Source organism: Typopeltis vanoorti, chromosome 25 (assembly GCF_054136105.1).
Source record: "Typopeltis vanoorti isolate ZY-2024b chromosome 25, IOZ_Tvanoo_1.0, whole genome shotgun sequence".
Lineage (NCBI taxonomy): Eukaryota > Metazoa > Arthropoda > Arachnida > Uropygi > Thelyphonidae > Typopeltis > Typopeltis vanoorti.
The window spans coordinates 72,419,373-72,491,461 of record NC_143573.1 but is presented as its reverse complement, the minus strand read 5'-3'; the positions used below and the strand labels follow the sequence as shown (position 1 = coordinate 72,491,461).

Here is a 72,089-nt window from a genome sequence, read left to right as displayed (position 1 = left end):
ATTGTAAAGATTTTCACTTAAAACTGAGCGACAATCAAGATTCCGACAATCGCAATATTGATGGTATGACTTTATTTCAGGAATTAAAAACTTTGCAATGTTTTATTAAAAAAAGAGTCGGCCCCTAAGGATGTTTTAAATTATATATACGAAAATAAATTAACCGACACGTTTCCCGAATACTGCGATGGTAATGTGTATTTATTTAACATTACCAATATCCATAGCATCTGGAAAGAAGTTTTTCAAAACTGAAACTAATAAAAAATTATTTGCGGTCAACAATGTCTGGAGAGCATCTAACGGATTTATCAATTATATCAATTGAAAATAATATGGATTCATTAGACATTAAAGATATTATTAAAAATTTTGTGGCGGCTAAAGCAAGACGAATAAATATGTAAAATAAATCTACATTTATCCTAATTGTTATATAGTTAAAAGCATATCTCCAAATTATATTTGTTATGTAATATTTCTCTTTATATTATAATAAAAGTTCTGTTGTATTTATATATTAAGGAATAAACATTTTTGAAAATTTTTATTATTAAAAATTCCTTATTTATGAATTTCAGTGATTACAATGTTCTACTACTGTTAAATAAAATTTATTTTTATGTATGCGTATAAATATAAATTGTTTTGTACTTTTAACAAAGTAAAATTTTTCGCAAAAAGTTTTCATGGAAACTTATTTTATGGGGGCGCTGATAAACGTTTTGCACAAGGGCGCCTCCTACCCACGGTGCGGCACTGCCTTAGTATTTCTTTAATACTACATTCCTATGACGTCAGAGATTGATGATTACTTCATTTCTATTTCGGTTTGCAGTCTCGGTGTTCATTATAGCATTCTCTTCGGTGACGTCATTACTTTCTTTCGTTTGAAGCCATCGCAACAAGGCGTGAAAATTTTGTGGCTCAAAAATTTATATTAATGCATTTTTATTAATATTAATAAAAATTTATTAACAACAGCATATTTTCCAGCAGGAATGAGCACGGGATCTTATTTTAAAAATCAGAAGTAGACACCACCGATTGATCATTGGGATTAATTCACCTGATAACAGATTATGATTTGGGATTAAATTCAATAAAAAAATCGAATGTTCTTTTCATTTTTATTAACTTTTCACAAATAAACCTTAAATTATACTTTCCGTGGAGCAGTGAATTAATATTGAACAATTTCTGCATAATAGTTTACGCAGAATTTTACTTGAATTTTTAATATATATATATATTAAAAGTATAAATGAATAATAGTAGTCATATGATTATTAATAAGTGGTTTCTAAATAAATTTTTTGAAAAAAAAAAAGAAAACATTTTAATGACACCCAAGAAAAGTTATCATACACTTACCTTTATAAACGAATCGAGGATTATAACATTTATCAGACCCCTTGTGGAGGCCGGAATAAGAACAGCGTCACTGTAACCCATGCATGTCATAAGAGGCGACTAAAATGGGATGACTTTCGCTCTCTTAGGTTTCTTCCGAAGTTTTGCTCCTGCTGAGGGGGGGGGGGGCTTATCTCTGGGGGTTTGTCTTAAGAGAGCATTCTGAGTCCCTGGGGAGGGGGTTCTCCGGCGCGGCCCATGAGGGGCCTTGTCGGTGGATGCTTTTCCCTGGAATATGAGCGGTTCCGCTCAGTGGTGGGGAAAGCCCGTCACTGAGTGGAGCCAACGCTGAATTGGACAGTCTTCCGGCCACTATGGAGTGGTCTAGAGATCGTCCTAATTTTTAGAGATGGCTTTACTTATTCAGTAGCACATGCATGTCGTAAGAGGCGAGTAAAATGGACGCAGAGTTTCTTTCTCTTAGGCTTCTTCCGGAATTTTGCTCCCGGTAAGGGGACTTAGATTTGGGGGGGTTGCCCTGAGAGAGCTCTTTGAGTCTTCGGGAAGGGTGTCCGACGTGGCCCGTTTGGTGACTTGTCGGTGGACGCCTTTCCCTGGAATATGAGCGGCTCTGCTCGGTGGTAGGGTGAGCCTGTCACTGAATGGGCAACGCTGAGGTGGACGATCTTTCGGCCACTCTGGAGTGGTCTAGGGATCATTCTAGACTGATCCCATTCTAGGAATCAGCCTTCATTGGCTACAGCATTGCTATACCCTCCCTGGGTATCCATTTTAGTCATACGACATGCATGGGCTACAGTGAGGCGATTTTTAAGTAAAGCCCATGCATGTCGTACGAGGCGACTAAAATGGGTACCCAGGGAGGGTAATGGATGGCAATGCTGTAGCCAATGAAGTTTTACCTGAGGCTCTGCTATTGCTGTTATCCTCCTGCCATGATCAGAGCCTATAGCTCTATATTACCCTATCCATACATTTTCTTTACAGATAAGGAAATATGAAAAGCATTCTTGCTTCAGCCATCTAGCCAAAAAAAAAAAAAAAAACATTTATCAGATTTATGGAGTTGGACATAGATGGTGAACCTATGGTTCGCGTGGCACGTCAAAGATTTACAGGTGATATTCTTTTAGACGCTTATAAATTATTCAACTTTTTTTAATTATTACAATACGTACAAGTTACATTTTGTTTTACACAACAGAGCAGCTATGAAGACGTGAATATGATTGGTGCGGTATTAACAAAAGATCGCGCGACCCAAAGACCAAGGAAACCGACAATTGTTGTGTTGAAATACTAATTCTCTTCAACCGAATTCCATAACATCTTAAACTGTCGTAACAACATTCACTATATATTTCTTAGTTTTAACACATTCACGAAGGGGTGTCGTTTATCGTTCCGACGGAACTTCTCATTACCGGCGGGCTCAACTCACGCAGAGTTTCAACCCTTGGTTGAATTTTATTTCTGCTTGTTTGGGTTGAGCTGGCGGGCGAACTCACACACGCCTTATATGTACAGTGACCATATTTTTTTTTGTAGAAAATAAAGGACAAATCAGAAATTGTTTCATAATAAAAAAAAAAAAAACAGGTTGTGTTTATTTGTTTCACTAAAACAAAAAAGCTTTATAACGTTTATTGTAAAATATAAGCATATACATAGCATTTTAAACAATCATATTATTACTTTAAAAAAATAATTTTGATACTTTACACAAGAATGAAATTTTTTTAATAAATGAGGTTTGTGTTTTAAAAATTCATAAAACTGTCTTCAATTCATGTCAAAGTTCCGTTTGGTATAAATGCATGCTTTCAATGTTTCGATTTTTAATTGGGTTTTTTTCACTGGTCCACTTATTTTTCACTAATGAAAATACTTGTTCAGTGGGGAATTAGATCCAGGGAGACATAAGCAAAATTGAATGATTTTTAAAATGTTTATCTGCGAAATGTTTAAAATAATCAACCCTAGTACGTCATTTTGTCGCCATTCTTCGATCTTTTCACTGGTGACATAACTTTTAATACACGAAACTTCATCAAATAGTTAGCCGTCGTTTATATTTAAGTTCCAGTGATTGGAAATGAGCAAAACACTTTCCTCGATCTTCGCCCGCAGATGGATTTCTTGTAGTAGGACCCCTTCAAATACTTCCATTTCTACGAAACTGCTGTCCCAGTTATTTAAATAATCAATGCAGGTTTGGTAAAATTTATGAATTGCATCTTTAAATATGTTGGCATTAATATTCTATTTACTATTTCAATTCACAAAATAAAGGACAAAATGGCCACTTAAAAAAAAAAATCTAAAGGACAGAAGCAGTCAAATAAAGGATTGTCCTCTTGAATAAAAGACGTATGGCACCATAATTATAGGCATGTTTCAATTCGTGGTAGAATTTAATTTGAAGTTAGCCTTTGTGATCTGTCATAATGACACCGAGAATTTGAAATGCAATAAAACAAACACTTATTTCATGTAATTGAAAAATTAGACAAGAGTTTTAGTTAGATACTGTGTTTCAGCGCAACATATGGTTGCACTGAAACACAGTTGTTGACTTCAGTCTGTACGGCATAGTTTCTGTGGGAGGGGACAATAATAGTGCAATTAGAGGCAACTGGAGAAAAAACGGCACTAACTAATGATTCACAGTATTTATTAAGAAATATATTACACAGACTGCAAAAGCCTCTGTACCTTATTCAGGGATACAATAAAACTACACTTGTTTATCTTGTGTCTGCAGTATAATGGCTTTGGGGAGGGCGTGTTTTTTTTAGCCGAAGGGGGGGGGGGTTACTATAGTCTTGACGTGAACATGTTTAAACATTTTTCGTGTGCCAGGTAATATGCAAAACTTTTTGATGTCTTTTTTCGTAAAGTAAAATTAGTGGTGCGAGTTATACACGAGGGCAAGTTATATTCGAATAAATACGGTAAGGATTTCGCCGACAGGTTGAGCTTCTCCTGCTCAGCTGACTTCTATGGTGAGTTACAATGCATAAATATTTTTCTCACTACCGTTTTTTTTTTTTCCCCAAACCAACATTAAAATCAATTTAATAATACAATAATCAATTTTACACTTAATAATATTATAAATTTATATATAAATAAATAAATATAAATAAAATATTTATAAAATTATAAATAATTATTTATAAAATATATATTATAAATTAATTAATAGATTTTCCATTAAAACCCGGCACATCAGCCGGGTTTTAATGTAAACTTTTTAATGTAAACGATTTGTAAACTTTTGGCACGCGCACATAAAAAGGTTCGCCACCATTGGAGTAGGATAATGGATGGCAATGTTGTAGCCAATGAAGTTTTAACTGAGGCTCGGCTATTGCCGTTACCCCGCTACGACCAGCGCTTATAGCTCAATAACACCCTATCCATGCATTGTCTTTTTACAGATAAGGGAATATGAAAAGCATTCTGGCTTCACCCATCTAGCCAAAAAAAAAAAAAAAAAAACGTTTATCAGTAAGCCGAATATTATATAGCTGAGAACAAAATTGTTGGGTTTTCCAACGATTTCTTTTTGCGATTTATAATTACAAGATTCGACTCCCTTTTGCAAGCGAAGAGTTTTCTAACTTCGTGTTTATCACTCCAAGAGGCGAATGAAATTTTATTGAACTTATTATATAATAAACAATAAAGGGATAACTCTCGAATAGTTTTAATTTTTGATATCAGAAACTTCAACTACTCAAATAACAGACTTACCTTTGGACTCCAAGGGAATATAATCACTCCATTGAATCTTAATCCATCAAGTAGCATATTTGAAAACCTTCCTCTCATGTTTCGTTTTATGAGAAGAAATTTCATACCATCCAACATAAGAACCGCATACAGAAGGACGTACTTAAGACTCGATTTAGAAATCACTCGCTTGTAGTCCTTTTTTTTTTTTTATTTCTTTCACTCTCCGCCAGTAGGAGCTACATATACTGAAAGATTCACCGAATCCCCTAAATGTAAACATGCTAATCGATTATTAATATTAAAAATAAGTCATTCTTGCAAATATATTTAAAATTAATATTTTAAATTTAATTTTTTAAAAATAAAATTAATTCATTCTTGCAAATAAATTTAATATTATTTTTTTTTAAAACAGGCCTAATTTAAATTAGGCCTGTTTTAAAAAAATTAAAACAGGCCTAATAGCATTCACAAATATTTAAAAATACTTGTTTATTTCTGAAATAAATTTCGAACTCCGTTTACATTCATTTTGAATGAAGAAATCGATGGTTTAATCTTCATTGCGTTTCCAGCACAGCTGAAATACAAGTGTGGGCTAATTCCTCGTAAAGTGTAAAATAGAAAAAGAATCTGTTGTAATCATCAGAATGATATTTCATTTATTCTTCGTGTTCTTCTGTTTATTCGACGTGTGTTTTTGTTATAAAATTTTTTACAGTGGAGTGTGTATTGTCGAATAAATAATACACATTAAACCTGAACATTACTGGGTACTATAAATAAACCCCAAATTTCCTAGCTCAAGGTTTCCGAAACTTTTTCCGTGACCCACTAAAATTTTATGGCCAATAGGTAAAATAAAACAGATCTGAATGTTCACAGAGTTACTTTACCGCGAACAAAGAGACTGTAAAATGGCGACGCGGACGCGGACGAAGGGGGCTTTTCGTGTCTATTAATTAAATGATTTATTCATTAGTCCCGATTAAACGTTATTTACTTGTATTTTAGAGTTTCGTGAAAAAAAAGAAAACCCAAAAACGAAACACCTAGTTTTCCAGATTTATTTTAGGCCACCCGGCATTTAGCTTTCGTGACCGGGTGCAGGGTCGTGCCCCACCATTTGGGAAACGCTGTCCTAGCTTATTAACTAGCTTCTAACTCATAACTCGATGTCCTATCTTCGAACAGGAGATAATAAAGTTTATGCATTAAGGACTTGAAGCAGAATCTTGGATATTCATCTTCAAGTCCTAATGGCTTATCTCAAACCCTCCGATATATATAATGAAAGGTTTGCGTAGGGAGATCCCTCAAAATGATTCCTCTTTTTTGCTGCAATACGTAGATGATTATCGCTCTTCTTCAAATGGGTATTTTCTAATTGAAACTTTTGTAGGATTAGGCTTAGCATCATATTTCATTGCAAGGCTTATTATCCATGAGATTTTTATATTTTATTTGGTTAAGTTATTTAAATAAAAAAAACTACAATGCTGCTTCTGGAAAGACTCTGAAGATCAGCAACTTGATAAAATTTGCCTGATAAAATTAAAATGGAAGAAAGACAAAAGACAGTTACCCTATTATACGAGACTTGGTAAATTAATAGTTAAGATTACGAAAACCGGCTTCTTATCTAGCGGACATCTTCTGTAATTGCCGTGTTTGATTCTTTCTTCCTTCCTTGGAAGAGGGTGGATGAATGCCGCAGTTAACCTTGCATAATAAAAGGGGGGGGGGGTTAGGACTTAACAGTGGGGAGAAACACTTAACTTTCTGCTATCGCCAAGGCCAACTGTTTACGTGGCGAAACGATACTGTTTTTCACGGAACGCTACGCCCAGCGTTTGAATATCAGTCAAGTTCTGGAGTGTGCTTAAACAGAGTAGAGCAAACCCCTAATCGGAATTTTGAGAATATTGGAAATACTCAAAATAGGTTTGAGATTAATTACACAGGACGCAGCTGATCAAACTTTTCGAAACACTGTTATTTCAAAAATATATTCGAAGTACAACTCTGAAATAAAAAGGGCAAAATCCGATTTTTTAAAACCTTAAAACTGGTAGACGGTAGATGGCGTTGGTGTAGTTGCGGTCAGTTGGTGGATTGTGAGTGGTGGAAACCGAGTTGTGGAGTGGGTGCCCTCCCTCGATGAGTCTTTGGACTTCCAGGAGGTGACAAATAATAATAATAATAATAATAATAGAAGGAAATTTTGCCATTAATTTTTGTGCAGCTCAATTAGTTCTAGTTTGTTCCACGCGATTTTTTTTATGCGAACAATGGCACGCTTTTCTAACAATGGTAAATGATGCAGAAGTAGTAAGAAAAATTGACCAATGGTAGCTGTGAACACACGTTTGAATATTAATTAATGCTATGCTTCATTAATTCCTGTTTTTCATCGCTTTTTTTAGTGTAAGGACTGCCTTTTAGTGGTGGCGATACTACATCGAGTCCATTTGACTAACTATAAAGCAACATGCACTTTAATGAAAAAATGTTCATGTTGTTGTTTTATTACATAACCAACAACATTATATTTTTCATAAACTTCACGAGTTACAGCATCTCTGTCACATTACGACTTTTTTTTAATCTGCAATTTAGCGGTCATGTCTTTTCTCAGTCTTCATTTTGCCACTTAAAAAGTTTCGGACTATTTTGTGACTGAGGGAATCAACTGAGAGCCCTCTAAACAAGCTTTAGTGTAGCCATAAAATTATGCATAAAACGGAAGTAGAAAAAAAGTACTTGCATGCAGTTTACAGAAAGAGAGTAATACATTAAAGTTCGAAACAATGTAAGTAGTTCATTAAATATTAATGGATGAGTTCACGTGAGGTATTAATGCACCCCATGAAGCGTAGGGACGCCACACACATACGTATTTTCGGTGCGTGCGTGTGTGTGTGTGTGAGAGAGAGAGATGGTAATCATTCACCTCAGGTCTATTTATCCAATTAAGATATCTTATTAATAGAATGTCGAGGGCACACTGCACTGGCGTTTTATTTGGCGCTTTCTTCTGTTTAAAATATACATTGCTGCGCTAATATACATTCTTCCTGCCGAAACCTATACATGGACTTATTCCATAATTTTTATGTGATTCGCACTCATGATTGTAACCCTATTATACATTAGTGTTGTGGGTAAACTAAAGTTTTGTTTAAATAATTTTGATTTAAACTATTTTTTTAAACATTTTCCAGAGTATTTTGAAATGTCGTTTTACAGAATGATCAGACAAAAGCAGAATAACCAAACAAAAAAAAAAAGCATGGAAAAAGATAGAAACTAATGAATGATTTCAAAGAAGGTAATTGAAATGATAATACGCACTTCTTTCCATTTATATTCCAGCAATGTCACTTGTCCTTCGTTCATATTCACAACATTTCAGATCACAAGCCGTTTCAGAATCAATAAACATTCGATGTTTTCCTCCTCTATGGGAAGTTGTAGCCCTTCCCATACCGCACAGCATTTTACACTTCCGAAAATGGGGGGGGGGGGTATATTTTGCATTATGGGATACTATCGCAATATGCTGCCCCCCCCGCGATCTTTCCTCAGAAAGACATCATCAGAAGGATCTTTAACACTTTGGATACTAATACTGTCCTGATCCAAATGGTATTCCACTAGGTGTACAAAATTTCCCTCCAGAATTAATATACTTTATAGAATGTCTATAAAAATAGCTTCCTCCCTACCCCGGAGATCTACCAATGAATTAGTGATCACAATAGGAATTCTGCCATTATCGCTAAACAGCAGAATTCAGCTAAAGTTATCTGATTTTAAACACAAGCAAGAGAATTAAGATGAAGTCAGCTACACTTCATCCCGCTAGATTATCAAAACACAATCTTGTCTTATTTCTCATAAGAAAGATCTTACTCCACTGTCCATTACATAAAACTTAAATTCCCAATGAAGATCAGATTTTCATTTCGTGTTTTACACGTCTAATCTTATTGACACAAAACATGACATCCGTAGCCCATTCTAGCCTTCAAAAACGTGATGCTCTCTTCTAATCAATACACCACTCATCTGTACAACTCAACGCTATATAAATCATCCGCCCTTATCTTGCTGTTTAGGTTGGTGCGTCGAATTGTCCATCATCATTTCCTCTAATCATGTAAAAACACAAATAGCTGTCACGTCGTTATCCACAATATCTCTTTCTCCTCCATATAACTTAGAGAGAGCTCTCCTCATGCCGTTTTCCTGGAAGCTCATAGTCTCCAGTTCTTCAAGAAGTACGAACACAGGTTCCTTATTTCTTTCTAATCCCTGCACAGCACTGTTGTGTTACAGCTTTTGCAACAGTGCTGTGCAGGGATAGGAGACAAGAGAGAAATACCATCAATCATCTCGGCTTTGCAAGGTTGCTTATTTTTCGTGTGATTCCTAAAGTAAAATTCATTGCCTACCAAAATACCCAAATCAGCAACTCTTCCCCATTCAATTTGCATTCAACCCAATCTACTTTCTTACTAAATCTGTTGTGCTTATGTTTTTGTATACTAAATTTGAATCTCCACATTTCAAACTTAAAAGATCATGCTGAAGAGGTCACCTGGATAGTTTATCCAGTTCTATGTCATCAGCAAAGAGAGAAATGTTGCTCTAAATATTGAACCCTAAATTATTAATGAATGAATTAAACGAAAGGTACCTTCAATTGAATCATGAGTCATTATGTGCCTAAATGTGTGGTTCTAATGAGTCCCCACGTAAACATTCCTTGATGCAGTCTCTTCCTCTTCTTCGATGCCGCATTCGGAAGATGGGTTAGAGTACCAATTTTACTTTAGTAGCAAACAGTGATTATAGAACAAGGTGGGCAAGGAAGGACCCTGTTTCCTTACTTGCCCAATAATAAGTTTTTTGTCTGTAAATACGTGTATTCGTGGGACGATTTGCCTATTTTGAAGGACGAAAACCCCGAGTTTCCTGGAGGTATGAGGCCAACGAACTCACCTTTCATAGAAAAGTTCGGATAAAGGTTCTTGGCGTTATAGACTGGATTCGAACCCACTTCTTTTGAACTACAGGGCTATTTGGTGTGCTCTGCTCCTAAATTGTTTTTTTTTTTTATCCATCTCAATAAATACTGATGAGTATCCCTTTAGCGCATTTAATTAACAATTTCATATGCAGAATAATGTTTATGTGTTGTTAATATCTAAATAAATCGCACTGCAGAATATTTTAAGCTAATATAATTTAAGATATGATGCAAGAAGAAACATTTATAAACATAATAATAATAATGAAAAGAAAGTACAATTGCGATCACCAAAAGGAAAATTATTTCAGAGACAAAAATAAATTCTATAAAACTATTTTTCAGGGATAAATTCGTCTCTGAAAAGCAATGCTTCAGAAAAGAATTGCCTCATAATTAGAGTAGATAGTAGCACTGCCTTTCGTTCACAGCTGTAGACGTCTGACATATGAAGAAACACACAGAAGGTACCGATATATGAAAAAAATAAAATAAAATAAAACCCCAGTGATTCATAATATCGGCCGTTAATGGAAAATTACCACTTCTCGGCATTCATAAACGGGTAGTTTTATAACATCTAAACCTGATCTGCACATCAGATGCAGCCGTGAACAATCACAGATGCAAAGTAGGAAACTCTGAGAAGGATTCTGTAGCCAGTTTGATTTTTTCATATTGAGTAAAAAAATTCATTAAGTTTAAAAAAATGACAAACTAGTAACCTAAAATGACTGATATCAACAAACAGATTGAGAATAGAACGATCAGAATAAGCCGCTTCATGTTTGTGTTCTTGTTTTTTACCCTTCAGCAACCGGTCTAACCAGAGGAAGACAGAATACAAGCCAGCGAAGATTGTGACGAACACGGATAGCGATAGGCCTTATTTACTTTTGTGATTGGGCGCAGATAACCGAAAAGCAAATCGTCCGTACGTTGAAGGGAGGAGAAAAAGGATCAGCAGTATGTGTTTTAGAGTACACCTATCGGAGAAAACAACCAAAGAAAAAAGGAAACCCACTAATTTAATAAGATCGTCCGCGTGTCTGTCTGCAGAACTTCCGGTACTTCAGACTTTTTATACGATAGACGTGACATACCTTCTGATGCTATCCATACGATGGTGTACTTTTTCCTGATAGCGATTACGTGCTCAGAAATGCATATTTGAAACCTCCTCTTGCTCCACTTGTTTACTCTTAAGAAGCTATATATGCTCGCATTGTACTTCTATGGGATGCGCCATAGATCTGCCACAATCCACTCAAGACGTGACATTAAAATCCTTACGAACACCGTTTCTCTGCTATTCCAAGAGCTATTCGTCATCAGGTGTCATTCTGCTAAACTGTTAATGCTTTCAGAAGTTGGTATTAGATATGCCAATCAAAGTTCATTTTTTTTTAAATCATAGGACTTTATATTTCTTCAAAGTTTATCTGTGTAATTATTACGTCACAATGTGCACGAGTCCATTGCAGAGATTCTGTTTAACATTGATTCAAACAATGCAAAGTTGCTCATTATATATTATTAGCAACTTTTGAAATATCTTTTGAACGATTTATTTAATGTAAAAATATTTTATGTGTTTTTTAAATTTTTTAATAATATAAAATATTTTGTGAACTAGACGTTTGTTTATTCAATTGATACATAAATATTGTCTACAAAGAAATATTGCGTTTGCGACACAACTTTTGGGAATACTTTAAGAAAATTGTTTTTAGGCTACTGACATCCCTGCTTTAACAGCTACAGGACTTCGTAGGAAGAAGAATTGATCAAGTAAACTACACAGTAAACAAGCAAGTAAGGAATGCAGCTCAAGGCCTCGTCATACTGACCTAAATCGGTGTATGTCAACATTAGGCTAATTTGATTTATAAGTGCAGCGTCGGTGATGGAAAGAGTGAAAAAAAAGACAAAGAAAAACGTAAAAAATAACTGGACAAGAAAGTATTGAATACTGTTAAGTTTGTAGATGGAAATGCTTCTTGCAATTGAAAAAAAAAACATTTTCAAGGAAGAACGACTTTTGGCATGTAATATTTTTACACTTCATACGATTATAAATATAAATATTCAATTAGAAGTTAAACCAATCAAGAGAAGATCTTTTTTTCCGTCCAAACAAGTTTATGAACTCGTTTCGCTGTTTGTTCATATCGCTGTTCCACCGTACTGATGAGGCCAGTGAACAGCGAAATGCACACTCCCATTTACAAAATATTGTTGCAACATAACCGACAATATTGTCAGTTTTTTTATAAAACTAATTTCCGTAATGGCATGACTATTAATGAGAAGCATGTTTTAGTTCAACTATCTTGACACTGTCGGTTGTTCTTTTACTCTTTCTGTAACTGCCATTTGTGTTAGTTATTTATTACAATAAAAGTAGGTCACTTCGTGATTCGATCGTATTTAGCGGTCCGTACCAAACATCCTCTGGGCAATTTCGTGCCACCGATTTGAAGTAAATATTCTCGTTTACCCTCACAACATTTCCGAAATGGAACTTTAAAAGGATTCAAATTATCTTTAATAAGCACATAAATGAAATCAGCTGAGCTGAGAAAAACTGGTTTTTGCTCAGCTGATGAAAATCTTAACAATCTAATTTATGTTTGAAATTATACTTTAAAATATCTGTTGAAAATCTCAAAGCAAATTTTTTATAAAGATTCTAATATTTAAAATGATTTTTCATAAAGATTATGATATTTTAAAAAGACTGCATAAAGACGCAATTTTTATATACATAAAATAAAAAAATACTTTTACGCATTTCTATAATTTCCATATGGAAATTTTATGATTTTCACAAATAATTTTAAAGGTTCTCCTATAAGTTATCCTAAATTCGAGTCAGGGTACATCCGGAGTAAATATTGTGAAGGACAATTTGCATCTCAGATTGTGTAGAATTACTGTGTATGTGCATTTGACCAATCGAACTGTTTTGAGAGATTTAAATGCGTTTCCAAGAAGATATATACGAAACCTGGTCATGTGACTCATGCCATATGAGCTCCAATATTTACGAAATAAGTTATATAGTTAGGACTTGAATGTATTTTCGAACGTGCCACTCTATATCATGTACGTGCAGCACACACACACACACACACGTTTTCATTGTTGAGACTTCCAGTTTATGTTCTACTCATATAATTTGAAATTCCTACTGAACTGTTAATAATAAAAAATATTACGTAAGTATAATCCAACGTGAGTTTTATTCCTCTAGGCTTGCGTTCCCATTCTTCATGTCATTACTTGTACCACAAGCTTCGAACACTTCATAGTCGCTAAATAAATAAGCTCGTGACTTCCTGACCGACTGCCGTAATGTCTACTTCACTGACCGTCAATACAATACCGTGTTTGATTTCAGTTTAAGAACATTTGTTTCCATATGCTGTATTAGCATTTGCACTTCTATCGCACTAATTCAAAACATGAAAATCACAGGATTGTCTATATTTTGATGTAAAACACCTTCGGACCATTTTTTATAATGTTGGTGAACGCCTTTAATCAATAAATGATTTTATGGAGTTATTCTCAATTTTGGGTTAAATATTTATAATACAATATGTGGTACAATCGCACAAATCATCATCTGGATACGTTTGCTTTTCTATTCCTCCCCTGTCGGTATTACGCGTATAACACATAGCTTGCGCGTGCTTAATAGGCTTCTTCTTGGTCTATGATCTCTTGTGCCTTTAAGCGTCGAGATTTTGCCAAAATGATTTCCATGCTGTCCTGTCCAAGGCTTGTTCTTTTGCTTCTTTTCCAATTTTTCTTCAATTTCCTTTTGCCAACCTTTCCTGGGTCTGCCTATGTTTCTTTTTCCTAATTTCTGGCGTTCGTATACAGTTTTTGCTATTCTTCCATTCGATTAAGATGTCCAAACCACCTCATTTGGGCTTGTGTTATGAATTGGTTCAGAGGTGCAACTTAGAGGGTGTCTCTTATAGTTTGATTTCTTATGGCTTTTGTATGGCTGCTATTAAGTTATCTTGTATCTTGTTTTTCTTTAATGTTTGCCATATTAAGTGTCTGGGAACTCGGTCAAAGGCCTTTTCAAAATCTATAAAACATGCATGTAGTTCTTTTCCATATGCCAATGTTTTCTCTGATATTTGTCTAACACTGAAGATAAGATCCTGCGTGCTTATATTTTTTCGAAAGCCATATTGCATTTCGTCCAGTGTGTCCTCTATTTGGTTCCTAAGCCTCTTTTCTAAAATACGGGCAATTTTCCTGGAACGCTTAAAAGCGAAATTCCTCTATGGTTTTCACATTTGCGGTTGTCTCCTTTCTTAAATATGGGGATTATTATTGCTACTTCCCAATCTTTGGGAATAATTTTCTTTTTCCATACGACATTGAATAGGTGTAAAGGAAATTTTATGGCTTTCGTTCCTAAATTCTTTACCATTTCTGGTGTTATTTGGTCATGGCCTGCTGATTTGCCCAATTTTATTTTATTTATTGCTGCTAACAGTTCATTTGCATGAATTTCTTCACTCTGATCTTCTATTTTGCTTGTATATCTTGCTCTTATGGTTCTATTTTTTCCGTGCCCTGCATCTTCCAATAATTCTTGAAAGTACTGTTTCCATCTTTCCATGATGTCTTCGGAATTTGCAACTTTCCATCCTTATTTTTGATAAACTTTATGAGGAATTCTTTCTCTGACCTCATTCCTCTTAAAACATTATAGAAGAGTTTTTGGTTTCCTTTAATACTTCGTTCTAAAGTGGTATGTCCGAAGTCTTCCCAGCATTTTCTTTTCTCTTCTTTCACTAAGGTTTTAACTTTATTTCTTTGGTTGTGTATTTTTCTTTTTGCTTTATTGCTTATAATTGCTTTTTCTTTTTAATTTCTTCTTTTAGTTCTTCAGTCCACCAGGGTGTTTTATGTTTCTTCTGTTTATTTTACGTCTTGGTCTTCATATATCTCTTTTTCTACTTCTTTCATCTTCTCTTCTATTTTACTTTTACACTCAATGGCTGTTTCTTCTTTCTTTAGTTTGTAGTTCTTTATCTTAACATTTATTCAATTGCTACTTTTTCTACATTTTTCAACTTTTATTTTATGGATCGTTTCCAATACTAATAAGTAGTGGTCACTGCCTATTTCAGGACCTCTATAGACTCTTGCGTTTTTTGAATACTTCCAGTATGATCTGCTTATGATGGCGTAGTCAATTATAGATTTTTCTTTTCCACTGGACTCTTCCCTGGTAAACTATGGATTTCTTTATCCTTGAATATAGTATTCGCTATTAGTAAATTATTTATAAGGCAAACATTTATTATTCTTTCTCCATTATTATTCCAGGTTATTTCTCCTTGTGATCCCAACATTTGTTTCGTTTCCTCGTCTACCCCTACCCGGTCATTAAGGTCTCCTAGTAGTATAGTATGTCCTTGAACTTCAATTGTTTTTTGTAAGAGTTCGAAGAATGCATCTTTAATTTCTTTATTAGCAATCAGAGAATCCATAGAACAGAAACAGGGGTAACTTGTTAATAATCAGGCCTAAAAGTTCATTTGTGTGCTGTAATTATTTCCTATTGTCTCTATAGTTTTAATAATTTGTGAATTATTTACACCATTTACTTTATAACGTGTTCAGCCAGTGAACAAAGATTTCCCATGATGCCTAGCGGTGGAGATGTAAACTGTTAGTAAGTGTATTTTCTCGATGGTGTGCGGGATTCGTGTGTACAAGCAACGGTAGTCTGCAAGATGGTTTGTATTGATTTATGTAGAAAGCTAAAATGCTTCCGATATGCTTCATATCTACACACCGGAGACGAAATATTCATTGGACCGAAAGTTACAATAAGTGATTCAACGAAGATCCCAGAGTGAATTTGTCATAAGGTGGCATGTGCGATGCTGGTACGCTAATTCACAGGTAAAGTCTTATTAATTTCTTCTTATTAAGTTCTACAGTAGGGGGGGGGGATATGAAAGGTTGATTATGTGCACTTTTAATGTTTAAGTTCAGAAATTTATGCCTGACATTAATTTAGCCTTCTTATTGTTTAACTGACTCTATCGAGGTGTGAGGATTGCGAAGTAAATGGTTAGAACCGTTCTCATACCCCCCCCCCCTCCATAATTGACAATGCTGCATGACTTTGCTTAAAAGTACGTGAAGGAATAATGATAATCTGTCACACTTAAAACGAATAAACCTTCCCTAAAGATGAAACTCTCTACTAAAAAAAAAATTGTGATTTATCGAAATTATTATGTTCTATCGAACATGAGAGAACCACGACAGGCACTCCATTATTCACCCGCCATTTCGAATCTCTAGGTATTTGAATAACGAGCCAAATCATTTTATCTTTAATCAATGAGTGTCACTTTGACCAGATAAATCTGGAAGATCATCTACGCGTATCGCAATATTTTATTTATAAGTGTGCACTGATGCATACTTAGCAAAAATGGCAGATGTTGTTGCGCTCCTAATAGTTTAGATCTCGTGTGCATTAAAACCCATCTGCATCTTTGAAAGCGGATGTAGGTCATCAGCAAAACGTGGGAATTGGTTATACGATAAGGTATCAAGGAGTTGCTACGCTATCTCGGTGCATCCACAGACAATTTTATTGCTTAGCTAGCAACTGAGTGCATTTTTTTTTTCGTATGTAAATAGTGTATGTTCGAAGCATACACGACTCGATCAAATCACGTGACAGAAAATTTCACGAGAGCAATGGCGCGAGGAGATATATTTTACAGCGCAGCTAATACTTGATTTTCGCATTTATTAACTTTTTTTTTTTTTTTTTTACAAAATTTTGAAAACGGAAATGGATTATGTACAAGATTCTATTGATACATCCACATATATCACTTTTATTCTTTGTCTAAATTCGCTGGACTGATTAAGGGAATAATACACCAACTGAAAGAGTTCATTGCGTACGTGTTGAAATGAAGTAAGCCAGCCATTGCGTTATCGTAAATAAAGCAGCACTTGCACCCTTTTTAAGTCTGGAGAGAAAATAAACTGATTTGGGAACAAACTAAACGCGTTTTTTACAGTTGTATAGTGAAAGAGGAGATAATTCTGGAATAGGCACAGATTTAATACAAGAGGAATCATTTATTCCTCTTGTTCAAAAATACTTGATTCTCATTCACCTCGTAACATGTTACAATCGTTCGTTACTAATAATAATCACTTTTTTTTATTTTTTATTTTATAACCAGGAGAGTGAATCATGTCGCAACCAGGGGCAGCTCGTACATAGGCACTGCGTAACTGCAGCACCCCCAATTTTTTCTCCATACATAAATATATTTAATTTATGCGAGATATTAGCGTAATGGGGCACTGTCCGTCATGCAGTTCCACTGTTGTTTATATTCAGTTTGCGCCAGTAGGAGTGTTCGTAGTGCTTATCGTGTTTACTCCGTCTCTTTAAATATTTGGACATTACAATTGAAGGATTTAATTGTAATGTCCAAAAATTGTAAATCCATTCCTTTAATTACAATTAAAGGAATGGATTTTATTTTTAAGTAATTTTGAATTATACCAAACTGTAATTTTATCGATAATAAACAATATTGTTTTATGTTTAATTTTTTACCATAATTTGGATATTTTATCCAAACACGTATATATTGTACTTATCGTGTGTATGTATATTTCGAAAATTGCAGCATTCCCACGATTTCAAGCTACGAGCCGTCACTGGTTGCAACCATTTTGTTTTTCTTGCAGTCCATCGCATTGGTTTTTGTATATACGCTGAGTGACCAGTTCAGTAGTTACAACCCTCCCCCATAATCAGACATGTCAGACGTCTGCTTTATATTATAATAAGCAGGTTTAGAGACTTTGACAGATTGAGTTTCACAGCATTTCGACATAATGGTGGATTGGTGAATATGAATTTAAAGTTGAAAAGTTACGTAGTAAAAGAATAATTGTGATGTTGAAGCAAACCTTGACATGTAAGGATAAAGAAGTCATTTTGCCTATTTATATACAAGTCTTTGATAAGACCACACCTGGATTACTGTGCACAGATTTGGTCTCCCGGGTTCCAAGGGGATAAAGAAGCTGTGGAAAGGGTGCAAAGAAGAGTTACAAAGATTATATCCGGATTATGGGATTTAGATTATGAGGACAGATTGCGAGTATGTGGATCGCAGACTCTGGTTAACAAGAGAAAGAGGGGTGATATGATGGAGGTCGATAAACTTTTGAATGGGTGTTATAGCATTTCAAATGATGAAAATTTTCGTTATATGGAAGGTGGGGAGAGAAAACCGGGGCATTCATGGAAGTAAATTTGTTCACAGTTAAGAAAGGGATTTCTTAAGAAGCTTTAGAAGCTAGGTTTTTCTTCCAGAGAGCAGTGAGTGAGTAGAATAATTTTCCCTTAGGGATAGTGAGTGCATCTAGTGTGAATGAATTTAAGGGAAGGTATGATAGCTGGTTTGGGTTATTTTTAGCCTCCCTCGATGAGTTCTTGGCTCCCTGGAGGTCTCTGATGATGATAATAATAATTATTATTATTATTACTTGACAAAAAATAAAAATAGTAATAGATAACAAGATCTTAGAACAGGTGAATTCATTTAACTACCTAGGATGTACGATCACAAATGAAAAAGATATAAACGTAAAAATTGCAAAATATTTAAAAATAACAGGAGTAATTAACTCTATATTTAAACCAAACCTAGTTCAAAAACAAACCAGACTAAAAGTATACAATACATTAGCCCTACCAATCTTAATGTATGGAAGCGAAATCTGGACAATAAAACAATAAAACAAAAAGATTAATGACAGCAGAAATGAAGTTTATGAGAAAAGCTGCAAAGTATGCCCTATTTGATCACAAAGGAAACGAAGATATTATGAAAGAATTAAACCAAGAACCAGTAATTGAAAAAATTAAAAAATATAAACATAAATGGATGGAACACGTTCAAAGAATGAAAACAGAAAGATTACCAAAACAAGCCTTAAAGTACAAGCCATTAGGAAAAAGAAAACCAGGACGTCCTCTTAAACGATTCAACGATGACTTCTAAGGCCGGAACAGGCCCGCTAGGACTAAATTCTTGATAGGCATGATGATGATTATTATTACTTGACAGCTCGTCGGAGTCCAAAGACTCATCGAGGGAGGGCATTTGCTCTACAACTGTCTCCACCACTCAATCCACCAACCACAACGAACCGCAGCTACATCAACGCCATCTACCGTCCACTACTAATATTTTCACAGACAATCACAAACATCAATGTCCACTGCGGGATTCGAACCAGCAGCCTTTTTTGGCTGGAGAGCGGATACGCAGGCCATTCGACCAACCAGGCCGGCTAATAATAAAAAGTTTGTACAGAATGCAGTGCATAATAGACGTCCAGAAGTAAAAGTATAACGCATGAACAATGTTAGCAAAAAAAAAAAGTCGAACAACCAGAGGTCTATTTTTGTTTTGATTTGAGATCGCACCCTTTGTAAAATAGCGTATCGAAATACACAGTGCTCTTCGACCTCGCTCGGTTTTATTATTGTGTGCTAAGATATAAAGCTACAGGTACGATGGCGGATAGAAAACTCATTGGACCTTCCAGGAGCAGAAAAAATGTCGCCAAGTCTGTTGAATATTGTTTACAGTTTGCTGCTGATGAGAAGGTCGAGCTATGGTAGCGACAATATGAATCAATGGATTTAGCAGGCTTACTGGCAACACTGCTAGCGGTATGATGATGAGTGTTTTCCTGACACACACGTCATGATCTTTGATACCAATAAAGTGACGGATGGATGGACGGGTACAGCTTTGCCGATCAGGTAACTCCTCATTTTTATTAACATTAACCGTTAATGGCTACTTCTACAAGGATAATGTACGAGGCAAGGAAGTTTGAGAATGATGTCAGAATCACAAGGATGGTTTTGCCATATTTCGCTGGTCTGTTCAATCATCTCGTGTGCAGGATGAAGTAGAACGATTAGCTAGTCGTATCTGAGGCCACCTTCCCTGAGATGCTTTCATCCCATGATTTTCTTAGGAAAAGTTATGTCAGTAGCTAAGATTGCAACTTTTTTTTTATTTGGTTCCCACCCACGAAATGCGATTAGTAAACCAATAGTACATTTGCTCCGTGAATGGGACAGACAAGGATTTCTTTTCATTTTGTTAACGTTATATATATTTTTTTGCAATTTTTTAAACTATTTATTACTTAGTCCAGAAACCCTACTCTATAGATCAAAAATGAAACTTTTTCAAGCGAGGATCCAGTGGCTTGTTTTGGATCCTCTTGCATTTAAATGTGCGTCTGGAGACATATTTTAGTTGGATCTGTTTTTATATATTTCGTTCAGCCCACCTCAACTATGAGCTCTCTCCGAAGCACGAGAACTTGCTGTGCGAGTATGATAGTCTGCGTATAAATAGATGTATTTCACTAAGACAATAGTACGTAAACATCCTACATCTAGCCAACCATTGTCCTGTATTTATCAAAACTTTGGAAATGCGTGTACTAAACTTTGATACAAAATAGTGAAGTATTATTTCAGATATACAAATTCTCTTTAATCCCTTCACAGATCATCGATATTCTTGGCTATCGTGTTGATTAACGGTGCATAAATATTAGAAATATCAGAGGAATATTGGTTACAATATGGAAAATAATTTGAATTGACATTTCCAACAAATGTGAGGTTGGACAAAGCCCGCTTTATTTTTTCAAAATGAGCTTTTCTCTCATTGGTGACAAATCTGTCTCTCCAGCCACATAAGTTTTTATGCAGATTAGGCATGCCCTATTAAATTTAAGCTACCCCTACCGTATCGCGAGAGAAATTACGAGGTCTTTCTCATTTCACAGATTCCCAAAAATTAGTTCCAATTTCAATTGGAAGGGATTACTTGACAAAAATTCGAAGTTAAAATTTTATACAATCCTCGATTTTTACATCCTAAATACAATAAGAGGAATCTAATAAGACAAATTACACAGTGGGGTGTTGTTACTGACCTGGTGGATCGGTTGTTGGTGATGAAGAAATGCATCACCAAATAGAGAAGGTGAATGCGAAAAGAGTAACCATAATGGGAGACTTTAATTATCCAAATATTGATTGGGTAGCAGTAGAATCTCACGAGAAGAATGAAAATGCATTTATTGAGTTGCTGAGGGACAACTTCCTCACGCAGCATGTGACAGACGGAACTCGAGGTCAAAGAATGTTAGATTTGATTATAGTGTCAGAGGACGTTTCAGTTAAAGACGTAACTAATCTACCTCCAGTTGGTGACAGTGATCATGCGTTACTCAGTTGGGAAGTGACTGAGTTTATGAATGTTCCATTCAGAAAAGGTTGCATGCTGAACTACAAAGCAGGAAGTTATGACCAACTGAGGAATATACTGAGTTCAGTGGAATGGGATCGGTTGCTGGATGGAAAGGATATCGACAGTGCATGGGAAGCATTTAAACAATACTTAAATGATGCGATATCAGAATGTGTCCCGAGAGTTCGAAGAATAAATAGGGTAAGAGTCAAATGGATGTATAATCTTATTAAGCAAGAAAAGGACGATGTGGAAGGAATACCGTTTGCACATAAGGATGACGTCCGTTATGAACGTTATAAGCAGCAGGCTAGAATAGTCACAACTGTTGTATGGAAAACAGTCTGAGCATGAAAAGAAGCTGCATGCTAAAGACAACCCACGAGAATTCTATCGATATGCTGCAAGCAAAAGAAAGAATGAATATGAAAGAATAACTCTTCTAAATGCAAATGCGGTTACAGATGCAGAAGACGTTGTTCAACTAATGAGTGTCCATTTTGTTAAACGCTATCGACCTGGTGTCCGCGTCATTGAGCTCACACTACCTCTTCACTAGATGAAGAAACGCTGGTGTGTGAGGCCGAGGTATTAGAGCTGTTGCACAAACTGAATAAGAATTCAGCAATAGGGACTGATGGAATATCAGCACGTGTGCTAAAAGAGTGTTCAGCTGAATTGACCATTCCTTTGACCAGGATGTTTAATATGAGTCTCAGAACAGGGAAGATTCCGCAGGAATGTATGGTAATTCCATTGCACAAGGGTGGTGCAAAGACCGATGTATCAAACTATCGACCAATTAGTATCTCAGGAGTGGTGGTAAAGATTTTAGAAAAATTAGTTAGGTCCCGCATTCAGAAATGGGTTGACAGTGAATCTCTACTTTGCAATGAACAACATGAGTTTACTAAGGGAAGGTCATGTTTTAGCAACCTACTCACATTCTATAACAATGTTACCATTGAACTAGACAAGGGGAATAGATACACCATGATACTGTTGGATTTTGCTAAAGCTTTTGACAGAATATAGCATGGCAGACTGCTGCATAAATTGGAAAAAATGGGTTTGAGTTATACAACATTAGCATGGATAAGAGGATGGCTACTGACAGATATCAAAAAGTGGTATACAGGGGATCTGAGTGCAAGGTTTAAGGTAACAAGTGATGTACCACAATGATCAGTGCTTGGTCCACTGTTATTCAATCTGTACATTAATGATATTGGAAAGGATTTGACAAGCTACATACAGTTATTTGCTGATGATGCAAAGATGGGCAGGGTAATCATGAATGCTGCTGATATGCAGTCTTTGCACAATGATTTGAATAGGCTGGAATTGTGGGCAAGGGAAAATGGGTATCAGTTCAATGTCAGTAAATGTAAAGTCATTCACTTCGGCATGGTTAGATATCCAATGTCGTATTATATTGGTGGAATTAGGCTAGAAGAAACTGATGAGGTTAGGGATCTTGGAGTATTAATAGATAGGAAGTTGAAGTTCAGGGGCCATGTGGCAAAGATTGCATTGTTATTCAATAACATAATACAACTTAAATAACTAAAATACAACTCAAAACATAATTGCAATGCTCAAACGAACGTTCACATGTAAAGATAAGGATGCTATTTTGCCTGTTTACAAAGCCTTGATATGACCTCACTTGAAATATTGTGCGCAGGTCTGGTCTCCTGGTTTCCGATGTGATTCTGATATATGGAGAGAGTACAAAGGCAAGTGTTAAAAATGATATCAGGATTGTGGAATACTGATTATGAAGACAGGTTGAGAATTTGTAGATTGCAGACGCTAGCAAATAGGAGAAAGAGGGGAGATATGATTGAGATTTACAAACTGCTGAAAGGGTCATACAGGATTTCAATTGATGGGATTTTTCAATTTATGGAGGGTGGAGAAAGGACGAGAGGGCATCCTTGGAAGCTGAGAATGAAGGCCTCTAGAAGGATTGTATTTTTCTCTCATAGGGTGGTGCATGATTGGAATGGATTGCCATTGGATGTTGTGAGTGCAAGCAGTGTGAATGAATTCAAGAATAAGTATGATAGCTGATGGATGTAGCCTCCCTCGATGAGTATCTGACTCCCTGGAGGTCTCTCTTAATAATACTAATAATAGTATTATTAAGAGAGAAAACAAAATTAAAAACTTGGAGTTTTTTTTTTTTAGATTTTCCGATTTTTTCTCGAGATGATGAACGAGTTTGATCCGATCTCATTGAGGACTTATCCAAACATAATTAATCTGTGATTTCTTTTTAAAATTGTGACAGATGCATGCTTTGGTAACATTTTACAGTTCCTTTAGATAAATTTATTAGTGAAACGGATGCAGTGTCACTTGATTTCCACTAAGGCTTATTCCTTTCTTGTTGAAAATATAACCAGGATTTATTTACATTATTTTTTATTTCCTCAAACTAATCCTTCATTTTTTTTAATCGCTGATTTAACAAACAATATTTTTAATTTCATTACGTTGTAATGATGCACCCTCTGTCCAAAAAGAAACGGAACTTTTCGAAAATTGACGAAACTAGTGGCGCCACCTGTTGTATCTTTTTGTTGTCGAAAGCGGCAACCTTCATTCGTGTTGTATCAACTGTGTATGACATTTGTTTCATTAGAAGCCGAGTTATAGTGCCAAGAATGACAGTCTGTTTTGCCGAACGGTCGGTCATCACGATATTCATGCCATACGCGACGAATTCTCGCTATCAGTCTCTTCAAAACTTCGAGATAAAATTCACCATTGACCATTTTGCCATGCGGAAGGAATTGTTTGTGGATAATGCCCTTGGAATAGTAGAAAGAAATCAGCATTGTCTTTACTTTTGACTTCTCCAATCGACTTTTTTTTCGGATACCCCCTTCTGGTGGTCTCCACTCAGCACTCTGGCGCTTTGTTTCTGGCTCATACTCAAAACACCACGTTTCGTCACCAGTAACGATCATTTCAAGGAAGTTTGAGTCCTTACGAGGTTTTAATGAGATCCTTGCAGTGTTCAATTCGATAAATTTTTTGGTCGTCGGTCAACTTGTGGAGAACAAAACGCGAATTCAATTTACGAAGGCCCAAACTCTCGGTCAAAATGTTGTTCACAGTTGATTTTGGAATCCCCAATTCATCTTCAATCAATCTCACGGACGATTCCGGGTTTTCTTTGATGAAATCACGCACTTTTTGAATGTTAACTTCGCTCAGTCCAGTTTTTGAACGGTCTGGCTTTTCGTCGTCCTCAAGCGTCTCACGACCACTTTGAAATCGCTTAAACCACTCGTAAACTTGAGTACGGGATAAGCATTCCTCACCGTATGCTTTTTGAAGCATTTGATGCGTTTCGGTAAAACTTTTACCAAGTTTAACACAAAAGTCAATCGCAGCTCTGTTTGAAACTCATTTTCAGACCGTTCGTCAAAACACACTGTCACTCTTGGCACTGTAACTTGACTTCTAATGAAACAAATGTCATAAACAGTTGACACAACACTAATGAAGGTTGCCGTTTTCGACAACGAAAAGACAGGTGGCGCCACTAGTTTCTGTCTATTTTCGAAAAGTTCGGTTTCTTTTTGACAGAGGGTGCATTACTCGGTCTGCACATATTTCTGTATGAAAGTACATAACTGTATTTAATCCTAAGACTATGCACGAGCGAGTTGTGCTAACATAGGAATTGGGATAGTGTTAGTAATTTATTGACATGAGTGAAGAAAGGAATGTTGTAACTGACATTTGCGATTTGATATGTTAGTGGCTAATAAATTATCAATGCTTCGGTACTGTGCATCCTGTCCTCGAGATGGTCCTTAGTATGGGTGTGCTGTGGAGTCTCTGTAATTTCCATATATGCCGAGCGCCACAACATGGATAGCTCAACAAAACTAGATTCATCAGTGCAAGATTTGGTCAAATTCTTGACAGCAGATAATCAATCTTCAAGAACGAGATATCGAAAAGAAAAAGCAATGCGATGTCATGGCCACACTCTTTCTCGAGGACATTGTATTATAATCAGTGTATAAACACACGCATTTTAAAGCTTCTATTCCTTTTGCTATCAACAAAAACATATGATTTTTCTTGTGACTTCTCTTCACGTAATTTATGCAAATCATGACTTTGAAACGTGTTTAGAAATACTTTTACTCCGCATCGGAACAGAAGAAAAATTTATCAGAAGTTCATCGGCATTGCTACTGACAAAACGGCTTCGACAATCTCTGCTGTCATCGCATCACCGACTGCAATATGATGGCATACGACAGCATGGCAATGTGATCAGACAGTTTACGTTTTAGGTGACAACAGATCACAAATGATTTTTATTATTTCATCTTTATCAGACTTAGCATCGACTGTCATTCTGTAGAACTGCTTATCATTATCAAGGTTCGTTCAGTGAGTGGGGCCTTCAAGATCCGTGGAAGGTACCAGTAATTACAAAGTTCATATCTTTTCTGTTGCTAGTTCATCATTATGACGAATGTAAATAAACATCGAGACAAATGCAAAGGGATAAAATTCGATGGGGTTAGGCATAAATTCCACTTTCCTCCATCCATCGTTAACTGTTTCCAATAAGCTGTCATCACTTAAGTAAATATAACCTTAGTAAACGAACTGTTGTACCGTTACATTTGTAAGCCTGCGGGCCGCTCAGTGTCAGTGATGCAACTATGATACATCCACAGATCGCACGAGAGTAATGGACCAAAGTTTCATATCGCATTTTAATAGTCAAGTTAACAGAGTTGCAAGTATGGATGCATCATTCTCCTGTAAAGATACAATTAAAATCCTTATACCTTCTGATACAACGACAGGAAATATTTCTGTTGTTCCTGTCAATAAACCTGATCTTTTCCATTAATTATTCTTGCTATTTTAAGGTTTCTTTACGTCCTTTCCAATCAAAGATTATCTTACACGCTATTGTCACATTCTGGTAAAGTCTGATGCTATGCTATCTCCATAAAGAATGATGGGTTAGGGAATTTAGGCTTTCACATTTTTTTCCCCTTTTATCTGCTTCCGCACATATAAATGACCTTTTCCCCCCAGCTATATACGGCGAAGCTCTTCGAATAAATGAAAAATTACATTTTTTCATTTACAGTTAACGAACAGTAATATTTACTGTTTTTCCAACAGTAATATTTATTCATTAAATATCATTTTATGTAATCGTGGAGGTTGTTCAGTTTATCCACTTTTTACATTATTTTACCAATCAGAGATAGCTGGAGATTGAACTGCCCACTCAGTCTCCAAAAGTTAGATAGGACTACAAAACGATCTCTCTCTCGCCTACTCCGTTTATGGGAATAAAAAGCGTTAGCTGATTATATATTTTTTACATTATTTTACTAGAATAATTTTACCCGTGCAACAAAGTGTTTTATAAAACTCTTGGACTCTCGGCTTTTTATTATTTTGAAAAATAAATGATTTGATTACAAACTAAAATTTCGCAGACTATTAAACCCGTGTTATCGTACAGGAATTAATGTATGCTATAAAACAAATTTTATTTTGCAAATATTTTAATAAAAAAACTTTTTTAAATAAAAGAATTATGACAATCTTTATGCATTAATTGATAATATACCAGATGTGCATATTTTGCTAGAATATGTAATTTTTCCCTTCTTACTTTCGATCTAACAACGTAGTTGCACATGTCCAAAGAAACCCATATTCAGTCTTGTTTTTAGTTATTTCAAGGGGAAAAAAAATCCCGTATTCACACACAAGAATAGTGGATTTCGCCGTTGGTAAACAATAGTGAATATTATGTTCCAAGTATTTTACTGTGTAAAATACTTGGAACCTGCGCCACACCTTCCTAATCAATGGCTATAATCCCCATAAGATAGATAAAATACTAAATGCTACCCAGAATCCCCCCCCCCACTATCTACCACAGAAGACTACAAGAAAACTATCACCATCCCATACATTAAAGGCACATCTGAAAAGATATTTAGGATGCTTAACAAAAACCAACTGCGCACTGTATTTAAACCGTATGTGAAATGGGCAACTCTCATCCGTTCACCTAAGGACAGATCCACTCCTTTATCACATCCAGGAGTCTATGAAGTGCCCTGTTCTTGTCATCGAGCCTACTACGAAGAGACAGGAAGAACTGTGGACATCCGCCTCAGTGAACACAAAAAATATATCCAGCACTTTCGTTATGGCAAGTCGGGTCTGGCAGACCATACTTTGGATACCCCAGCACACAGGATCAATTGAAAAAAAAAACAAAAGTATTGCAAAGAAGCTTCTACAAGTCAGAGAGATTGTTCCTGGAATCAACAGACGCCTTAAATCATACTCCAAACCTTAAGAAGTATGGCTGTATAAATCTACCAAAGATTTGGGAGAGTCATCCTAAGACCAAATTAATATTTATTTTTATTTTATTTTTTCAAACTTTGGACTATTATTTTTCAAAACTTTCAAAGACTACTATTTGGACTACTGTTTTTTTTTTTTTTTTTTTTTTTTTTTTTTTTTTTTTTTTTTACTTAGATGGCGCCGTATTAGGACTTTAGTCTTGTGTTGCACGCTGCAATTAATTATACTAGCCCCACTGTTACACCGAATTGTGGTTGTCTCGCATTTGTAACAAACTTTATGTGCTCTGAAGATGCTGGATATAATACCAGCGAAATATTAACTTTTAAATTAATAAATAGTTATTTTCTTATCAATCTGTGTTCGCATCAATACCGTTTAAATCCAATTCAACATGTGTGACGAACACATAAGCCTATCCACGCATTTAAATTTTACACAGTAGTTTGATACAAAAGCATGCTTGAGTTTGTAACCAAATCTATGTCAATGCTTAATCAATTTTTTTGCTCTGCTTCTAACCATAATTATTTGGACACACAATAAAATTCTTTAATATCCATCGTATTAATGACTAATATACAATTTAAACATTATATCAGAAAATGTGCAGATTTTAATTGCATGGCATATTACTAGATGGCAGCACTATTACAAAATTCTGCACGAACATACACAACTATGATATATTTTTAAAGTTTTTTTTTTTTCCTTTTGAGATCAACAGCCAAGACATTTAAGTTTTTTTTTTTTTTTTTCTTTTCTTCCTTGGATTTTAGTAGCAGCTGTAAGCATCTTCGCATCGATTGCTATAAACACATTCACTGTCCATCTTTTAATCTTGGACCGACATGTCCTTCACGTTAAACTTTCGTTTATCATTCTTGGAACACGGACTTCCGTTGTCCTTGACCAAGCTGTCCATTCCGATCACTAGGGTCACTTAACATAGTCTTTTTTTTGTTTGTTTTACCTTTCGGGCAACATCTTTAGAATGCATGTCAGGAAGCAGCGAGTTCAGTATGCGAACTGAGTCTTGACACCTGGTAGGTACAACTGGGAAAGCTTGTGCGTTGACTGCTAGGGAAGGAAAAAGTAAGTTAGTTTTCAAGGTTAGCATCACAGCTAGAAATAGAAAAAAGGAATATAAAATGAAAAGTTATGAGGACTTTCAGATTTGACCATGAATAACTTTGTACGAATTGCATTTGTATATTAGCGTTAAATTCAAACGACTAAACTTAATTTTTGCAAAAAAAAAAAAAAAAAAAAAAAAAAAAAAAAAATCACTTCTATTTACGCTTAAAAGATTATCGAAATACTTCCAGTACCTTTTTTTTATGAATAAAATATGCTTATCAGACAGTACAGTAACGAGGATATGAAGCGCCTGTGGCAAGTGTCTAACTTCCGCCATCCTAACTCAAAAATGACAAAAAATTTTGAAAAATTTAAATGTAACAAGTTAAATTTTATTAAATGCAATATGTTAAATACTTCCTATTAACCCCATCAAAATGAGTTGCAGAATTTGTGTGTACAGCGGGGTATTGCCGAAATTTAAAAATACAATATAAAATAGCGGACTTTTATATCTATTTATTTATTTTTATTTTTTTTACATTTTTTACGTTTTGCGCCCCAAACCTAGTTGCGCCCGTGGCGGCCGACTCTTTCGTTACGGCACTGTTATCTTTATTCATTTTAGATGGGCTAAAAGAAAATGTTAAGTCGAATAGCTATAACGGACAAACACTTTTCCAAGAAACGTGTCCATCAAGACGGGCTTTATTATCATCCATAAATAACTTGCTCATATTGGTGAAAATAACTCATAGTAACGAACTGTCTCAAATACTAAAGCTTTGAGCACTTCATATTTTTCGGCTCTCTCATCATTAAAATTTCAGCAAATCCATAGAAAACACCAGTCTGCAGTTTTTCATGACAAAGCAAAGGAAATTAAAAAAAAAAAAATGCTAATATCTTCTCTTATACAAAGGTGGCTACAATCATTCTTGGCACTGATCATGAAACTTTTTTAATAAGCAATATATTGATCTGTTCAATGACACACTTGAAAGATCGAATAAACAGAGAAAGCAAAGTTACTTTTGGTGTCGGAGAGTCCCTTTTTTTAAGAATTATCCACTTAGGTTACAAAGATGCTAAATAAATGGAATTATATTAAACATTAACACTGAATAAAACTAAGAATAGCACATGACAAAAATTCACCATTCCGTATCTCAGACATTTCGTATCCTCATTTGTTTTAAAAGTTTATAAACGGAAAATTATTTAACAAACAGGATCTCGTCTTTAAGTGCGTTTTAAACCTAAAGAAGCAGATCATGTTAGACTTCTCAGCATCTAGAAGCGATAAAATGAAGAATGAATTCAGATCCACAACTAAATAAATATTTTGAAAAAAAAATTATAAATCGCTTATCTTAATTGTCGCTTTATCCATTTGAATCTACAAAATCAGTGAAGCAATGATGCGATTATATGACTCAGAATATGGAATCCCCCTTAGTACAGTCCGCGAGATGCATTTCTGAATCTCTTCTCCGCTCCCTGCAATACGCATTGATGCATTCGCGAAGAACTAGTGCAGTATTTTGAAGCGAATTGAATGATAAAATATCATCTTTCAAGTATATATAAAACAAATATGGATGATTCGTGAATCTTTGAATTGCTGACTCAAGTTACATACGCTTATTGAATGCGATATGCATGGGTTATCCTGAAGTGACCTATGACTGCAATTTGTGTCATCACCTGATGAGGGTTGTCATAACGTATTTGACAGTAATACTACAACTATCGTAGAAAGGATAAAAGGCTGCATATCAAGTTCATATGCTCTGGAATAATCTCACAAGAGCAGTTCTGTCATTTGTGTGCTTGATATGCCGATAATAGAGATTCGTGATGATTGTTACTAAATATTGAACGATACTCGTTTAGAAATAGTAACTGCTAACTCTCATCTTCTACCTACTTGCTCAACTAGTATGTATTTTCATGTTTCCCACCAAAAACTGTTTCTAAATAGTTTGCCATAAGCCTGATTTTTCTCAATTTTTCTTTGAATGCTATCTTTCTATGACGTACCAACTCCCCTCTCCCCTCAAATAATGTGGAATTTCGGTCTTTAGCTCCATGACCAAAGGTTGATCGGATCCTCTGGGGAAGGGGGAGGTCCCTTCCCCAGAGAATCGCGATCACTTGTACCAGAAATTTCAATGTTTATGGGAGAAGTCAGTCCCCATAAACATTGAAATTGAATAAATAATATCCTGCATCTATTTAAGTTTTTAAGCCAACTCTAAGCAGAAAATGTTACTAAGCTCTGCATCACTTTCTGATGGAAATTGAAACAAATGAGCCCACTTAGCACGATAACAAAAATAATGAAGCATTTTAGAAACAAACGTTTTTGCAGACAGCTGTAAACTTCACACAGAAGGGGAGATTTATGACGTATAAGGGCATCAGTCGATGTAGGTGAGATTCATTTCTCTTACTTTCATACTCATGTTCGTTCCTACTTTCATCTTTAGATTTAGAAGCTTTTCTTCGTCAAATATTTTTACTTTAATAACCAGCATTAAAGACTGTATAAATTGTTATTTTAAAACCATACTACAATACAACTTACGTGTATGCATTTTGAACTTGGATATCCATGCTATAACATCACTGCTTCTCTGGTTTCGACAACTTGGTATGCGTACCGGGGCCTAGCCTGAAAGGTTGAAAAAAAAAATTTAACTTGGTCATTGAATTTGCAAGAAAATATCAATATAAAACTACTTCATTAATTAGAATTATTTTCGCTATCAAATGAAATTATTAATAGAAATACGGATTCATTTACGATAATTTCGGTTTGGATTCCATTTAGAAATTCCAGGTGGTGTTCAACAATGAGTCCAGATTGCGGTGTTCTCTATATGAACGAGCGATCTTCTGCTCTTATCGCACGTTAATGAGTTTTGATTTTGCCAGCTTCAGGAACCTTTCATATCCATTGGGTAACTAGCAGCGTATTCTTTAACCACATGACTTGCGTATTCGTTCTTTTCGGTGAAAAGAACAATCAAAAAGGGTTCCATCTAACAGATGGATGAACCCATGACGTCTTTTATATGTAATAATATGCAAATAAGGATTGAATATAAGAAATGAAACGCTGATATATAGAACGACTTGGGTCAATGGTTGTATCGGTGAACTACGAAACAATGTGTAGGGGGTGGGTACGTGCGCGCGCAATATTTTCTTCGAATTTCCATTCTTTTTTTTTTTTTTTTTATGCTCACTGCACCGAAACAGTGGAAAATTAATTTTTAAATTCTTTACAGCCCAATTACTTAATTAAAGATAAGTGAGAAAATCCCGCCAAAACAGCCGAGGTGAAATGTTTCGCTCGAGCACCTCTCTCTCTCCTCCGTCACGGACTGTTTCAGGGCCAGAGAAAGAGAAAGCTCGACTGCAGCACTCAGATCAAATGCTATGGCGCTGACGGTCAATGTCAGCCATTCACGGCCAGCGCGTGCATCAAAGCACGACCAATGAATGACTCCTCTTCGTCATAACTGCGCATGTTCAGGTTACCGGAAATTCATCGTCCAAGCCCGAAGACAAAGAGAGGATTTCGCTGCTCTGAACGTACAGCTGCATAGGCCAGGGAGTTAGTTGATCGCACGATTGATTCATGTTGTAAAAATGAACAGAAATAAACGGTACAGTGGCAGGGGGTTATTAGATGCGGACCGATGAAACTTCATTAGAATGCCTTTTATAAACAACGCGGAACAACTCCCACCCATAGGAGCACACTATTTACATGCTTAAGAATGAGTGAAAGAGAGAGAAAAAAAAAATAGTATTTGGAAGGTCAAAATGCTCTTATACAACAATTTTTTTACAGAAAGAGTGGCGACGTACAACACTAGCTATAAGAAAATAACTAACAATTTTTAGATATTTTGTAACGACAATATAATGATTCAAATACATATATCTAAATTAAAAAGGATATTTAAAAATTGCATATTAATTACACGTACACCACAGACCGAAATTTCATAAGTTACATTTAGTGTTCATTACAATAGCTTACGCCTATACGTGCAAACACAGCTAGTTGCAAGACGATCACGACCCCAATCACCAAAATCCATGAAACCTACCTGTTCTTTTCAGGTTGTCGAGTTGCAAATGAGGAACGAAATCACTCTTTCGAACACACAACTAATAAGTTCTCATCATTGTGCTGTCCTAACATTTCGAAACCTATGGGCAACCTTCCATCTCTGTAGAACGAACTTTGATTTGTGTTACTTGTTATTCATTTATCGATCGTGTGAAACATGGACTGGACTGGACTCAATTCTTCATCTCCGTACACTACTGCTGTAATTGTTTAGCACCAAATTGTTGCTGTTCCAAATGCACTGTTTGGGTTGATATCAACACGCATTCAGTACTATAAGGAAGTTTAAGAAAGGGATCCATGAAAGTGGAGAATTTTCCTGGAGCTTCGAGAATTCTCGACGATGTTCTTACTAGTTCCACAGACTCGGCTGGAAATGGTGCTCAGAAGTCATGGATGTAATCTTCTGTTAGCTCTAGATTTTTTTTTTTTTTTTTGTATATCTGCAGGCTCTCTCTCTGTACACACACGATATATATTATAATAAATACCTAATATTTCACAATTATTTGTGGGAAAAATCGAATCCAGTCATCGAACCTCTACGTTTCCTAAAAATATGGGCATTCGAAGAAGTGAAAAACTTCCAAATTGTTTTCACTTCGACACACGCGCGCTTATACACAGTAGTTGAAAGCGCCAGGTGGATGTTATGGCGCCTTCAGGGCGCGTCCTTCTTTGCTGTAATGGCTAAACAACTACGGACTTATCGAATCCGCAAATACGACTAGGCAGAGTAATAACAACACAAGGTGGGATGACGAAAGGTGGGGGAAATCGACAGTGGAGGCAGGTGATGGCCGTTAAAAGTGATATAAGATCACATGCGATGTCACGAACTCTGCCCTTAGTCAAAACTAGTCTTGAAACTCACCTGACATGAATAGGGTACTAAAAGTAACAAGGAAAATCGCACCGTTTCGCGACCTTGTCCAAGTTTTGAAAGGTCCTTTCCGTTCCCCTTTGTGCAAGGTAAATTTTGATAGCGTACATTCATAAGTACATGAAATATATTCTAGGATTCCTCCTTAAATTCAAAGAAGTTTCTAGATTTGTGTACATGATTTTTTTTTCTGAATTAGTCTTGATATAGCATTTGAACCTGGTCGTGTGTTCGGAGCAGCGACATACAGCACGTAAGACTTACACGCTATTCGCAAGATCTACTCGATGTTCAGGATGACAAGATGGTTATGAATTAATTTAACTTTGTGTTTTTTTCCACCTGTAAACGTTTTGAACTCAGTCAGCAACGCAGAAAAACTGAATATTCAAAAATATTTTAACGTCAACTAAGTTGGAAGAAACATTTACTGATGTCTGCCAATTCAGATCGTTTTCTTTCATCTTTCTCTCGAATCCCACTAAAGTGTAGAAGGGAATGAATGTAGTGACACGCTTCGATTGTACTTCAAGCATTTTACATAAAACTTGCGTTTCATACAGCGGAAAATCTCATTTGTCATAGCTTGACTAAAAATAAGAAGGCATAGCTTGCTTAATTTAAATATTACACCGTCAAGCGTGAAGCTTTTAGAGTCTCTCTTCGTTTTCCAAGTAGGGTGAAGCAATGGAAAGATTCTTTACATATTTCTTGGCAAAAACTAATAAGAGCTAAAACTTATTGGAGTGGGTACTCTTAGAGAGAAAACTCTGTACACAAGATACAGATCAAGCCATAGCGCATCACTGCTGTGTGTGTAGATGCATGCAATGTTTTACATTCATATTTTGAAGCTGTGTTATCTACTGAGCTAATAAGAGATTTATGTACTGGAACAAAACACTATTATTTTCATTATGACACATTCAACTGAATTGTACTTCTAGTGTCAGTTCCAGTAATAAAGGAAAGGGGCGCGTGAACTGTGAATTGCTGCGAGTGCTTTCTGAGAAAAAGCTAATGGAGGAAGATGATTCCGAAGAATCAAAATGGAGATGAATGACCGAGAAGGGAAACGTTTGCCTTTTGAGTTAAAAGATCGATTATCAAAGAATGGCGACTAGTTGCTGTTTCACATGTTAATAGATGTGTGTGTGTGGGGGGCGTCGTTACCTTAAAAGAGACGCAGCAGAATTTGAGCTGCGTCTCTGCGATAGATTATTAATAAAGTTCATTACTCTGAGAAGAATTGAGACCTGGCGAATCCATAGCCGATGAACGGAACACAGCTTTAAAAAGGAACAGGAAACGGCAAGATTTTTGAACTTTCGAAACTGTCATTCAGATTTATTCTTTTGAAATCTTGGCATTATCAAGTGTAATGAACAGCAGATGAAAGTGCTACTTGTGGCACTGATCATTTCGTTTGTTTGTGCACTTCATATTCTTTTTTTTATAAGCAAAACTATGAATGGTATTCGCAGGCATTGCAAGATCATCGAAAGAAAAGTAGACAGCAAATAGAAATGCTGAATATAAACTTCGCAAACCATGCAATCAAATAGAAAGTTGAAAAAGACATCTCGTAGATAGCAACGTGCATATAGGACCTTTCTACCAAACGCAATCATACACCTTAAAAATATAAAAAGCGATGATTTGTTCTCTCCACTGTTTAAGTACCCTTAAAATGAATCTTCCTTATTCAAACAGAAAAAAATATTTTGTGGTGTTTGCCCAGAGGTTAGCGTATCTGTTCGAATCCGGGCATAGCGCATGTTTGCAAATGTCTTAAGGTAGGAAATGAATTTCATCCTACCATCAAAGTCCCCCATTGAATATACTAAATACTAATGCAACGTATTTCTACTTGGGGGTAACATTTGGTTAGTAACCTTCAATAACAATAAGTGGTAAGTGATTTTTCCTGTTGTGCGCCGTGATGAGTTATTTCGGCAGCGCGTGCAAGTTTAAAGTACATGTGGCCAGTTCTTCCCCAACGGAAGTGTATTATGCGAAGAATAGCACCGAACGTACAATTTCCTTTCGTGACTCCGAAGTCCGATGATGAGAGAGGCAAAAACAGTGCCACGGAACTGCTTCGATACGCACGCATCGAATATACAGATATTGATTTATTATTCCTTAACAATGCGTCCTTTTACATTAATCCACGTCTACCAAAAGGTTAAGCAAAGGATAACTTTCGTTGAATAGCATACGGTTGAGTCAAATCAGCATTTGTATGCAGAAAGAAAAAAGTTTATTTATCTGTGAATGGACCGCGGTTTCGGACCACCGAGTCCTTTCATGTATTATTATGACAGGAGTCACTGCACTTCCCTATTGTACTACTTTCCATGGGTTCACTTAACCTCTTTGGTTTGTATCTTTATTTCCCTAAGACTTAACATCTTTTAATGGTATTCTTAAGATACAAAAGAATTTTATATCTTAATTTTTCAAAATTCGAAATTGCTCTGAAATAATCCAAAAAAAATGTATTTTAGTACCTCCACGGGACTATACTATACGATATTACCTTGGGAAGACTTTTACAAACATTCATGCTGTAGTGGCGTAGACCCCACAGTCTCTTTCGTCGAGAGCGCTATCCTCTTAGTCAACTGTACATAGAACTCAGTGCCGTGTTTTATTCTTTAACATTATTAATTCCTATTTTAACATTCTGTGAATTACGAAACATATGATGAGAGGCAAATTAAAGTTTCTTTGCTGATATCTACTTGCACATTTTCTAACGGCACGCAGTTACCGTCATATTTTCCCTTTTAATCCATTTATTCAATATTAACCTGTTGCGATACCTTCAACTGCAGGAGCATCTTCTACAGAGGAAACAAGAATAAACCAAGGAAGCAGAATAGAAAAAGAAATGCGATAGATGGCATTAGGCTGTTAGAATTGATCCTCATTATAGGACAGTATTTCTAGAATCCAAATGAAAGTGGATCCATAAAATATACAGCAATTTTGGTATAATTAAGATCAATCAGTTTTTAAACGTTAAGAAAATGTGAAACAAATTCAGAGAAGTGAAAAAAGTCGTTTTTTTTACTATATGTTATAAAACAAAATTAGATGAAACAAATCCAAAACATAAAAATACTGTCTCTCTGCTGATTAAAAAAAAATACACCCCATGATACAGAAATTTAACATAAAAATAAAATCCAATCCAAACAAAAACTTGATTAAAAATTCATAAATTCCGAAGATATGTTGGAAACTTCATATCAGAGCAGGGCTCTTACAAGATGTACTGCATTCCCACATGTTTCTCTTCAAATATTCACACAGAAAGTATAATCAGCAGTTGAGATTAAGTCTTAGAAGTCAAAGGTCCAATTCTACAATTCAGTTGACATCTGTTACATGTGCAATAGAACGAACGGCTTACTCTTAATGCAGTTCATGTGGATTGCTGCTAACATGCAGGTTTTCGACTTCTAAGTTAGCTGGTCTTATAATGGCAAATTCTTCCGCCCTTTGAAAACGGACCACTCAGCCGTTGAATACACGCAATTGACAAACGTAAATACCTCCATGGTCTTAACTGCTTGTGCGTAATCCTAAATAATAACTCTGAAGTAGTCATAGAGGTGACCCATGCTTTGCCAGAACTAAAGAATTAGTATTTTTGATAGTGAGAAACCGGTCAAGGAACGACTGACAAGCTACTGAATTTCGCGGATTATTGTAATTCAGAGATGACCAAATTATTATATTCGGAGACTTCATTTGAATGACTGAAAAACGGCCTGTCATTTAAACCAAAATTTAGAAGTGGAAAAGCAAAATATTATGATTTTATAGGAGGTGATAAGTTTAAATACATTTTTTCTTTCGTACTGAAAACTCTTTAAGCACACAATTTTCCTGCTTAGAAACTAACAAATGATAATTTCCGAATAAAAATATAAGTAAAATAGAAAAAAATAAGTTGTGTGAAATACACAACTTATTTTTGTCCTCCCGCGATGAGTCTTCGGACTCCTTGGAACTATTTTGAAACAGAGGTAATCTGTGTTCGCATTTGTGAGGTCTTTAACTGCCTTCTTTCTGTAGATGCGAACATACTTCTGTAATGACTAGCATTTATGTCGATGGCAAGCTGTGTATAATACTAAGCACTACTATAAGATATGTTTTAACCTTCTGTTATATTACATTAACCCAGTCAAAAAAAAAAAAAAAAAATCAACATCCTCCATACGAAGTACGTAATATTTCGGCATACTCCGTTTTGCAAAAAATGCGTATGATTTAGAAATAGTTGGACCTATTTAAATTTTATCTTGGACACTCTTTTGCGTGATATAAAACGCAGATGAAAAATAATAAAGAAAATCCTGTTATTTATTGGCCATCTCTCTGTTCCCTAATTTAAACAGAAATATGCAGAATTTAAAATAAGCGATACGGTGAAAGAAAATTAAATGCAAAAACGATTACATCAGATCCAATAAAGGAATTATAAATAAGTTTAATTTTGCATTATGTCCCCGAAAAAACAAAATCCAGAAAAAATCTTATAGGCTAATAGCGGATAAAAAAAAATTGGGAAGAACAAATGCTAATGAAGACAGAGGAGACAAGTGCCATCATAAATTTGTTCCTCATTAATTTCTGATAGTTATGCATAATGAAAATAATTAACATTTAATTCATAAATGTGCTAATTATTTCTTATGCGGGAGATAAATAACGAAGCAAATAGATCTCTCGAATATGCACATCATTAGATAGCCACGATAAAAATATTAGAAGAAATCATTTATGAACAAAATGCTAATACATAAATTTATACATTAAATTACTATATTAACTAAAATTAATGACATTACCATTCCTGAATATTATATGAATAAATAACATACTTAAAGAAATTCTTTCCTTCCATATCTTAACTCTTATTAAGGGGTTATGAATGTCGTATCTTCAAGTTATTTCTGTAATGAGAACAGTCGCCCAAATATCCTAGTAATGCTAAGTGCACATTTACGAGCGCGTATATCACTCTACATTAGGGAAGAGCTGCTTAGGATTAGTCTCGATAGACATATAAGATCTCGTCAGTCATCTAAATCTAAAGATATGACGTCTGGGATCGAGTTAGCTCAATTTCTTATATTCAAGTAAGAAAACAGTAATTACTATGTTTAATTTTCTAGAGTTAGGATAGTTTAGTCATTTATTCTACTAATATAGTACATTTGTTAACAAGAAAGTGTATTCTTAAATAGATTCTTGTTTTTCATTCATATTTTACAAGAAATGTGAAAGTAGTTACACGCAAAAACTTTTATAAGTTTTAAAAATGTTTTTTAAAAAATCTAACATAAGGAAAAACAGACCGTACCTTTCTATGGCGTCTACTGCAACCTCTATTAATTACTGTGGCCATTAAGAAAATAACTATGGCACATGCGAATACGCCTCCCACTACAATGAGCGCTACAAGTTCGACATCATAAAGCAGTGGATGAGATGTGTGGTTAAAGGAGTCCTGAATACGATGTGACTTAACTGGCATATCTGATGCCATGTAAGCAGGATCATGCGATATGCCTGAAAGAGAAATAAAACGTTTAAGCATAAAAATTGTAAGTGCATTTTTGTTTCATTTCTAGTGAATTAAATTATTTTCCATTACATATAACCAGAAGTTCAAACTTAATATTACCTAATTATGAGGATGCAATCAGAAAATTTCACTAAAGAAATATAATGCAATTCGAATCTTTTCATAAACAAAGTTTCGCCATAAGAAGTTTGTATCAAATGTTAATCATCACCACCTACGCTCGATTCACTTATCTATGTATGAAAAGGAAATATAGATATGGTCATTGATCGGTAAACTTCATAATGAGCTTTGCTAGTAAATATGAAAATGTCTCGTTCAGAAAAGACTGATAGGTGGAAAAGAAGAGCAAATGGAGCTGAGCGAAAAAATGTCTCTCTGCATCACAAGATGAAGTTTTTAGTGCGATGAATGAGAGGAACAGATAAGCTTGTTTGAAAACCAGATGTTTAAAAGACTAGTTGTTTTTCAACATATCCTGGCATGGCAGGATCATACAAGGAAATGATCATCCATCAGCTAAAGACTTTTACAAACGTTTGACCGAATGGTAGTCGAATATATCAGTGACTATGCGTGCATTAACTGCTAAGCCACCAAATCAGCATTGCAGTAATAACTGAGATTACTATAACTTTCAGCTACTAAAATTCCTTTTAAATAGTTATTGGCAGTTAGGAAATCAATGAGAGGAAACCTATTCCTTAACAGTAGGGAGAGATCAACGAAATATACGTGTCCTTTGGTTGGAAGTGGGGTTTAATTCAGACAGTGTTTTCTCGGCCTTTTTATTAATGTAAAATCGACCAGCACAGACAATGGTAGCAGAGTTTTCTCCGAGAAACTTTCGAATATTAGTTGTATACAGTTGTTTGCTTGAAGATATTCCATTCTCAGTTCATGGCCTTAACCAGTTAACTCCAAACAGCTGAATCTAATGCAAGAAGCAAGGATGAAGAGAAGAAATAGTTACCATGTTGAATTCAAGGTGAACTTCTAATGGATGGTGACCTAGTTTTTCTGAGTAGCTAATTTATTAAAGACGCGAACTCCGATGGATTTATTATTAGAAAAGGACAATCAGGTGAATTTGTCTTTGGGTGATGTTACGATGATGCCATTAAAGGTGAAAGTAGTAAAGCACCGCCAAATGGTCTTATCGAGTGGGGTAGAAGGCACAGTTTAAGTGAAAAGTGGGTTTTCTGTATTTTATCGATTCCCAGCCAGTTTGAAATTTGAAACAAAATCAGATCTTAGTGTTGCTGAGGCTACCAACACACCATAATGAAGCTTAAGAATTTATTTCTGATAACTACTAATTGATCTCAAACTGCTATCCAAGAATCGCTTTCATCATCTGTCATTAAATTTATTTTTTCAGACTATTGAAACATGTACGATTATTTAAACTTACAGTAAACGTAACTAAAGCTTTATTTCAATTCATACTTTCTTATTGCTCCAGCAAACGCATTTTTCCTAACTAGTTTTTTCTATAGCGAAACTGGTAGATCGTGGATGGATGTAAAACATAAAGATACCAGAGAAGATTCTGTTGACTGAAATATGTCAAGGTTGTTTATAAAACTTTCTAACTCTAGAATAAGACATACCACAGTAAAAGAAGCCGTATAGTAGCGATGCAGCTTCTATTAATATTATTTCTTAGTGGATATATCATCTTTTCACACAACGAGTACTACATTAATAACATTAAATCGCTAATAACAATCTGTGATAAAAAAAAATTGTATCAGTTTTTCTTTTCATGTTAGTAACTTTTTCGCACTTCATACATCACGACACAATAATCTGTAGAATTTTTATCTTTGAACTTAGTCATCATTAAATTTACTACGGAATAAACGAGTGAAACATTTATCCATATCACTATTAGCCGAAAAGCCTTCTTTATAAGGACATGCTATATCTTAATCACCTCGAGGCACACTTAAATGAAAACAAGTTCCTACCAATATAATTAAAAAAAAAATAAGCACCTATTAATGATTCAAGGTCAAAAACTACCGTACTTCTGCTACCGGAATTGATAAACATAGTTGTATCTCGGACAACAGGTTTGCCAAGAACGGAACAGTAATTAATTTAGTCTAATCCTGTTTAATCTGGTGACTAGTGGTAGAGTTTGGATTCTGCACCGAGTTCTTGATTAATCGTCTTTTGGAGCCATTATTTTTTGCACGCTACTCACTCAAACTATGTCATTTTTGTCGAGAAATTATTTTTCACCGCGACCTTCGATGAACAGAGTTCTAACTTCACGCATGAGTGATTTTGTCATTTACACAAGTTTAAAGATAAAAGTATATAAAAAAATCCACCGATTCAGACTTATTTTTTTAAAAGTAAACCTAGTTCCATAATAGACACGATAGACTTCAATTAATATTATGCATAATTTACATTCTAGGAAATCAATGAATGAATTACATTCTGAAACATTCACGAGTCAGAATAGCAAAGCAAACGAATCATAGATCTTTAATTATAGAATAAATGGTAGCAGTATTTTATCTTTAACATGAGCACTCAGTGTATAATAAGAATAAATACTAACATAAATAAATATGATGTTGAAGATCATTCTGAAATGAGTGACCAAATGAAATATATTGGCTAACTGCTCAACTCTTGAGTATGAGCGCGTTAGGATAGCCAACACCAAACGGGAGGGAACAAGTAAAACCCTAACGTTGTCGCCCAGCTTGGGTGTCCATGAACGACAGTGTCCGGCATGTTCCTACTATGGTCCAACAAGAAAATATCTAGCCAACGACAGTCCGGTGGCCATCTGTAGCTTGTCTGAACTGTAGCTTGTCCTCACGCTTCGTATGCCATTTACAGAAATGGCATACAAAACGCGATGGGTCGATCATCCTATTACTTACGAATACAGTAGAAAAAACCATGCCAAATTTATGCGCTTATCAGATAAAAACAAGCAGCTACAGACATTTAAAGAGTAGAAAAAAATTAGCAACAATCTGGTAACTTCCAGCAGGACATCTACACCTCTCACTTGGTCTCAGAAGCATGCGATTTGTTCATTCGCAGAACTGCACTCATTTGTGAGTTGAAGCCTGAAGAGAGGTACTATACGCTGTTACACAGGTTTACCTAATAGTTAAGGGTTATTGTACAATGCCGATACAGAGAGAATGTATTCATTATTTTAAAGAATAAGATGTTCAGAACTTGGATATACCTACTAGAAAACAGACGCAATAAATAAACGTTTATGAAGTTGGATTAATCGCCAAATCACGACAAAGCTAAGTTTATGAGAAGACACGTGACTTTGCTGGGACATACCACAAAGCTTAACAAGGGAAGAAGGAGATAAAATTAAAATAATACATTCAAAAATTTCAAAATTTGTGGATGAGAAATAGTGAATTTATAGAAGACGTTTGCAATAACTCGTTTAATAAATTACAAAGAATTGAAGAAAAAGAAATCGATTTTATTCTTGATGGTTACTGTAAAATAGCGATAAATATTATTTGTAGTTTAACTCTACTTTTAAGTGTTTTCTTAAATCAGGAGTGTTGGGCAGGCTAGCTAAAAATGCAACCCCTGAACAGAAGCAGCATTTAATGCGTCCTCCATTGCAGAAAGAATAAAAGAAAAGTGCTGTCTATGAAATATATGTTATCTCATCAGATCAAATGGTTGGAAGACTACTGAAGCATCCCTTTATTAAGCGAGTCATCAATCTTTAAATCTAGTGCAATGCCCGCTGGACAATACATTTGTAATTCAAAGCATTAGCCCATGATGTGGGATGACAGTCGGTTGATATGGTTGGCATGCTTTTTTTTTTTAGTAATACGACCTGAATTATGCAATCTGCGTTATATACACGCAAATCTGCGCAAGTTAGCCAAATACACACACACACACACTGAATTGTTCAGAACGATAAAGTACTTCACTATAAAGTGTTCCTATCTCTGCTTATAATAAAATTTTATTGTCAGAGACAAGATTATCTCACTGGAGATTTTTCTCAAATTACTTATACTGCAGTGCATAGATCAATAATTTTAAATATGCTTAAAAATGAAAATGTTTGTGTTGGGAACTTTGTTCATTTCATTCATTTAATTTGATTGGATACCTAAAGATGACGTGCTATCGAGCAACGAAATTCGCCCACTACCTAATACGTTCACAAGCGCATGTCACGGTAGAATTTGAAATTAAAACCCAACAAAGGAATTTCTAATGCCATTAAAGCAAAGGATAACCGACAGTTGGTCTTCAGGCTAACTAGATTTCAAATAATTATTTCTGTATTTTTCCTACGCAAATTAAAAAAGTTTCAATTAAACTAGTATTCTTCACATTTATTGTAAACAGCTTATCTCATAGTATTTTATACAAAACCAATTAAACAAAATACTGCAGAAAGCAAATTTATGCTTATTATTGTTAATTTAAAACTTATAAATAAAATGCCACCTTGCAATAGAGGCATTGAAGTTTAGACGGAAGTGATTTATCATTTTAAATGAATGTCATAAATTAATATGAGAAGACTCATGCCTCGTTTGTTTTTATCTCAAAATTACAGAATGTTTTTATCTCAAAAAAATAAAATAAAATAAACTATTTCAAAATTACATGATGTAGCCCTTCCAAGTCCATCTACGGTTCGCTTCCTACATATTCGTGCAGCTGTCGATTGGATTTTATTTGGCAAATACTTGTTTATATCATGAACTCGTACCGCAGTACAAGTTACCCATCAACTGTCCATAGCATGTAAGGCTTCGCTTCTCAACATATTCTGGGAATAAATGAACATGTGCTATCTAAATAACAGTACCAATGATCTCCAAGATAGTTATTACCGTAGCCTACATTTTAATGTCACCTGCTTGTGATCATGTGTCCGAGTAATTTTTAAAAAACAGTGTGTATATTTAATAACTAAATAAAAAGTATAAAAGACTTGTCCACCCTGTTTATCCTAACTAGAAAGGATCTGGAGGTGAAGAATTGAATGACCTTGCGAAGATGTCGTTTGAGACTGCTGGAAGCGATGAACGAGGAACTTGAGAGCATCGTGTTGCACACTAAATGATCCAATTCTTTAGAAAACAGCCCGTGTAGGGCATTTGTTTATTTATGTTCATTAGTGGGAACATTCGGGTAATAATCGTGTTTGTTAAAAACTTGACACTTGAGTCATGGAGCCGAAAAATAAGAAAATACATGCAATTAATATATTTAGCTGACTACACTGTTTCTAAACAGCCTAATCACTTATTTGTCGAACTGTGGCACAATAAGTCGGAATACTTAATCAAGAACTTACAATACAGACATAGCTCGTGCTTGTATGAAAAAAAAAGGATAATATATCAATTATTTGTGAAATATATCCACTCCTCTCGACAGTCATTTGTTGGTTAGAGTGCTATTTTTGAATGTATGGTAATTTAATATTGCCTAAATTGAAACATTCATCACACTTCGTGACCCATGCCATGTTAATGGGTGACTTCATAGATCTCTTCGTTTGCAAAATAATTAAATATACGGCTAAATATACTCGCTCCCCGACCTGCAGGTTTGAATCTCACCGTAGGCTTGGATGCCAAGGTGATAACAAAGGACTATTTTGCAGAATGGGTGTGAGGGCAGCGAAAAATAAATGTTCGTGCTTTGGTGGACAAGATAGATTTTGTTGCACACCGTTGGGCAATAGCTGTCTTTTGGAATAAGATCCGTCTTACCGCAAACCAGCGACCAACTGAGCATAAGAATACAGAAATTAAGCATCCGTGGAATCAAGTACATCAAGCCAGGAAGTAGAATGATGAGCTATTTGAATTTCATTGATCCGTGAAAATTAAGCGGCCAAATACCTCTTAATCCCTCTAATGTTTGGAATACACGAAAGTGTCTTCAAATAATGTGCACTCATAACTGTCCTAATTGCGTATATAGTTCAATCAGGAGTGCAGTAGGTCTCAAAACTCAACCCACCTTTTGGTCGTAGTACCGTAGGGATGATGTTTTTCTATTTTTTATGTTTCTTGTATTTTATTTGTTTTAGTATAGTCTGGTTCTCTATAGACAAAACAAGAAACTTCTATCCACTTCAGGCTTCCAATAAAGACAGTGGTATCACACTGGGCAATGAAATTCATCTTTCGTGCAGCCTGACAGGGTAAATATCCTATTTATATCCAAATAGGTCCTTTCCACAGATACTCCATATCGTAAACAGCCAGTATTCTATGTTCGTTCATTCAGTGTTCATTTTTCGGGAATTACGACAAAAGATTCCGTGCCATTACATCATCCACTTAAAATATATGATGGCTGTCTTAGTGAAGTACGTCCATCGGATTGGAAGTGTAACATTATTTATGACTACAGCACCACGAAAATACATTCGAATATTGTGGTTGATGTTCAGCTTCTATGCAGTTGCCCTTCTGTCGAAATTTGAAATTTGTCTATGGAGTTCTATAAACCTTTAGAGACGTGGACATTGTGGAGAATAGCGATAGATCATGACAGGAGAAACTAATAACACTGTTTCAGCATTCTCTTTATCAGATGGTGTTTGCCTTTTTTATTTTCACCATCGCATTTTTGCTTTTACTCGGTGAAAAATCCTGACCCATTTCTTTTTATAACAGCGAGGCAAATATATTATGACTTCTCTGTAGCGTATGCAGTTCAGCCGACTACATGAGCTGCATATTTGCGTGAACTGATTAATCACAGTTTGACAGCTAATGATAACACTTTTCAGGAAGTCGGTTAGCTCTAATATAGCCTTTATAGACAAGTATTAAGAACACATTTGCTTAATATGCACACTTGTGTGTTCCATTAAGCCAAAGAATTAGACAAGACAGCCATGACAAAATAATTAATGTTGACAGTTGAATGCTTCTACATAGTAATAATACGTGCTATTAATTACATTATAATTTGGGTGAATTATTCTCTTAATAGCATTATCCATTTTACCAAGTGTAAGCAAACAAGGTTTGCGCCTGAAAATATCTTCACGACTGAGGTAAGTTAGTGCAACACCAGGCAACTCCAAGCTCTCATCACTCCATGTCTCAGTATCTCCCATAGTGCTTTGCATTATTGGAGATACTGAGCATACATCTCCTTGCGGACATGTATACTACTATGCATTAAGGGAAGGGCAACTACCCAGACCAGTTTCAACCTTTATTGAGGTCTCGTCAGTGGGAGGCAGACCCAAACGTGGAGATAGTATGTGGAGATGCTCGGAGTTGCCTGGTGTTGCACTACCTTACCTCAGTCCTGAAGATATTTTTAGGCGCAAACTTTGTTTGCTTACACTTGGATAAAGGATTAAACTAAATTTATTATAGTCTAATCAAGTGAAAAATAAACTTCCAGCATATAACTCAGAGTAGAGCAAGCACCTTGAATTCACTCGCATGTGATACGAAGGCTTTTCTAATCTTAACATCGTCCTTTCTTCATTTACTGGTATAAGGATTGCAGTTTTAATTATAGCTATACCACAACTCTCTCAATGATGCAGAATGTACAGTCAGTCATTAGCAATTTATGCAAAAACCATTAACGTACAGATTTAAAGCATTTATTAGGCATGACCTGGATATTGTTGATCGATTAGCTGATCAACCGCAAGGCTTTCAAGAATCTCGTACAATCTTTGGGTGAGATCATCTTGTTATGATTAATGACATTCATGCATAAAAATAAAATTTAATAAGAAATGTTTTATATACGCAGATTTAAGTGTATAATCCTCCCCTGCCTTCACTTATTGCTTGCCGTTTATCTTCCACTGAATGTTAGCAGTCAGAAATAGAACTTTGCAATATAGTTAACTCAGCATTTATTCTGCTGCTGTATTGTTTGTTTATTTTCTGCATTATTTTGCGTACATGCATTCTTTCTAATGAGTTAGGTGCTCAAAATGAACACCATTGAGTATATTTTTAAGCTTTTTTTTTTATTTATAAAAACGTTCTGCGAATTGTTATTCAACAACGCATAAGGAGACTAGTTCTGTCTTTATACTCCAGGAAGTTATTAAATGACGATGCGATGAACATTTTACAGTAACAAGTTTTTCTTAACAGAGTTTACTAAACTATTTCTAGATTTAGAATAATCAGATGTAGTTAGAACAGAGGAATTCTTTTCTGATTCATTCCTCTACGACAGTCAAGCGAAAAGCTGTTTGAGAGTGGACTTCTAAGAACTAACAGCAGCCACTTACAATTAATGTACTTCGTCACTACTAAGCTCGCTAATTAGCAACTGTTTAAGTTTTTCCATCTTACCTAGAGTATTAGCTTCGTAGCCACTATCGTCCGAGTGGCTATGCGATTTGCAACCATATGCCTGGGGAACCAGTGTCCTGGGTTCGATTCCCGTCGACGAAGTGAGGAGCTTAAGGATCTTCCTCAGCCATAGCCGGAGTTATGGTTAGGTTAGCCGGTCTTGAACGGGGTCAGCAATGTTTTTTCCCAGTTTATCCTGGGGTTTTTCATCCCACAAAGCAGGCAAACCTGCCCTTTTGAACACACGCATCGACAGATACTACCGGGAATAAGGAACAACCAACCTATTCCACGGGATTATCGGTTACGGAAGCTTATGCGGTAAAATGTGTAGACCTGCGCGAAAACGTAACATACGATGATGCGCCATGATCTCTCACGTTTATACAATTCGGATTTATCAAGGCTAAAGGCATCCAACTTTTCAGGTCTTGCTTCAACTTCATGGCCCTTTCTACGTAGCTCTTTTTTTTTTTATTTAAAAATGTCCCTTTCTTAAGCTGATTTCATCAGTAGCGAAATTTGATTACCTGCTCTGAAACTGACTTATGTGACATTAGCCGAGCATTATTCTGCTTTGCTAAGCTGGTTGTTAGACTTAATTAATCGAAGTTCTGTCATATCAATCTTTGGTCGGAGAAATCTTGGTTCGAATTTCTTCTACGACGAGAAGAATCTATATTAGGGCTTCTCAACTGAAGGTGAGTCAGCCGGATTTTTCCTATGGAAAGGGGAGGGGGTTCATTTCGCGAAACAAACCGGCCGGAAGAACACGTGCCATTTATAGACACACTGCCTTTATTTGTTTCGGCCGTAAGTGCAAGCGATGCAGACATGCCATTTTCATTTCGCATTTCATAGTATTCAGAGTGCCAATCTCCATGTTAGAGCCGATTGTGTACCCGATTTCATCACTTTTCTCCGAACTAGTGGGAAAAACGGAAATAAAAATGTGATCTGTCAGTATTTGTATTTTCAGGTTTACTTTAAATTTACTACGCTAGTAACCCGTATTATGTATTCGTCGCTCCTGCCTCTTCCATGGGCGATTTCCTCCAGTATCCAAAAACAATTGCAGATGTTAAAAATGCCATTAACCTTTTATTCAATCCTTAATCCGTTCAACTTTTAGTGCAGTAAGATATTTTTAACCTTTCATATTCGTGGTTGATTAAAAGCATCATTGTCCCAGATAAATAGATCATCAGGCATGACCAATAAGTAAGCTACCATTTAATTTTATTTGGTTTTCAAATTATATATTTAAAACCCTTTTATGCGCATGATCCATTTCCGTCTATAAATAAAAGTGCCGCGAATTTCTTCTCTTAAAATAGTTTGAGTTTATTCTGATTTATCATTCAATATTTCTTTTATTTTTTTCATGTTTCATTGATAAAGATATTCATCAAACACAATATATTGGATGGCTAATATCTCTAGACAGAATGAACGCACACACACAGCTTGGAAAGAAGTCAAAGGACACCATAATCTAACGAACAAATAGCCATGACGCACACCTTAATAAGATGGACCTTTTACGCTGCGATGACTGAAGCAATCCCCACCCTAGGGCATACTTTCCACGAGCTTTCGATAGCGATTAATTGCAATTTTGGTCCATTCTTCCTGTAGGCGTGTAATGAGATCCTGGACTGTTGTGGGGTGAACGTGTCTTGACCTAACTCGACGCTCCAGTCCATCCCACAGATGTTCAATAGGGTCGAGAATCGGGGCTCTGTGGCATCTATGGAAGCCGGTCAAGTATGGCGACGCTGATGTCCACAAACCACACAGTTGTAGCAGCCTTATGACATGGTGCATCGCCTTGCTGCAAGAGACAATGGTCAGTTCATTAGCAACGCCACAAAGTAGGAAGCACTGCATTGTCCAGAATATTCAGATACCTCCTGAAGTTCAATATTCGTGGCACTACAAATAGAGGTCCGAAGCCAAACCAGGGAAAATTGGACCATACCATTACACTGCCACCTTCTTTCTAAGTGTGCAGCAATGACTCTTTTACTTAGATCTACAGACATCATTTTTATAATATCGAATAAAATTTGCACAGTTAACCTTGAATAGGTTAATTTTGTTAATTCAATATTAATTCCGTGTCCAAAGCATGAAGGTCAAAAGGTTTTGTGGTGATTGAGATCGCAGTTCCAAGTTCAGTAATTAACATGATTTTAAAAAGAAACCTAAAAGTATTGTAGATCTTAGATCTTCTACTTTTAAATGAATTGTACAAGAATCTAAGTTATAATTAGGGATTCGAGTTATATTCAAATTCTACAAGAGTTATTTTTGCTTCCAATAGAGCAAATTAACATAATGAATTAACATTATGTTAATTCATTGTTAATTTTGTTAATGAAGCAAATTAACAAAAAATCGCTGATTTTTTGCAAAAAAAAAAAAAAAAAATGAAGTCCTGTCTGTATATTTCATTTATTAAATACACTTCATCCTCCATTTTCAGTAGAGTGACAAACGGGGTCTATATAAAAACAGCTTGAAGATGCTTCATGCACAATCTTTTGCGTCCTTCTAATATCATTTAAGCTTCATGAGGGGGTTTCAATGGAAGGTGAGAAGAAAGAAAGTAGGCGGTCTCCCACGAGACCGGATGAAACTTAACTACGAAAACTAGTTTTGTTTTTATCCAAACAGCTAGAACACACCGATTATTATACATAATTCCTGTTTTTGTTTATTGAAATTTATTTACAGAAAGCTATTTGCGATCACTGATGTTGAAATCGATATGAAGTTTTATAACTTTGAGTCTTTGAACTGAGCATCCACTTTTCAATCAATGAAGGGAACTGAGAAAGTGGGAATAAATGATTGGGCTGAAAAGGAGTACGCCATTTCAGAGCTCTGGATTCAGACCAGAATTGCAGAGAAAAATTGGATCTCAGTTTTCGAGATATTTAGTTTTTAATCTTCCGTTCTTTCATTTTCTTTTCAGGACATTGTGCCGAGCATTTTGCATCTCTATGCATATGCAAAAATAACTCGTCTCGAATAACACTTAAGAAACGACACTTAAGCCTTGAGGCATGGCCCTTCGTAATGTCGCGACGGAATTCGTAGTATCAGTTGATTAGCAGCAGTTTAACTTTGAGATTTAAACGTTAGTAATAGGTAGGCCATGTTCGTGAGATAAACCTATTCCTCTTGGTTATCGATAATAAATAGAGTCATGGATCGATTGATGCAAATATTTGCTCCGCAAAAAAGCAATCGCGCATCAATGTTGTTATCGTGAAAATAAAACTCTAGGATGCAAATAACAATGTAGTTACTGATGATGATATCAGCAATGACTCCAGTTTTCGCTAAGTTGTTGGAATCGAGAGCGACAACGTCGTTTTCGAGGAAATTAATTTCGTCAAGACCAACAACGTGAACATTAACAAAAAAAACGCTTACGAGTATATGACCAAAGAATGAGTGATGAGGAAAAAAAGCAAGGTTGAATAGCTAAAATGATCTAATATTGAAATATATAGTAATACATATATTTATATACATAACTGCTGAAATTCATCTTTGACTAAAATTATCTTTCATGTAAGATGTCCAAACAACAATGAAACTTACCTTCGTTTGCTGTTCTTAATACAGATTTATTGGTTTCAGCACTATCCTGTAATAACGGCGCATTTTTTTCACGGTTGAACAGCCACTTCTCATCAGTTCGAAGAACATCTCTGTACACCTCTTTAGACACACTATTCGACTTATTGTGTCCGGGAGTAAAGAAGTTGTCGGAAGTAAAGTTATCCCCGTGGAACACGCATTTAAAACGATAATCCTTATTGTGAGGTCCTTTATATGTATGGCACGAGTCACAGATCGTATCACTCACAGCAGTACATGGATGAGCTATGTAAAGTCCAGCTCCGCATCTTGAACACAAAAAACACAAGCGTTTGTAGGAATTATGAGGCGAATATGTCCCCGGTCTACAGGGTGCGCACACAGTATCTTGACCTCTTCTGCACCTCTGTATTACTACATGCCCAGGCGGACACCGGGAGCATTCCGAATCAACACCGTGGCGATGATGTGGCCTCCGGGAGACAATTAACTGAAAAAAAAAAAAGACACTTTACATTATATAGTTTCCTCTACATTCATTTTTTGCATTGCATTTAGCCATAAAATGGATTTAACAACCGGCTAGGGAAGAAAATCTACAGCGGAAGCTCTTTCTTTTCAACTCTATTTAACGGTAGTTAGCGTGTCCCCAAACCTGAACTCGTTAAGGAAGGTGTCAGCAACTTACTTCAGTTCTGTAGTCCTGGTTCCCCCATTCAGCAATTTATGTGCTCTTACCAGTGATAGGAGACAAAGAGAATCCACTTCCGCTATTCCAACGTGGGCTATATATCTTTTTGCTTTTTTTTTATACCACAGGCACGGAAGCATATCTCAGATTACCATGCGTCAAACTCTTAATTTAGGATAAATGGGAAACGATTATTTCTGCCAACATGAAAAAATGGCATTTATAGGTCTTAGAAAAATTTTAATGACGTCCTTCCATAGAACTGTTTTTAAATTTAATTCTTAAAAGTAAAGATTTGTTTGAATATATCCGACTGACTATTATAATCAAACCGAATGGGGAAAAAAGGCTGAGGATTCTTACAAAGAATCCTCAACCTTTCGTTTTTGTATGATACGTCAAAAACGAAGCCAACATTCTGTATCTGCCTCTCTTGTACACATTTTAATGCTTTAGCGTCGCAGAGTTTTTTCAATGTCCATTTTAGTGCACAGTAAAACGAACGATAATGTTAATTGGCTGTAAACAGATCGGTTGAAATTTTGTCTGTAGTGTAAGGAGCATTTATAAAAACATTTCACGTTAAAATGAATTAGTCAATGCCATGGTAAGAAAAGGGGGAGGGGGAATCAAACTTCGGAAATCTCACACTGCCGTACGTTAACTCGATTTTTTAGGGATATTTTGTTTAAAGAATTAAACACTAGAATATCGCGTTTATTGATTAGTCCCGGATTTACTTGAAACGAAATATGTCATTTCCGTCTTTTTATATTTTTTAAATTAAAATATCCACCAAGCGAAAGTTGTAAACTTGTAGCACGGGTTGATAAGCCATGAGTCGTGCTCTGATGGACGATACTTCAAGTCGCTTTAGGCCTTCTTACTGGGAAAAAAAATCATTTATCACGGGATTCGAACCTATAGCTAGTTTGTTGAAAAGTGGAGACACTATCCACTCGGTCAACGGGTCAGAACGTATCACAAAGTACTAAACAACAGTTCACGAAAAGGTCGTCCGCATTACCACGAAATTCAAGATTCATACTTCAATATTCCAGCAAGTTAGGCCATTGATTCATGAGTTGAATTCTTCGGTCAAAATTTTCTGTATATTTATTCCCTTAACGTATCTGCATGATACAAATCCTTTAGGTATGCGTTTGATATTTGTGGCAGTCTTCAGATGCTCTGATTGATAAATCATTCTCCCTCTAAATTCATCCACCCACTTACAAACCGCCTCTGTTATTCGATCGAAACATGATTGTATAAGCAACAAATTTTCTCGACATCTTATGCGCGTTCTCCCGACGTTTTCAAACACATACGTCAGCTGACTGGAACTGTGCTTTCAACTGCAATTGTTAAAAAAAAAAAAAAAAAAAAAAAAAAAAAAAAAATAGGCGTAGAGTTTTCAAGTATGAACATTTCAGTCACATACAACAATACGGTTATACAGGAAACTAACACTTGCTGAGAGAACCATATCACCTCCCTACTCAAATCATCAGTTTTTTTTTAATCTTAGATTCCAACAGTTTCGAATTATAACTGTCTATTGATAATACCCACCAAGAAGAAACGAAGAGTTAAGATAACACTTGCACGCGCGACTATTTTCAGAATATAGATAGAGATGAAATGACGGAGATAAAAACACCTTGAATTTATTTACTTTTCCCACGTACTAGTCAACATTTAATAGGAAGGAGTTGTGCAGTATGATATCATTATTTATTCTGATATAGGGAGAAAGAGACAGCTTAGTTGAGGGTAGCGATCGGTTATCATGTACTTGATATTTTAGAATGCTTGGGGTACATAGATAATCAAAAACTTAACTCCTTAACCTCTAGGATTATCGTTCAACATTATAAATTCGTTTGAGCTATCCGCTTCTGAAAACTAATTCGGCGAAGGAGAACTTCAGCATCAACCAAATAATCAGTAAATATAACGTTTGTCGTACATACTTCAATCAAAACTCGGATAAAACTAATTTATTTAGTTTGACCGCTATAATATGCAGCTATCATTGCAATGAATCCAACTCTGATGCTAACAATCCAACTCTTCGTATTACAGGAAAGGAATATCAGTTATTAGTTCTCTTAAATAAATCACGCCAATATTCATGTGATCTTAACTTCAAAGAATATAGGTAACTGTTACTTCCTTTCGTATTTTTTATATTGCTCTAACTGATAAGGTGTTACCAGTTAGAACGAAAACCGGTTTGCTCTTACCTACTTTATACTTGTCTCACGTTTTCCTTGTAATCCTTTTTTTTTCCCCGCATTTGGTAACGATGCAGTGTAAAATTAGTTTTTTACATGGTGAGCGCAGCAATCCTCTAGAAGATCCCCTTTAGTGTGTAGTCGTTCAGATTTCTCAACCAAGTCGCACGATCTTATCATTCAAAAGAACTATGGAAATTACAACTGATTAAGGCATAAGCAAATCAGCTTACATACGTTCATATGAATCATCATTACTTGCAGAGGCATATTAAACTAATAAAAAGGTAGTTTTTTATCAAGCAATTTTTATAATACTGATGGAATATAATTACTGGATAAAAGTGAATAGTTCTAGACAACTGAAATGTCATGACAGGAATATTAATATCGATTCTTTCAAGGTTCAATAACATGACAAATACTGTAGAAGAAAGTCTATAGAAATAAATTTTAAGGATCATTGCATGTTAAGAGAAATATTGCTTACAAAAACAATCATTCTGTGAATTGTATATATCGATTTCATTTTTAGCGATTAACGAGGGATGTGTAATGGAATAGGCAATTTGTTCAATACTTTATGAAAAAGAAAATATTAACACTAAACAGGATTAAAATAATGACTTTAGAAAACATAAATTTTATCCGATAATACATTTCAGGTATGATTCAATCCACTGAAAATGAAGAGCATCCTTCGAAAATTTTCCAATGAGATATTGGTCAAAATAAAATTTCTCCATCGTAGGAATCTTCTTCGTATTTTACAGATTCCAAAGTAGTGCAATAATCATTTTGGGAACTGTTAAAAATTCTCCTCAGAATTATTTTAGATCATCGCTAATAGAGGAAATTCAATGTTTACTATGTAATTCTTGGAGGAAAGAATTAGCGCTATTAATGTCTTGACGGCACATAAAAAAGGATATTTATTTGTCGTATGTCTATTTTATTGGCAAGTAATCCTTTTCCTAAACAGACACCCGGAAGAAAAAGGTAGGCGGAAAAAAGCTGGCAGATTAAAAAAAAAATTACGTCACTCTGAGGTCCCAGAATTGCAATTAGCAATATAAATGCTAACCGTGTTAAAATGCAATGATTTGTTTGGTGGTTTTAGACTTATTTCCGGGAAAAATAAGACCTTGATATTATGGCTGTCGACAGGCGTGCGTTTTAAAGCGAATTTATTTGTTTCGTGGGAGGGAAATCTCGTCTTTCCAGGTGTGAGAAAGAAATTTCCGACACCGCCTAACTTAAAAATTCTAGAAAAGTTCATCGTGTTCCCAGTGGAATTAAAATCGTATCTTTGCAGCCGAAGAACGTGACCTTACGAATGTATCCAGGATATGTCAAATAAATTGTTCAGAAGCGACGAAAGGTGCACACGTACAACCCATATCTGAAACTAGAGGCAATTCTGCGCAAACTCCAAATTGCAAAAGCCAACTTGAGTTGAGTTGAATAGAAATGTACTTGGCCTTTAAACGTACGGTGAATTTTTAGCAAATAGCGTATAAAATAGTATATTTTCGACACTAACCAGTGAATTTTATTACTAATTCCATTCAATATTCATATTCAAAAATCCATTCAGTATTTTCACCATTTTGGCTTTAGGGCCACGTGGAAGCAACCGGGATGAGTTATTCCATTTAATAATTGCCTGTGTTACTAGGCCAAGGTGTATGAGATCGGTCTGGTGAAACTGTGACCTGTCTGTTCAAACAACCTTGTAACATCTGTAGTGAAATTACTTTGGTAAATTCACGAGACAGGTAACAAGGTTCTATGAATACTAAACTAGGATGGCTGAGTGTGACTCATCCTATACTCCAATTTGGTTGGTTGACTGATTTAGATTATACGAAAAAAACTTGAGCCTGGGTGACAAATGTAAGTTGATCTAATATTGATCAACGCATGTTCGGTGTTATGACGACACGAAAACCTGACACATGGGCGTATACTGAGATTAATTTCAAAGAACAGTGACACTTTGTGATATGCTATTCATAAGTTTCTTTATTTTTCCCGGTATCCTAAATATAAAGCTCAATGGACTTGCTAGAATAACCCGTGGGATAACAAAGCCCATTTTTCTACTTTCTTTTCTATGAAATTTGTAGATTTACAGAGTTCGACCCCTCTTTTAGGTCAATATATCTTTATTCTGTTTTCCAGTACATCAAGACTGCTTATATGGTTCGTTATTCTTACAATTAGTATCCCAAAAGCACACAAACCCGTCTTCTTCCAGTGGGCTTATTTATTTATGTGCTTCGGTAGGTAAAAATGAGAAGAAGAATGATTATGCAAGCAAAACGACGATTCATAGTACTTATTCAAACTGAATAATAAATATTTTATAATTAATTGCCAAAATGCCATCATGGGAAGCAATGTTCAAGATTACTTCCCACAATGTCGATAGCAAATACTTTTGTATTATGTAGTTGAAATTGAGTTCAAAGATTAGTAACAACCAAGGCATCATTGTATTTGTTTGTTTATTTCGGGCATACTATGCTTAGTGTACACAAGACAGGGGTCGACATTCGGATCCCCAACTGAATTTTCATAGACAGTGACTGGAACCTAGCTAAATAATTATACTCTATGTAAGTTCAATCACGCATTGAAGCAAACTAATCAACACGTATCTTCTCAAGTTACTGATAAAACTATTAAAATATGTTTGCAGTATAACTTAATGTATACTTTTTCATTTAAAAAGGAAATCTTGAATAAAAAAAAATTAACATTTTTATTAATTTTCTCCTAACAGATCTGATCTCAGTCAGTTATTTTTATCCTAATTAAGTTTAGAGCGCTAAGAAAACTTTTAACTCTTGGTACAGAACATAAAATACTTTATTTTCATTAATATAGTCTTTAACATGCGTAACATCTTAAATCACAATTTCCAGATATAAAAAAGAATAGTTGTCGAAAATTTCTCTCACTTTAAGTCTTTTCATGAATTTAGAAAAAAAAAGTACTTAAGTAAATGGGGTGGAAGAATATTAAGGACAAAAGAGTACAGTATAAATCCTAGATCGGCACAAACATAACTTCTTGTGGGGAGTGGAGGGGAGAAATTATCGTTTTGGTTAAATAAACGTATAAAAAATCCGAAAGAAAAATTAAATGAGTGAGTGAGAGAAACAAAGAGAGAGAAAGCGTGTCTGAGAATTGAAAAAATTTTGTGGTTCATGTAGCATGGCAGTCATGCTGACATCTGAAGTTGCCTCGAGCATAACAGAATAGCTAAAAGACTAAATGTGCACCCATATTTTCTCAATGACGCTTCTGAGGACCAATCACAGTTTCGGACATCAAACGCCCTGTCCTCGGCAAACAGATGCACCCCGACATTCCCCCTCTAAGGCAATAGACAGCATGAAGTTGACAGGAAAAACGGTCAACAGAAAACTTGAATTCATAGGTCAGAAATAGAATGGAAATAACGGAAATAAAATTATTTGATAAAAAATAATGATCAAATTATTTATATAAAATAGTTAAGACATTTCACTATTTTTTGAAGTTCAAGAAATTTTTAAGCGCCTGGAAGATTTTAAATTGCCGGAGATGTAAGTGGTCCTCTTTTTTTTCTTTTTTAGGAACTCTCTCATCTCTCACTGAGCGAACATTAGCAAATCCTGCTGTATTGCACTGCACCACTTTATAGGAGTCAAGTGACAATTTATAGCATTTCTAAATGAAAATGTCAATAGGTTTCTGAAAACTTAGTATGTTGCGGGCTCCATAAAATTGTGGCAATAGAAATCAAAATTGAAATAGGTATTCTCGAACAGTGGTGTCAGCAATAAGCCAAGAATGTTCCTCAATGCAACGAAAATAGGTGGAAAGACCGAAATTTGCATAATAAAAGAAACATTAGGAAATTCAAATACCTCTGTATTGCGACGTTGATACATCAATCTGCGCATATTAGAAGGATGCCATTAAATATATATTATGCTACAGTTGTTCTGGATTTTGGATAAATAAAAATAATTAGTTCAGTCAGTAAAACTGAACGAGTGGGTAACAACTGGAATTCATTTATAAAATATGATGAAAAAAATATCCTTCTACCACATCTGTCAGATATCTTCAGGCTTTTCGACAAATGGTGTATCTGGTTTCGTACGAAGGTCGTCTCCCTCCAAGAAAGGTTTTTGATCCCTCAAAATACACACAATTGGCATGCGTAATAAACTGATCTCATAGCCTTAGATGCTTTTTCTTAATTCCAAACAAACAGATATAGCATAGAAGCACAGGCAGGCAAGACAGGTTCGTTTCCCGTTAGTGAAATATGTATAACGACTTGATAACTACAATCGAGTTAGCCAGTCTCGTATGGAGATGCACTGGAAGCTTGAAGCGGTTTGAAAAAAAAAAACGTTTATTTGGCTTCTAGAGCCAAATCAGAAACTTAGCTAAGCTATAGTACAAATGTGCAACAGCTTTATAACTTTGTCTACTGGATTCACGTAAAAAAAATAAAATTACGGCGAATAATCTTATTCATTTGATATATCCTATCCCCCTATAGCTTGCTGCTATAGGCAGGAGAAAAAGTGCCGATGGTTGTGCCAGAGAAATAGCCATTGTGCTGCTATTAAAAACGTTGTTTCGTTTGGAAAAATAGGATGTGGCAATGTCATCCAGAAGCTGCTCCGGGTTGTCGACTAGACATAAGACACCACTGATCGCATTTAGTATTACACGTGACTATCAATGCGTAGCGGAAGCAGTCATTATTATTCTAGACACCTCTTCTTCTGGGTTACATTAGAGCGACATCTTATTCAGCATATTCCTTAAGTAAGGTCGCTATTTTTAATGTCTCCTCCACATCCTTCTGTCTTAGGCTATAACCACATCTAAATTTGTGATCCTCAGGTCCTCCACCATCAGCTCTCTCCATCTCTTCTTTGGTTGCCCACGCTTCATTCACCTTTCCCCTTATAAAATCATTTCTCAGATGATCCTTTCTGGTCACACTGCACATCCACCTAAGCATTCTCATCTTTGCGACTTCAAAACTTTTAAATGACCTCGATTTTAACTATTTTTAAAACAGAGGCAACACTGACTGAAGAGCATCGACTATCAGAATGATCCAAGACTCATTTCATAATCGAATTCTCTTTTAAAGACTTGCATGTTATTGGTTTATACTACTACTGCCTTGTATGGATGTAGGGAGTCACATAAATGATAATGAGATTAGTTTATATGTAGTTAAATAAACAGATAACGAAACCAAATGGATATCCCAACCTGAGAATATAAGTTTTAAGTGAATTATAAATTTAGGCATTTTAATTGGAGCGAAGTGAAATTCCTTGCCAGGAGAACTTGATCTGGATTAGATTCTCCCATTTGCCTGATTTCTTCCCATTTTCAGCGTTTCGGTTGTAGCATTTTACTGAAATAATGGCCCTACAAAGTAGGGCCCTTGCTAATGGTTATATGGGACTAATATCTTTCTTCATACATTCTCCTGCATGTAAATCTGCCTTCAGCAATAGCTTGTGTTCTGATGAGATTGGTATTGCGGTGTGAACAACTAAGGCTAACGAGACCATTATAGTCAGTGTTTAAATAGCCTGTGTTCGGGAATACTTTTAATAGTCTAATAGTTTAAATACCCTACTTCTGTGAGACCAGATAACTCAATTTCAGTTGAAGAGCCCTCGGAAAGATTCATCGCATCACAGACTGAATTCGAATCAGTATTTCCTGTTGAGTACCAAATTCGAGTCATTCTCACGATCAAGTTACACTGACTATCGATCCGCGATAATTGATGTATTGAATTTGGATTCGTTTGCATCGATTGGAATGAAATCTCCAGACTGGACAAGGATGACAGAACCAGTAGTTGTCTGATCAGCTTATATCCAATTCTGGAACAGCTCACAATTGACGGAATTATTTCATTCGTGTACAAGTTTTATTTATTTTACCTTTTTTATTTTACTAAAGCAGGAAAATAAATGTTTTCTTGAACTGGCAAGGTCTTAAATTAGAGAGAAATGCAAGGTCTTAAATTAGAGTCAGCATTACTGCTGGAGCAACTAAAGCAAATGTATACCTGACTGCGTGTGTCCTACAGCCGGTTTGCCTAATTTTCGAATGACAAATCAATTTCTGAGAGAAAATAAAAATACTGGTACGTCCATATCAGGCTAACTTTTAATAAAAAATCTATTATAAAATTGTTTTCATCCTAGATGGGATTTGCGCCTCGTTCTTCCCAACCGCAATGTTCACAGTCGCCCTCGCCCATTTATAGCCATTACCCATTTATAGCTCAGTCTGAAGCTTACAATTCATTTTATGCCACTCTCAGTTACTTTTGGGAAAAATAGGAAGTTACAGCATTTTTCCAACAATACCAAAAGATAATTCATATAAATACGTTAATTTTTAGAAGGAAACGTGCAAAATAACTCCATGTAAGACACTCAGTTCGATGTTGATTATTCCACATACATTTAACGAAAAAAATAAAGTCGAGATTGTTTTTTTTTTGTAGATATTTATTTTGTCTAATGGATACTCCAGGTTCTTCTTGACCTCCTTATTAGAAGACCGCACAGGTACACTGCATGCCTTATGATTATTGTTTTAGTAGAATGATGAAAAAAAAATTCAGTTTAGAAAAAATGATTCAACAAAAAATAAAAAAAAAATGATCGCAATGGAATGCTTTGATTTTTAAACAAAACAGTAAAAATGAAATGCACAGGAAACAAACGTGAATGCATTCAAACATGTGAATTACATTTAGAAATGCAAAACATGATCCTAAAATATATATTTATCAAAATCTAAAATGCACAAAAAGAAGAAACGCTGGAAAAAATTGATTCATAATAGATGACGAGAAGTGCGTGTTACTTTATTCATATCATATTCAAAACTCATTTTAAAATTGTCTTAAACTTCAAACAGTAACACCCCGGATGTTGTTACCTGCCCTCTATTTATTTAGAAGAACCATGAAAAATGATCTGTCTCAGTGATTCCACTTCCGGTTCCCACAGTCATCCCAAAAATCGCTTTATGAGGAAATCTTGTGAACTCGACTGTAAAATTTGTAAATTCTAATCAGTGCCCACCAATCAGAGAAAGCAGATGTTGGGTATGCTATTATGAGATAGTAATTAAAATAGATATTGGAAAAAAAATTCCAAAAAACCTAAAATACTCTTAGTTTTATCTTCTGGCATTTCTAAATGAAAATATCATTTCCATCCCAAGCATCCGAAACTTTAATGTGGGGGTCGAGGATCCTTTAATAACCAGAATCTTTTCAAATGATTTCGGCACTGAACAATAATTTGAATTTCATACACCCATCATTTTTTGCAAGTTATTTCGCTAAATATTATGCATAGTAAAATAAAGTTAAACAATAGATACGCAGTTTGTTTATATATATGGGCATAATCTTTATTTATCTATTAGATTACTTAGCTTCACTTACCGTGAACCACAACGAAAAGACAGATAATGTTACCAAAACTTCCAGGCCTTGCTTCATCCTTCGCCACCTTTCTAAGAGTTTGTTTACTCTCAGGAAGAAATCCAAGGAAGCATACTTTTCAACGACAGAATTTTAGGGCCAACACACCCACACATGCGGTTACCTCGGTCATAGAAATGACGATTATCCCATCTCGCTGGTCAGCGATGAAAGTAACATCATGAATGCAGCTCACATACGACTGCCCCAGAGCACAGAATTCGTCAGCACCCACTTTCGCACTAAGCGCGTTCGACCGGACTGCTGGCTTCGGACCGTCTGCGGCACTGTTTATATATGGTTATAATCGCACCTGGCTGGTCGTGTGCACGTGAGCTGGCGCCTCGTTTCCTTGCATTCTGTAAGATGGCGCTGTTAAGCGCGATGAGAAAATAGCTTTAATGAGCGCATCATATGGACTGAAGGGAAAAAAAAAAAAGTTCGCGTGACGTGTACAAATAACGGAGCTTTCGACCAAATGTGGAAAACAAAAATACAAAAAAAAGAAAATAAGAAAAAGAAAAGAATAATAAACGGTGAATGTATAAAGATTGTTAGTTTTCATTACTCAAAACGGATCTTACAAAATTACCAGAAGATAAGGGGTTAAAAAAAAAAAAAAAGATAATCCATCTGTTGATTTATTGAATCTATACCATCATATGGGATCGCTGTACCGTGTTTCGATAATGCTATCGATTTAGTTGTGTATTACAAGAAGATTCTGTTATAGTCAAAATCATTTACAATTTACTTCATTTCCCTTGGAAGTTCGATATGATTTTCTAATCTGTCATTTATATATCGTTCATAGTTAATTCGTAGCATAAAATAAAGCGACACCTGTTAGGTGCCTCCCCCCCCAACAAAAAAGTTGAATCTTGTCTAGAAGATGAGAAAGATTTACAAAGTTTTTTTTTCCACTTAAAGTTACGAGTTGTTCTCATGCAGGTGGCCGAGTTTTCTAGCGGCAAATCAGGTTGCATTTCACTCACGCAAACCCTACCGGGGATCGCAAGCATGCATAAACATAATTACGAAACCGGATTAACTGTTCTATCGTTGCCAAACTTGGTTTTAAAAGAAACCAAGTTACTTGATCGCAACAAACTGTTAGACCTCGTATGATGGGATTAGATGATGGGATACATCACGCAGAGTACAACACGGGAAATGAATATAATCTCCATCCCACGATTTAATGCTAATAATGGGCGCTGTAAGCCTATCACTAAACACAGGGCTAAGTCTTCTGCTAGAGATATATCAGAGTACGTGTTTTTTGAACGAAACACGGCATTTCCACTTGAACTGGCAGTACTAATACAGAGGAAACGGGATATATACTGTCTTAAAAGTATTATACATAATACGTAGCCCACACCACACAACCTACGTAGCCAGGCAACTTAATTAGCTCCTTTAATCAGCCCTCTTTTAAATGAATTTGACACCTGATTTTGGGAAAAAACTGTTGTATTGAATATGAAGTATCTCATCTGTTTTCCCTATATCTTCTCTCCTTAACCTCGCCAACTTACCTCTGACATGTTCCACCTGTTTTACTCCTTCCCTAGTAACACCCCTCTCTCTCATCAACCTACACAGCGAAAGATTGAGGTCGGTTAAACATAAGAACAGAGTTCAGCAGTCATTTGCATAATGCCCCTCGAATCAAAACACAACCATACTTGTGATGCTGTACAGGCTGGCCCATAAATCACAAAGGAATGTAAACATTTATTAATTAGTTTTATTCTTTTTTGTTATAATACATAACCCGAGACTATTTTATTTTAGAGATTTTTCACGACTCACACCGCTAGAGTTACAATAGAACTCCAAAGGCACATTTTTGTCGAGCGAATAATTCGCATTCTCCAGATCTGACTGCTTCCGACCATCTTATGGGGTTATCTGAACGACAAGGTGTATGTGAACAAGCCCCAGACAATCCAATAGGTGAACGAGAATATTCGTGCAGAAATTGGGACACCGCAGCCAGAAACATTAACAGCTGTCATGGAACAGGCCGTAGAAAGGACCCGACTTTGGGAAACCGAACATGGAAAGCATTTATGCGATGTGGTTTTTAACTAACAAAAAAACTCTAAGTTCTGTGTTTCATTATAACAAAAAATAATAAAAAATAGTTAATAAATTAAAAAAGTTATTAACTGTTTAAACTTCGTGACTTATGGGCAACCCTATTGGGGTAGACAGAAAATTGTCTAATGCGTAAAGAAGACAAATGTTTTATATTTTTTACTTAATATTTACTTTTTTATTTACGTTTCACTTTTATATTTAACTTCTGCATTTGATACTTCGGTTATAGTTATGATAATCTCACTCATGAACCGTTACAAACCTAAAGTACTTCTGTAGAGGCTTAGGTGTTGATTATTCATAAGAGTGCTTCACGGTATAAGCAACACTGAGAGAGTTTATTACTCACGTGACATATATAAATTATACATATTATACTATTCAACTTGTATAATTATGACAATATTTCACAATACAATACAATGCACAGTACAATGTTACATAATAAAATTCAAGCATTACTATCATATTCTGTTGGTACTAACTTAATAAAAAGTTTTCTCATATATGCAAGTAGAATATAATATATTTCGAATGGTTTCATAGTTATGATAAGTAACTGGTTTAGAGTAATGTAAGTTAGTTAATGCAAATATGTGTCACCAAGGGGCCCTAGCCATACTGCTTACTAGAAAAGTGATTAGCTTAAAACAGACACTGAGAGTCCGAGGACCGCATCTAAGAGGGCTCCCTTATCAGTTATAATAATGTACATGTTGATATCTTAATTCCTAATTGAATGAACCAATTTGTAAATCAATACCTTAATTGGTTATGATATGTGAGTTATAAAGATCTCTTAAACCATACGTTTAAAGTAATTGTCAACATTCTTTAATCCCATAAGGTAGTTTCTCGATCTTTTTCTGAATACATATTCTGAGGTTATAGATTTAATTTCATTCAGAAGTTTATTACAGCTACTCGTCGCAATGTGCTCGAAAGATTATGAAAAATTTCTTTGTTAGCCTTAGGTACTTCCAGCGTGTTTTGACCGCAGCGCAATCCATAGTCTACATTATATACCAAGAAATTTTCAGTGTTTCTTTTTACATATAACAGACAACCATAAAGATATAGTTTCTGAAACGGTAGAATATTATGAACGATATACAGATCATTGGTGGAGTGTGCGAAGTCTGTAGTAGTTATGGCTCTAATTGTTCTGTTTTGTATCCTTATTAATGGAAGAAGATTGTTATAATAGTCTCCACCCCAACAGGTAATGCCATATTGCACTGAGGAATTTACCCAGGAATAGTATAAACATCTTAAGAATGCTGCATTTACAAATTTGTTAACATAATATATTCTGTTAATTATGAACCTAAACTTGTTTGTTAAGAAAGTGGTGTGGGAGTTCCACTTCAAATTGCTATCGATATGGGGGTACAAATACCTGACGGTTTTTTTTCAAAATTTTTTAATGCCTGCGTGCTTATCAGAGTTAAATCATTAGAAACAATTCAAAATGTAACTGAAAACTAATGTCTTAGCTCTTCCTCTTTTATTAAAAATTTAATAAAAAATTAAGATAACCTTGCCTATGCAATACAAAAATTGAATAATAAACAGTTGGATGCGACTGCTATGGGTTTCCTCAATAACCAACTTCTACACGGAACATTTTGAAAATCAAGCACTCAGCAGAGCTACAGTCAAACCAATGGTCTGATAGCTCTGTGTTGATGAGTTTGCTATTTGGCCTCATCACCGAGACACATTGGATATATTTTCAGAGAATCTCGACAGAAGCATCCTAAAATAAATTTCACGATAGAAAAAGTAACAATTGTATACTCTTTCTAGCTACACTAGTGACACGACTTCCTAATGGCTCATTATCCTTTCCAGTTTACAAGAAACCCACATGTATAGAAGATATTCACATAAGCAATCACACTACCACCTATCCCTTTAGTGAGGCATCACAAAACACTTACTTACCTACCTACACTATTTCTTCAAATAACCCTCGAAACTGAGTTCAGAGCCCTTCCAATACATTTTAGCCAATGGCTACAGCCCATATAAAGTACTGCATGTACCCCACCCCCAGTTTCCTGCAACCAACACGCAGAAAAACTAATTCCATCCAACATATTAAGATCGTGTCAGAAAATAAAGCTAAAGTTGTATACAAATACAATCTCCATACCACTTTTAAAACACTCATCGTTAGTTATTTCTCCTAAAGACCATCTTGCATATCCTAGATGGTTATGGAGAATTTTAACAGATTTACCAGTCTGTTCAAAGTAGGCCATGAAGAGCACAAAAATTACATTTGTGATCATTAGTATGACAAGTCTGGACTAGAAGACCATGCTCTGTAAATACTCCATTAAGGATTAAATAAAGAAAGATATTGGTGTTACATATAGAACTCTATATGTCTGAGAGACTATTTTAAGAATCGGCATCTGATATAAAGCACGCCTCGAATCTCAAAATTTTAATTCGACCAGTAGAAGGCGTCTTGTTAGGACATTAGTTCTTTTTTTTTTTAATTAAAATGCGAATTGTTTCTACTGATTTAGTTTCTTACCCGTGTGCCTGTCACAGTTATAATTTGTGCTCTGAAGATGCTGGGTAAAAAAACAGAAAAATATTTCATTAAATTAATTTATTTTTGACTCTTAGTGTTGTTTATGCAGTGAAGCACTTACGAACAAAGTACTATAGGTGGACTACATAGTATATAAACCGGCATAGCAAACATATACAAGTAATGTATGTTGGCTACAAATTATATGGATATATTTTGGTTTAGTGTTTTCAAAAATCAAGACATTATCTCTATTGGTTTGGAACCAATAGAGATAATGAAAACAAAAACAGAAACTTGGCATTCTGTAGTATATGTTGCAAGAGGCGAGAACCACAACAGAAATCAAAACTGTTATTAATTTCTGTTTTTACGATTTCAGATTATTCTTCCGAATGGGAATGTTTTTTCTCATTTTTAACTATAATTTTCAGATTTATACTTTCATTTTTCAGCATTAACCAATTCTAAATTAAATTCATATACTGTTTAGAATTTTATCGGAATCCAGGTGTTGGAAAAAGACCTGGATTCGAATGCCATTTATGACGCAAAGAATCTTTATAAGGACTTTTCCGTTGAAGGTGAATTAGTTCATTCTCATAAAGGGATGTACGGGTTTTCTTTCTGAAATCTGTAATTTATACTTCTGGGAAAACAAACCAAAGCTGCCGAACGCATGCATTTAAAATACATATTACTTATAAAATGCATACACTTCAATGCATTATGGAATACATTGCCTTCTTGTAAATATTTTTTATTGCAATAATTGTGACAGCAAGTAGAGTCGTCTGTAGTTACCTTCACAGATTATACCGTAAGAGTAGGTTGTGTACACTACATGCTTTGTTCAACTTCTGTAGATTTCATCAACAACAAATGCATGTATTTTCGATTCATTTTAATTGTAAGTTAATGCATATACTTCCTTGACTTTTGAAATCCTTGATAACTGACAAATTCAAAGAGCATTTTCTTAGTGAGCGGTCGAGTTAGTCATAGACTACCAATTTTCAATTAATGTTTTCAAAGATGTAATCAAAGTATCTTATGCTTGCGTGTTTTTGCAATTAGTAATTTCTATTTCTATTTTTCTATTTCTTATACATAATGAGTTAAAGACAGTGCAGTTGGTTTGTCTCATTTAGACATGACAGGGTTTGCTTACTGCCAAACAGCACAAGCAGTTAGCAATTTTAACACATTTAACAAATTTTGATCAGAATATCAAAATTTGAGTTAATCCCTCATAACATGCCTACCAGTTGAAAATATTGCATGTTATATATGGCTTAGTGCGGCCATTCTAGTGAATTACCTAGTTCAGTTTTGTAGTGCCATATGCTCGCCTCCTGCTGGCCCTTCGGCTATAAAAGCTGTCTTCGTGAAGACAAATTGCTGATATGAATATTGCTTCAGAATGAAGTGTTTCTTAACAAAGAAAGCCCACCAAAAGACTTTTCACATCACTCACCAGTTTTTCCAGTTTTTCGTGTTTGTTCACCGGTGGGAAGTTATTCAGATCACAAAAGAGGGAGATCCAGAGAAGCTGCTCACTTGACCAATAGTTACCTTTTGATTTAAGAATTTCTTAGAAAAGCGAAACTTCTTTGTTCTTTCTCTATATTCACTTGAATCACTCAATAATAAATTTACATTTTACATCATATATAAACTATTCACATTGGGGTAGAGCTTTGCTGAATTGCAAGCAAACTGAATGAATAAATACTTTTCAAATAATTTTCATGTTAATATTTTCATTGAAAGAATGTTGGCATTGCAAAACCTGCGTTTAAAAACTTTGGCAACATCATTGAAAAGCTATTGGGAGAAAATTTAAACATTTTTTTTTGAAGTACAGCATTTTACGAAATACTGTGAATTACGAAATAAAAAGCAAAGGAAAAACACCGTCTCAATCTACATTTTCCTCCTACGTGTTATATTAGCATCCTGCGTTTAAATTCTGTGGACATGTCACGGTATGATTCGGATGAAAATGAATGTAAAGGATTGAGACAGACAAAGCTACACTCCGTGAAGGATACGGCCACCATTAGCCCAAATTTGAGAAACGGAATACGTACTTCGTCACGAAAAACTTGTGTAAAGGAAACTGTTAATTTAAAATGCTGTCTTGACCTCCTGAGTCAAGGTCATGAAATCTCATTCAAAGCGTGCGTAGGGTGGGAATCAAAACGTATACTTTTCTTTTTACTGTATACGCCTGTGTGATGCTGATGCATCCAAAACCGTTATTGTTTGAATGGAGAATCAGCCAAAGGATCGTTGCAGTACAATTCTCAATTATGAATGTTTAGCTGATTATTTGTAATTCTGACGTGAATGGTTTTAATAACGATTATTAGTATAACAGTTTCTTTGTTGATAAATGTATTTATGTTGGTCGAAGGGAAAAGCATGGTAACGGAATACAAAATAAAAATGTATCAAAAATATTCATCATTCTTAAAATTGAATATTTATATTGTAATTTAAAGATATTTCAGTCATATCAAATTGCTTATAATAAATACCATGTGTTAGCCATAGCAGACAATACATGAAAGCTATCGAACTAGCATTTCACAGTTCGATAGACTAGTTCATAAACTCTAACAATTTTGGAAATTTTATTTAGATTATTCTAAAATGACTTGGTGGTACGGAGGAAAATGATATTTTTTTTGTATCAGGTAAGACAATGATTACGCTTTCAGACTTTAAGTGTCGAAAATGATCAACCTTCCAAATAAATTTCAGCTGGTTGCCGTAGTCTTTTTTTTTTTTAATTAAAATAATGCAGTACAAATACAAAGATTCGATATATTTGCATTTTATTATTACGCTTGGTTAAGGTTTCATCAACAGTTTTTGAAACTTCGGTTGTCTTCCACTGACTCAATGGCAGGATAACTTGCCATTTGAGTCAGTGGAATCCTATCCAGTGCCTTAATAAAGGGAAAGGGCGTAGTGCGTTTTGAAATTCCTACGTTTTAAATAGTACAATACCAAGGAAACTCATAAGAGGCTTCTTTTGTTTCTTCAATATAGTTCAATGTCATCTTAAAGTAATTTAGGTTTTCCTTTCTTCTCTATCTTCAACATAGGTAGTCATTTTCACTTTCCGGTATCAATTTTCACTGTTTTACTAAAAGTCTCAAAATAATTTATCCGCTAGTTCATAGATTTTCAACTTTTTGGAGGAATTGCCATAAAACCGTATGATATTTTGTTGTATTTTTTTAGAAATCTCTACCATTCACTTCTGTACATTTTCTACATATGAAAACTTAGAATATAGTTTTCATATCTCTAGAAAATTTAATTTGTATCTCAGATCGGTTCGGTCATCATAGTTTAGTAGGCCATGTTTTATTCGCTACCACTTTAATAACAATATCTTGCTTGAAATAGCATAAGTGAAGAGGATTTTGATTGTTCTTAATTTGAATCCGCAAACTCGAAAGAAAACAGTCCATCAGAGGAACCCGTCACATATTAAGCAACAGTTGTTCTTAACCATCTTAATATTGAGATTGACTGACTAGAAGTGCTGTTTTTATTGCAGTACTGACTCGAACCAGCGACCTACTGAACTCCGTACTTGTATGCTGTCATACGGCCTTCGACGACCTCGCTTGACTAGTGTCAAATACTTGTTATACTTGAATGGCACTTGACGCCGTTCCAAGGGCTGCAGGAACTAGCCAAGGATCTTAGTTTCGGGTTCCGCTGTCCTTAATTCGGGACCACAGGTGCCATCCGGAAGAAGCCAATTGGTGATATTCTACAATCTAGGAAATATGTTGTGAACCCACTTACTGGATTCCTCAATTTGAATAAAAGGTTAAAAATATTTTTTGCACAAAAGTAAGACGCTATTATAGTAACTTTATAATTTATTATTTTTTCTTGTCTGAAGAAAAATTATACCGATGTATAGGCTAACACATTTTCTATTGAACATATTTTTATTGAAAAAAAAATACGTTATATATTTTTGTAGCATTTATTCAGTACTAGCATTATCCGTGTGTGTAGATTAATATTATTTCATATTTCTATTCACCTCAAAAATCTAGGAATTAATCAAAATTTTAAATATTTATACAAATTTAAATACGTCATCAAATCTTTCGAAAATTGTACAGATCTGGCATCACTGCACAGACCTTTGAATCGTATAAGTCTTTCGGAAACATTCGCGATTTCATCGTGGAAAGTCTCGAATGTTCTGGAAATGTTTCTGCGAGTATAAATAAGGGCTTGAAATGGCAAGATGGCAGTAACAGTGAGATGGTCGGCGTTATTTTACTCTTATTTGCAATGATTGTGATATACGGTATAAAAACAATCTTTTCTAGTGTAGAAAAATGGATACATTTTTAATTGGACGTAAACGGGCATCTGACGACTGTGGCGTCGACGTCTACAAATTCAGGTTCGCAAAATATCACTCCGAAGGTAAAAATCAAGGAAATATGCAGAATATTTAGATTTCGGTTCCCAAAGACTGAAGTAAATGAAGAAGAAAGACCACTGTGAGTTATTTGTTCGAAATTTTTGGGCGGCTGATTGCATGAAACCGAATAAATCTAAAAGACATTTGGAAACACTTCATAAGGAGTATGTTAACAAACCTCGAGAGGTCTTTGCTGCCAAACTGAGATGTTTTGAAAAGCAAAAATCTAGCATTAAAAAGCGCTTTGTGTGTAAATGAAAAAGCTTTACTAGCTTCTTACATAATTTACTAGGGACAAAAAGCCTCACACTGTCGGAGAAGATCTAATTCTGCCAGCTGCGATTGATATTGTAGAACTATGCTTGGAGAAAGGTTTACTAAACAACTCCAGTGCATACCTCTATCAAATGATACTGTTGCTCGGCGAATTGGTGATATATGTGAAGATATGCAGCAACAACGTTTGTCGTGACCAATTATTCTCATTTCAGCTTGACGAGGCAACAGATGCCTTACGTTCGATTTTGCGATGGATTATCAGTAGTTGAAGAGTTTGTTTTGTAGACCAATAGAAGAGCCACAGCATCTGAATTGTTCAAAATCTTGGACGATTTTATATGCAAATAAACATACAATGGAAACATTGTGTTGTAATTTACACTGGTGCTCGATTTATGTCTGGAAGGTTTAAACGTTTATCAGTCCTTGTGAAAAAATCCCCACATTGTATTTGGACAGATTGCATGATTCATGGAGAAGGTCTTGCTGCAAAGGAAAGGATTCCTGGTCTAAACATTATGTTAACAACAGTTATAACCGTGGTGAATTATATAAAAATGAGACCCTTAAAATCAAGACCGTTTTCTAAACTTT

At 35.3% G+C, this 72,089-nt stretch overlaps 1 protein-coding gene across 2 annotated transcripts; it reads right to left on the bottom strand.

The window, feature by feature from the left end:
* Positions 1–28,369: 28,369 nt before the first annotated feature.
* LOC150092845 (uncharacterized) lies at positions 28,370–62,351 on the bottom strand. Of its 2 annotated transcripts, none has more exons than XM_090414585.1 (5): positions 62,050–62,351; positions 51,606–52,095; positions 39,421–39,629; positions 31,595–31,681; positions 28,370–29,001 (listed from the first exon to the last, which is right to left on the bottom strand). In XM_090414585.1, the coding sequence occupies exons 1-4, from the start codon at positions 62,104–62,106 to the stop codon at positions 31,625–31,627; spliced, it is 813 nt and encodes a 270-aa protein (XP_090270711.1). In that variant the 5' UTR covers positions 62,107–62,351; the 3' UTR covers positions 28,370–29,001; positions 31,595–31,624. The 2 variants fall into 2 exon arrangements, with proteins under 2 accessions (XP_090270711.1, XP_090270710.1); XM_090414584.1 differs by having other exon boundaries at positions 28,376–29,004.
* Positions 62,352–72,089: the final 9,738 nt, after the last annotated feature.

What these genes read in the sequence shown, in the direction of transcription:
- LOC150092845 (XM_090414585.1), bottom strand. Translation starts at nt 62,106, where the DNA reads ATGAAGCAAGGCCTGGAAGTTTTGGTAACATTATCTGTCTTTTCGTTG. An exon ending in TCTTTTCGTTGTGGTTCACG is followed by an intron (nt 52,096 to 62,049) that starts GTAAGTGAAGCT and finishes TTTTTTTTTCAG; the next exon opens with TTAATTGTCTCCCGGAGGCC. An exon ending in GCAGTAGACGCCATAGAAAG is followed by an intron (nt 31,682 to 39,420) that starts GTACGGTCTGTT and finishes TCAACCTTTCAG; the next exon opens with GCTAGGCCCCGGTACGCATA.